The 72,089-nt window shown below is 33.7% G+C and overlaps 5 protein-coding genes across 11 annotated transcripts; 2 read left to right on the top strand and 3 right to left on the bottom strand.

Annotated features, from left to right (window-relative positions):
- The first annotated feature begins 8,894 nt into the window (after window positions 1–8,894).
- LOC115699616 (ribonuclease E/G-like protein, chloroplastic) lies at window positions 8,895–15,939 on the top strand. 3 transcript variants are annotated; one of them, XM_030627107.2, is made up of 14 exons: window positions 8,895–9,426; window positions 10,240–10,343; window positions 10,451–10,632; window positions 11,016–11,265; window positions 11,354–12,468; window positions 12,585–12,902; window positions 13,043–13,084; window positions 13,259–13,383; window positions 13,866–14,013; window positions 14,217–14,289; window positions 14,460–14,572; window positions 14,830–14,949; window positions 15,141–15,296; window positions 15,402–15,939. In XM_030627107.2, the coding sequence occupies exons 1-14, from the start codon at window positions 9,305–9,307 to the stop codon at window positions 15,579–15,581; spliced, it is 3,048 nt and encodes a 1,015-aa protein (XP_030482967.1). In that variant the 5' UTR covers window positions 8,895–9,304; the 3' UTR covers window positions 15,582–15,939. The 3 variants fall into 3 exon arrangements, with proteins under 3 accessions (XP_030482967.1, XP_030482966.1, XP_030482968.1); XM_030627106.2 differs by having other exon boundaries at window positions 9,025–9,426; window positions 10,237–10,343; XM_030627108.2 differs by lacking the exons at window positions 8,895–9,426; window positions 10,240–10,343; window positions 10,451–10,632 and having other exon boundaries at window positions 11,125–11,265; window positions 11,343–12,468.
- Window positions 15,940–18,390: 2,451 nt separating this feature from the next.
- LOC115699171 (uncharacterized) lies at window positions 18,391–20,770 on the bottom strand. Its single transcript, XM_030626438.2, has 2 exons — window positions 20,609–20,770; window positions 18,391–20,381 (listed from the first exon to the last, which is right to left on the bottom strand). The coding sequence occupies exon 2, from the start codon at window positions 20,348–20,350 to the stop codon at window positions 18,629–18,631; it is 1,722 nt and encodes a 573-aa protein (XP_030482298.1). The 5' UTR covers window positions 20,351–20,381; window positions 20,609–20,770; the 3' UTR covers window positions 18,391–18,628.
- Window positions 20,771–34,216: 13,446 nt separating this feature from the next.
- On the bottom strand, window positions 34,217–37,581 carry LOC115700749 (U-box domain-containing protein 4). The gene is made up of 2 exons (XM_030628386.2): window positions 36,190–37,581; window positions 34,217–35,337 (listed from the first exon to the last, which is right to left on the bottom strand). The coding sequence occupies exons 1-2, from the start codon at window positions 36,687–36,689 to the stop codon at window positions 34,509–34,511; spliced, it is 1,329 nt and encodes a 442-aa protein (XP_030484246.2). The 5' UTR covers window positions 36,690–37,581; the 3' UTR covers window positions 34,217–34,508.
- A 361-nt stretch (window positions 37,582–37,942) lies between these two features.
- LOC115700748 (GBF-interacting protein 1-like) lies at window positions 37,943–46,946 on the bottom strand. Of its 4 annotated transcripts, none has more exons than XM_030628384.2 (11): window positions 46,210–46,946; window positions 45,039–45,082; window positions 44,107–44,212; window positions 43,740–43,860; window positions 43,216–43,625; window positions 42,929–43,111; window positions 42,140–42,515; window positions 41,327–41,627; window positions 40,959–41,117; window positions 39,146–39,637; window positions 37,943–38,848 (listed from the first exon to the last, which is right to left on the bottom strand). In XM_030628384.2, the coding sequence occupies exons 1-11, from the start codon at window positions 46,370–46,372 to the stop codon at window positions 38,549–38,551; spliced, it is 2,655 nt and encodes an 884-aa protein (XP_030484244.2). In that variant the 5' UTR covers window positions 46,373–46,946; the 3' UTR covers window positions 37,943–38,548. The 4 variants fall into 4 exon arrangements, with proteins under 4 accessions (XP_030484244.2, XP_060958809.1, XP_030484245.2 ...); XM_061102826.1 differs by having other exon boundaries at window positions 43,046–43,111; window positions 43,261–43,625; window positions 46,210–46,736; XM_030628385.2 differs by having other exon boundaries at window positions 43,046–43,111; window positions 46,210–46,735.
- A 14,517-nt stretch (window positions 46,947–61,463) lies between these two features.
- On the top strand, window positions 61,464–67,057 carry LOC115701224 (uncharacterized). 2 transcript variants are annotated; one of them, XM_030628964.2, is made up of 3 exons: window positions 61,464–61,590; window positions 65,793–66,450; window positions 66,683–67,057. In XM_030628964.2, the coding sequence occupies exons 2-3, from the start codon at window positions 65,803–65,805 to the stop codon at window positions 66,779–66,781; spliced, it is 747 nt and encodes a 248-aa protein (XP_030484824.2). In that variant the 5' UTR covers window positions 61,464–61,590; window positions 65,793–65,802; the 3' UTR covers window positions 66,782–67,057. The 2 variants fall into 2 exon arrangements, with proteins under 2 accessions (XP_030484824.2, XP_060958800.1); XM_061102817.1 differs by lacking the exon at window positions 61,464–61,590 and having other exon boundaries at window positions 65,464–66,450.
- The last annotated feature ends 5,032 nt before the right edge of the window (window positions 67,058–72,089 follow it).

Genomic DNA, 72,089 nt, shown 5'->3' with positions numbered 1-72,089 from the left:
ACAAATTAACAATTGGGATCACAGGTAAATTACTAGATGCATAACCAACATATTTCAAGCATCAAAATCCCCATACTTAATCAAGAATTTCAGATTTCATGCTATACAAAAACATGCTTCAAACTCATCAAAATCTTAAACCCAAGAGCATGAACTTAACCCAACTCAAACCTATTACAAATCAGTAGCATAACACCCTTTAAACATGAAATTCCAATCTAGAAATACCATGAAATCACTGTCCAAGCTCAACCACAAAACACACAATAATAGAAGCTCAATTTCACAAGATTAGCATACAAACTAACAAGATTAAGCAATCTTTTCACCACACATGCAAGACCCAAAAATCAAACTAATCTAAGCATGTTTCTACCACAATATCCACCATGATCCCATCTTTATCCGCTATGTACCCCAGGAATGAGACACGAGATAACCAGAACTCACACTTTTTAAATTTAGCATAAAGCTTGTGATCCCGTAACCTTTGTAAAACCGCTCTGAGATGCAATTCATGCTCTTCTTCCGTCTCAGAGTACACTAAAATGTCGTCAATAAACACAATCACGAACCTATCCAGATAATCCTTAAACACCTGATTCATCAAATCCATGAATGTCGCCGGGGCATTAGTGAGTCCAAAAGACATCACAAGAAATTCATAATGTCCATACCGAGTACGGAACGCAGTCTTCGGGATATCTTCCTCTCGAATTCTCAGCTGATGATAGCCTGAGCAAAGATCGATCTTAGAAAAGATCGTCTTCCCCTTCAGTTGATCAAACAGATCATCAATTCGAGGTAAAGGATATTTGTTCTTAATGGTAAGCTTGTTCAACTCTCGGTAGTCAATACACATTCGCAGGGTTCCGTCTTTCTTCTTCACAAATAGAACCGGAGCACCCCAAGGTGAGTAGCTCGGTCTAATGAATCCCAGATTCAATAATTCTTGCAACTGTATCTTCAATTCCTTCAACTCAGCTGGAGCCATTCGGTACGGTGCCTTAGACACTGGATCCACTCCCGGAGCCAGTTCAATAACAAATTCCATTTCCCCGAACAGGTGGCAATCCCGGCAAATCTTCTGGAAAGACATCAAGGAACTCACATACCAATTTCATATCCTCAGGCCCTGATGTCACAGGTTGGCTAGTGTCCACTGCAGTAACTATGAACCATAGACAACCTCTACCCATCAGGTCTTCAGCTTTCAACAACGATATTCTTGGTATGCGCGCCTCCTGAACTTTACCCACGAACACCGCTGGGTTAGCACTCTCGGGTTCAAACACTACCATCTTCCGTTTACAATCTATCATTGCTCCATACTTAGACAGAAAATCCATTCCCAGAATTATGTCAAAATCAGATAATTGCAGTTCAATTAGATTGGCGGTCAATTCACAACCGTCAATCCAAAAAGACAAGGACCGAATCCACCTTGTGGATACTATCAGGTCTCCCGAGGGTAACAGGGTTCCAAACCCCGAAGCATAAATATCACATGGCTTATGCAAACTTTCTATCACTCTACTCGATACATATGAATGAGTAGCTCCAGAATCAAATAACACAATATAAGCACAACCATTAATAGATAACTGACCTGTCACAACGGACTGACTAGCATCAGCATCTGCCTGAGTTATAGTGAAAAGTCACCCCGGGTTCTGAGCAACATTCTTCTTAGGCTCTTCTTTCTTAGCTTGGGGACAATCCCTGATAAAGTGGCCCACCACGCCACACTGAAAACATGCCTTGGCTCGGCACTCACCAGGATGATGCTTCTTACATTTAGGGCACTCAGGGTATGACCGGAATGAGGACTCGCGGCCTTGACGGCCACCTCTGTTTCCCCGGAACTTTCTATTTCCTCCTGAAGCTCCGAAAGCCTCAGCCTTCCGCTTGTGCTCAGGGTTGCTACTGTCGATCCCCTTAATGAAATTACCACCAGCAGGAGGGTTTGATGCCATGGCGGCATCCTTTACAGCCTACTCTTTGATCACTTGCTGCTCAGCCTCTTCAGCAATTAAGGCCAAATCTACCACCCTCTTATACAGGGTGTCATGGGATGTGGTAATTTTCAAGTCTCGACTGATTGTAGCATTCAGTCCTCGAACATACTTTTGTTTTCTGGTAAAATCGGTAGGCACCAAATCACCAGCAAATTTGGATAATCGGTCAAATTCCAGAGTATATTCAGCCACCGACATCTTCCCTTGAGTCAACTTCACAAAGTCTTCCTGGTGTGAAGTCCGTACAGCCACATTATAAAACTTTTCTTCAAAAAGTTTCTTAAACTCATCCCATGTCATCATACTGACATCTCGGGTTTGATTCACTATGTCCCACCAGACGCGGGCATGATCTTGAAACATAAAGGCCGCACAATTTACCCTCTTAGTTCCCGTTACCCCCATATTATCGAGGATCCGGGTAACAGTGCTCATCCACTGATCGGCCTTAATAATGTCGATACCTCCCAGAAAAACCGGAGGTTGCAGCTTCACAAACCGCTCGAACACAGAGTCCCGATGCGGCATAACAAACCCTTAGTTACCCACCACTGGCACAGGAGCTGGTGGTAACCCTTGATTAGCTGGAACAGCTTGTTGCCTCAAACGTTGCAACTCTTCTTCTTGACGGAGTATAACACTCCGCATTTCATGAAACATCTGCTGCCAATCAGCAGGAGGATTAGCATTAACAGCCTCCGCATTATCCCCCGGATTTTGCGGAGGTGGAGGCGGTGCGGGTGGATCGGTTCGGGTAGCCCCGGGCTCTACTTGCTCGCCCTGTGGTCTGGATGATTGCGGAGGGTCCATTACTAGTACCCCTGTAATCAACAACCCCAGCGAGTAAAGCACCGATACCACACTTACGCACTTATTGCCTTAAACCCTAACTCATCTATTTACCTCATTCATATACACATAATAATTAACATTTATAACATGGAATCACATAACACATACATACTCTAGATGCTTGCATACTGCCTAAAATGGAAAGCGGTAAACAGATGATCACACATACAGTCAAGTATTTACTCTCAATACTTACTGCACCATGAGTCGAGCTTATCTCTGATGACGAATGTACATGTTCTACGGCCTACGTGAAGTTTAAAAACCTTGGCGCTCTGATACCAAATTGTAACGCCCTAAATAATTAGGCACGCTACCCAAAATGATTATGAAACCCTAATCCCCTAACCGGGATTACTAATTAAAAATAGCGCAGACTTTAAACTTTTATATTAAACAGACTGAAAATAAACTTGTAATATATTTAAACTGTTGTCCTCAAAAGTGAGTGTTTTAATATTTATACTCGCAAGTGCACGAATCGTTTCGGAATATAGTGTTCATGTAAGTGCAAGGTCGAACCCATGGGAGTTGACTAACATCAAAAGAAACTATTTCAAACAAAATAAGAATATTCTAACCTAGCTCCAAATATTTGATGGGATTTTGGTTTTGCAAAATAAAATAAAAGACAAGTAACTAAAATACTTAAGATTAAAGATGAGTGAGTATGAAAATGATTTTCAAATAAGATGTGTAAAATAAGATTATTAAGATATTAGAATCCACAAAATGCAAGTTCAATAATACTTATAAGTATATTGATTCCCAAGTTTTAGATATAGTTGAAATAAATCTCACCATATTTTTCAAAATATATTTTTCATTTAAGCACAAGTTATTTTCAAAAAGGTAGGATTTTTCTTCACTTATAAAATGTATAATTTCTAAGCATTAAATGTGTTACAATTTAATGAAACTACACAAAATCAAAGAAACTATGTTTAGGCAAAATATAACACTTATATTCTAAGAATTAGATGTAAACAATTTAATGAAAGACATTTAATCAAAGAGTATTATATTTTTTGCATAATGAAGAACTAAGTAGAAATATACTTTAACAATCAAAAATACATGATATTGAAGATGAAAAAGACATATTTTTGATAGAAAAATCCATGAACTTTATAGCACAAATGGGAAATCAACATACAAACATAAACACTATCTAGTTACATTTTGCTTCATCATCATCTTAATAATCTTGAAAAAAGATTAGAAGCTCATAACTAGATAAAAATTACAAAAGATAAACATACTTGACATGCTCTTCAAAGTGTAAAAATGGTAGAAAGAAAATGGTAAAAATGAAGAGTGTGGAATGGAGAAGTGTTTTGGGTTGAAGAGGTGTTTAGGGGGTGAAGAGATGTGTTTTGAAATGGTCTTCCAACACCATATTTATAGGCAAAATTAGAGAATTAAATTAATCAAAATAAATAAATAAAATGATTAATTTAATTAGTGTTGGGAAGAGAATGGATAAATAGAGTATGTGTAAGAGTATTGGAAAAAATAAATGTTTGTTTGGATGGAAAAATAGTGAAAAGATAGGGTAAAAATAAATTAGGAATGTTTATTTATGTGTAATAACTTGGGAAGATAAAATAGGCATTTGTGTGTAAAATGTGGGAGAGAAAATAAGAATTTTGGCTTTTTTAATGGGGAATTTGGCTGAGAGAAAAGCCAATTAACAACAGTTTTTTTTTCTTCTTTTTTTTTCTTCTGCAGGTGCCACATGGCGTGTTGCTGTTGGTGGGGCGCTGACGGGCTGGGGACCAGAGAGACGCGTGGCAGGCGCTGATTAGTGGGGCGCTGACGAGCTGGGTCCCACGCGGCTGGGAGTGAAAGGGGCTTCTGCTGCGCCCACTTGCTGCTGTCTGGGGTGTGCTACACGCACGCTTCTGGACCTTCGGATCAGGACGTGAACGGCTGCGATGGGGAGCTGACTTTGACCGCAAGTGGGCCTTGCAACAGGGCTGATCTGATTTTACTTGTAAAATTGTATTTTAACCCCAAATTCTTCACATGTTCTTCAATTTAATCCCTACTTTTTCCACCAAATACACCTAAAAATACATAAAATTAATTAGAAAACTAAAAATAAAATTAAAAATAAATACTACATAACATATTATAATAAAATAATTATAAAAACACACAAAAACATATAAAATTACAATAAAGCTAATAAATTCAAAAAATAATTAAAAACTTACTAAATTAATTAAAAACTTAAGAACTAAACCAATTTTTAGTAAAAAAAATGTGAAAAATAACTCTAATTTCTAGAGTTATCATAAACTTTTTCAAACATAGTTGGGATCCCAAAAATATTTACAAAATTATTACAAGCTCTTTCTTACTAGCCGACCTAAGCGGTAAAACAGAATACAAAAGTCAACACTGCTAGACCCATAACCCGCTTGGTCTGAAGTGGCGTGAACATGTACATTCTTCGTCTGCTCCAGAAACTCATGGCTGATTAGCTATTGCCTTACCCTTTCCTGCACAGTAGAGCACCCGTGAGCCAAGCCCAGCAAGACAGTATAAATCATAACACATATATTATGCTTATTCACATATATGTCTGTATGGCACAAACCTGATCACTATATCAACATGCCTATTTATGTCTACGTGGCGTAGACCTATGTGTTGCGCTCACACATCTATTTAAATCTACGTGACGTAGACCCACGTGTTGCTCTCACACGTCTAATTACATTAAGGCCTTAGAAGTGGTTCATCTCGGTTATGAGTACCGAGTCCAACCTGATTATGCCTTGAGCGCACAATCCTTAAATTTCATTTCATTTAACATGGCATGGCATTATACACATATGCCACTAGAGTAATAACCCTAGGCTAACAGACCGTTCCTATTAGGGTAATAACCCTAATCCCGGTTACTAAACATTCATGCATATCATATTCACATAAGCGCTACTGCGCATACTCTACGTGCAAACTACTGTCTTACCTGTTGTCCAACTATAAAAGGAGATTCCGAATCCCCGGGTGCTCCTGATCAGGTGCCGGTAATCCTAGTCACACAAATCCGGGATAATTCACACTTAGGGTTAACCCCTAATTTTCAACTCATAAAATTCAAACATGGCATTTATAACTTAGATAATCATACAGAGCTCGGAACGAGCTTTCCAACGATATAAAGAACTCCCGAATCGGAGTTCGGATCACAAAGTTATGCATTTTTGAAAATTCAACACAAATTGCCCAAAAACACGAGGGCGGGCCGTGGCATGCTCCAGACCATGCCGCGGCACCTGGGAAAAATTCCCAGGTTCACTCAAAGGAGCGGGCCGCGGCATGCTCCAGAGCATGCCGCGGCATCTGGGTGCAGAACCCAGAAAACTAGCAACAAACTTCGAATTTCAGCAAGAACAATCAAACCTTTCACTCCAATTTCTCAATCAAGCATACAAATTAACAATTGGGATCACAGGTAAATTACTAGATGCATAACCAACATATTTCAAGCATCAAAATCCCCATACTTAATCAAGAATTTCAGATTTCATGCTATACAAAAACATGCTTCAAACTCATCAAAATCTTAAACCCAAGAGCATGAACTTAACCCAACTCAAACCTATTACAAATCAGTAGCATAACACCCTTTAAACATGAAATTCCAATCTAGAAATACCATGAAATCACTGTCCAAGCTCAACCACAAAACACACAATAATAGAAGCTCAATTTCACAAGATTAGCATACAAACTAACAAGATTAAGCAATCTTTTCACCACACATGCAAGACCCAAAAATCAAACTAATCTAAGCATGTTTCTACCACAATATTCAGCAAAGGAAACATAAATTAAAACCAAGAAAACTACCTCAAACACTTGCACAATTAAGCCTCAAGCCTCCCAACACCTTTCCTTCAACCAACAACTTCAAATCAACTAATTCTTCACAAATTTAAGCTTTGAAAATGGAAAGGGGGTGAAAGAGAGGGAGAGGGTTCGGGTGAGAGAAGAACACAACCAGAAAATTAATTTCTTTTCTTCAAAAATCACTTTTAATCAAATATAATCCAAATATGGTCAAATGACCATTTTGCCCCTAGGGCTTATAAAACATACCTATTCACTTTCAAGGGCATAAATGTCATTTCACATTCAAATATTGCCAAATAAATTTTAGATTATCACATTATCAAATAAAATGCCAAATAATCAATTCAATTTACATTTCGGGCCCGAACCCGGTTCGGCCCGAAATTCCCGGGTGTGACTATACCGCGCCAACCTGTCAGAACACACCTGAAAAGACAACACAGACATACTATATAATAATATAGTTCTATTAAGCACGTAATTAAATTAATCTCAACAATTTACCCTTCTCGGGTCATAATTACCAAAATGCCCCTGGCTCACCAACGGGGTCTTTAACATGTTAAATTTCATATAATTTCACATATATTGAACTATATAATAATATAATTCCTCAATTAACTCACAATTATCTAATTAGGGTTTTGCTAATCCTTTTCTTAATTCTGGGTATTACAGATACTATCCAAAGATCAATACTTCACATCTATATGAAAGAATTTTTTTTACAAGGCATCCAATTCAATCCAAAGAATTTATGAATTAAGCACACGGTTAAATTTCAATCCATTGCACAAATAAACAACAACAGTTCAATCAATATTTTAGCTCAATTATCAACACATGAAAATTAAACAAAAACTGAATTAGACTAAACAAAAACTATACTCATGAAAACCTTAATCTGGGGAAACCTAAAATCTCAGCCATATCAACATAATCTAACTCCCCTTCTTCTTCAAGCATTTTTAGGCGTTGCTCTTCACGGGTAAAAGTTGGCAGGTCAAAGATGGCATGGATAGCTCCAGTAGAGGCCGGAACGTAAACTCTCCTAACCTTCACTAAGTCATTCTTTCTTTCGGGCCAGTTAGCAAAAAATTCTAGGGCTAAGGTTTGGTTTAGGTTTCTATTAAAAAATTTATACACATTTATTTATACATAATAAAAATTTAAAATTATTTTTTAATTTTTTTTAAAGAAAATAAAATTTAAATTTTTTTAACTTAATGAATCATTAAATATACATTTCTATAGTTATATTATTATTAATAATAATGTAAATACTATTTTGGACCCTGTATTTTGCAAAAGTTACTAATTGGATCCTCTGTTATGTTAAATGACAAAATGGACCTTGTATTTTCTAAAATAGTACAAATAGGACCCTGAATTAAAATTTAATTATAGCCGATCTAAAAGTGCTATGACAAAACTGTTTAAATTTTCTGTATCTGTCCGTATTAGGAATTGTCTTCAAGTTGGTTATATTAAAAAAAAAAATAAACTTATCAAAAATTAAGCTCAGGGTCCTATTTTTGCCCTTTTGGAAAATACAGAGTCCATTTTGTTATTTAACAAAACAGAGGTTCTAATAGGTAGAGATGGAAATTGGGCGGTTAATGTACGGGGAATGCAATTCCCGCCCCCATCCCCGCTACCTATTTATACCCCCATCCCCGCCCCATCCCCGTCTAATAACCAACGGATTCGGGGTAGGAGAATACCCATCGGGTCACCGTAGTATAAATTTTCATCTTTACTAATAAGTGACTTTTGCAAAACACAGAGTCTAAAATAATATTTAACCTTAATAATATTTTTTATTTTATTTTATTTTAAAAATTGTGTCAAACCTGTCAAATTTGTGATAAACTGATCGTGTCATGTTTAGTCTTTTTTTTTTTTTTTTTTTTGAAGCCAAAGTAACTTTTATTAGCCAGCAAATTCAGCTACCAAATAAGGTAGCAGATCAGTTGGGACATCCCCAAACTGAAACTACGATCAGGATATAATATAGAAGCTCTTGCAAGAGTATGAGCTACCATATTGACTGACCGCTTGATAAAACAAATTGAAACATTTTTCAACTCTTGAATTAACACCTTACATTCAGAAATAACAATACCAAATAACGAAATCATCTTCACTTGATATATTTCATCTTCTAATTCATAAAATTCGTGTCGTGTTCGTATTTGTGTGGCTCGTCGAAACCGTGCTGCCACGAAAAGCCCTCGTATCACGTGCAAGAAAAAGTCACGTGCCAAGACGAAGCGCCAAATCCTAAAGCTGAAATGTAATCCAGTATTCTATCTTTCATGTTTGTGTGTCGTCTTCTTCCCTCAACTTTTTCCATTCTCTCTATTCTATCTTTCCGACAACAATCTGAACCCACGCTAAGGCTATAAGGCTAACACTAACACAAAGGCCGACCCTTCTTCTTCTTCTTCTTCTTCCTTAACTTTGATGTCAAAAATTTCAGTTCTGCTACTCTCAATTTACGCTCCCACCCATCCAACTCTTCATGCTTCACTCTCCATACACCACTGAAGTCGTTTTCGACCATGCCCATGGATATCCTCGAACCTCATTGTCTTTTTCGCCACCATAGCCATCTACTCAACCATCGAACTACTACTTATTCTTCTTCTGCTTGGTTTCTCAGCTCTTTGAGGTTTTTGTCTCCGTAAGTATACATAAATACTCTTTGCGCACTTAAATATGAACATGGTATCAGTTTTCTTATTTCTACTGAGCTTAAAATAGTATGAACTGAATTGGGTTTTTATACAATACAAATAGCTACACACATGATAGAATTGGGTTAATTTGTTTCGTGTGGTATTTTGCTATGTTTGAATTGCTGTGACATTGTGTTTTATTGGTCAATGTTTATTTTTGGGTGCTTTTTCATTGTATTGTTTTTTCATTTCGGTAAAGATGGTTTATCACTTATCGTTCTTATTAGGAAAGTTAGTAACAGTCTGGGCCTTAGCTCATGTATATGAAATTCATACATGTATTGAGTATTTTGACTTAAACCCAAATCAGGATGAACAATCAAAAGCTTAAAAGAAGAATTAGATTTTAAAATGAAGGATGTTATTTTTCTTTTTCTCTCTCAAACATTGTTCTTGATAGATTTTGACTTACCCAAATTTCCAGTATTAGTGAATTGTGGTCTTAGCTCCAACGATTTATTGTGATGGGAGTGCTCCAACGATTTATTGTACAAAATTGTTATGCTATGTATATTATCTGAAGAAGTGACTAACTTCAGATACAAGTGCTTTGTGGTTGGGTAATTTAACTAATGTTCCCTTGTTGTATGTCATATTCTACATCATTTACTTCTATATATTTAGTACACAATTGTGAAAATAAGTGCTTCTCTCAGGCTTAAATGGAAAAAGAATCAACATATTTTGATTATATCTTAGCTACAGCATTTTCCACCCGTCTCTTTACTTATGCGTGTATGTTTCTATCCCCATAGCAGGTACATCTACCACAATACTCCTGTAGTTAATGTTTTCAGATTTGCTCTCTGTATAGGGAGTCGAGATTCTTTTCGAAGATGCCCTGTAATGTCAATGGACAAAGGTACCAAAACATTTTCATTTTTTGTAGGAATTCAATGTTTGCTTCATTATCTAGCATATTTCATGGTCTAAATTGGCGATGCTATATCTAATTTCTTAATTTCTCAGACATGTTAACTGCTACTTTAAAGGGAACATGCAAGGTTGTTTTGACCATAGAAACTGATCTAAAAGCTGGTCAACTTCTTTATGTTACTGGGGATCCTAGTGCACTAGGCTGCTGGAATCCAGAGATGGCCGTACTAATGTCTCCTACAGAACATGCCAACTTATGGAGGGCTGAAGTCGAGGTATTTTCCACCTATGATTAGTAGCATCTGTTTGTCTTCACAATCTATTAATTTTTCTGTCTACGATTTCGTATTGAAAATATTTGTTCATTTTTTATTATTTTATTTTATGGAATAGTAACCAAATGCGAGATTTTCATTAATGGGGCAGAAAAAAAAATCCAGCATTCAATATTTTATTTAATACAATGCTTGCATAAATGAGTATATCATAATAATATCAACTCTCACGGATATGAATATCCTATTTCGTTGCCTAGTATGAAAGGTTATATGAATGCTATCATTTTGTATTGATCTAACTAGATGTATATTTTTAGTTCATTCTCCTATTTTTTTGTTGCTATGGAGTGCCCTCCCTTATTTACATTTGTGCTTGTTAGATTGCTTGCGGCATAAATTTCAAGTACAACTATTTAATAAAGAGAGATGCATCACATAATGGCATCACTTGGAGACCTGGACCTGAATTTTCTCTATCAGTACCGCTACTTGTAAAACAAGGTAAGGATATTGTGGTGAGGGACTCGTGGGTGAGATCAAGTACCAAGTTGTCTTCTGGGCACTCATTAATGTCATGGATTGAGGATTCATATCTTACAATACAACCTGTAATCTTGGAACGAGACAGAGGTAATATCTCCATTCTACTTCCTTTTCATATGCAAAATCCTTCATTAAAATGTTTCTGAACACTCAAATGTGTACAGTGCTTTGACAGATGAAGATGAGACAGTGAAACACCTTAAAAGTGATATGGAGTTGCCATCGTCAAATCACCTGAGAATAAAGGATGAACTATTTACTGAGAGTGGCACAGTCACTACCTCTTATGAAGGCTCAGTTTCTAAAAGGTCTTTCACTGAAAGATATCAGCCTGTAGAGGAACCTTGGTTGCTCCAATCACCTCTATTATCTACTGTCTCTGAGAGCTATGAGATTGTGACGAATGACATGGAAAAGTTGGAGGACCCAGGAAAGTTGTTGCATAAGGAAGAAAATAATTTGATTTTGAAGGAGTCTGCTTCTACAATTATTTTAATCAATTCTTCAATATGTACCATGCAAAGAATTGCTGTATTAGAAGACGGGCAATTGGTTGAGTTGTTACTTGAACCAGTTAAAACCAATGTTCAGTGTGATAGCGTGTATCTTGGGGTGATCACAAAACTTGTTCCCCATATGGGTGGAGCTTTTTTGAACATTGGGAGTTCTAGACCTTCTCTTATGGACATTAAACAAAATAGGGAGCCATTCATATTCCCTCCATTTCGTCAAAGAACAACTAAGCTAGAAGTTAATGGTTCTGTGATTGAAGCTATTGAAGAGCATATAGACGCTCACGGAAACAAGAACACAATACTTGATATTGAAGTAATGGATGAGATAACAAATGTCTCCCAGGAAGACTCTGAATCATCTATGCATGATGATGATGAGGATCATGAGACTGAGGATGAGCTTGATGTTTCTGAAGCTCTTGCACACAATATGAATGGTAGTATTAATGGTAGTTTTGTTGACCATGGCGAAGCAGAATCTAATTACGAGGGTGATGATACAAATGGAAGAGAACTCAACATAGGAGGAGAAGCCAATACTAGTTCCTTCTACGCTGGCATAAATGTTTCTGGCAATTCTCAAATGCCTGACCTGCAAGATATTAATGATTCTAAGGAAAAAACTAAAAAGGATTCTAGGCAAGCAACTACTAACAAAAACAAATGGGCTGAAGTACAAAAAGGCACAAAAGTAATAGTACAAGTTGTCAAAGAGGGTTTGGGCACAAAAGGTCCTACACTAACTGCTTACCCAAAACTTCGTAGCAGATTCTGGGTATGTTCTACTTCCACCTCATACTGGCTCTTTGTTGTTGCTTTCCTATCTTGGAATTGTTTAAGCTCTTCAAAGTTATTTTATATAAGGTCTGAGCTGAGTCCACTTCCTTGCAGGTTTTGAGTACTCGCTGTGACAGAATTGGAGTGTCAAAGAAAATCTCTGGTATGGAGCGTACACGCTTGAAAGTCATTGCAAAAACTTTGCAGCCTCGGGGTTTTGGTCTGACTGTCAGGACAGTTGCTGCTGGTCATACTTTAGAGGAATTGCAGAAGGACTTGGAAGGTCTGCTTTCAACTTGGAAGAACATTGTGGAACATGCAAAATCTGCTTCTCTTGCTGCAGATGAAGGTGTTGAAGGGGCTGTTCCAGTAATTCTGCATAGAGCAATGGGTCAAACTCTCTCGGTTGTCCAGGATTATTTTAATGAGAAGGTCAGTGTTTATGTCACTCATTTCCGTTCATTTTCTTCTTTCTAGTTTGTATTTAAAGTACTTGTATTAAATGTCTGCTGGTTTATTGCCCACAATAGACTTATTTACTCATTGGTTGTTTTTGTTTTTTCTTATTCTAGGTTGAAAGAATGGTGGTTGACTCTGGAAGGACTTATCATGAGGTATAACGTGATTTTAGAACGAAAGAAAAAATGTTAATCTTATATTTTAGCCAGGGAATAAGTAATATAACATTTTTTGGGTTAATATTTTCATTTTGAAAAAACAATTGCCTTAAAAGATACATACATACATATATATATATATATATATTATATTATTCTGCTGTTTTTCAGGTATGTAATTACCTTCAGGAAATTGCCCCCGATCTTTGCGATCGAGTTGAATTACACAAGAAAGGAATTCCTCTTTTTGATGAATTCAATATTGAAGAAGAGATCAATAGTATTCTTAGTAAAAGGTGAGGGCACTGTAACTTTCTTATGATACTATTTGTCCCTTGCCTTGTCCTACTATACTATTAGAAGAAGCTTTTAATTGAAATATTGTTCCAGATTAATTTGAGGTTTATACCAAGTCACCTCTTCTTTGTGCAATGATCATTGAGCATGTAGAAAATTTTGTTCTTGCTCCCATATACTGAATTATACGATTTTATTTTATTTTATGGTTTGTAGAAACAGATGTAAGTGACTTTTAACCAAAACACAAGGGCAGTAAACAGACATAGTTGGACTTTATTTTAAAAGTTGTCATATTTTCTGGAGTAGCAAAGGGAAATAACACTTTTTAAGGCTGACAGTGTTATAAGTCAGTATTATAATAAACATTCACTCAGATTGTAATTTAGTTTGTTTTTGTTCCAAATAAGGGGAACTATTTCTGCAATACTGGAAATTTAAGGAATAGAAGCTTTATTACGGCTATTGTTGTACATTGCAGGGTTCTTCTTTCTGAAGGAGGTTCTTTAGTAATTGAGCAAACTGAGGCATTAGTCTCTATCGATGTGAATGGTGGTCATGTGATGCTTGGTCATGGAAATTCACAGGAAAAAGCTATTCTTGATGTCAACCTTGCAGCTGCTAAACAAGTTTGGCCTATTCTGAACTCTTTTTGCTACTTTACATGCATATGCATTTGGTGGTTTCTTTTTTGTTACCTCATGTCTTCCCTTCTCTTTGGTATGTGGATTTTTAAAAGGGAATAAAAAAATCCAAAGGGTTCATTATTGTTTGTATTCAAAAAAATAAAAATAAAAATAAAAAATTGATAGGAAATGATTTTGTGATTCAGATTGCAAGAGAGTTACGGCTGAGGGACATTGGTGGCATTATTGTGGTAGATTTTATTGATATGACAGATGAATGTAAGTTTTCTCCTATCCTTCTGTTTTGTGCATGAGGGGCATGTTTGCTCAGCTGCTAATAGTTGCTTTTGTACTCAATTTCAACTGAACCGACTTTATCCATTCAATTTTCCTTTCATACTACCATCGTTTTTCATTTACTTCTTCTCTCTTTACTATCATCTTCTCAGCAAATAAAAGACTGGTCTATGAAGAGGTTAAGAAAGCTGTTGAAAGAGACAGGTCAATGGTTAAGGTCTCAGAATTGTCGAAGCACGGACTAATGGAAATTACAAGAAAGAGGGTATGGTTCTGAAATGCAATTTTCAAAATCATTTTTTCTTTATTTAGTTCCTTGGATTTCAGTTATAGCGCAACTTAAATTATAGAAAAAGAAATTGTACTTCTCCTTGTCCTTCAATTGTACCATATCCAAACTATTTGGGACCAACTCAATTTCAGATAGTCCACAACTGAGGCAACAAGAAATTCTTCTGGTTAGCATAATGCTTGATTAGTTTAACTATAATAATTTTCTATTTCATGGCATGTTTTGGACAGGTTCGACCTAGTGTGACATTTATGATTAGTGAACCGTGCAATTGTTGTCACGGTACTGGGAGAGTAGAAGCTCTGGAGACTTCATTCTCGAAAATTGAGCAAGAAATTTCTCGGTTATTAGTAAGTATTCACGGCATTTAACATTTTTCTTGTGTTATATAATGTTTAAAGATGACACAACAGAGGAACATGCTAAAAGGAATAACAAACGGCTCTGTCTTGTGATTATGTTTGTTCAGTTACATGATACAATGCACATACCCATTTTGAATGTTTTCCTGTAAGTAATAAGCTTCTAATAATTTCATTAGGTAACAAAGAACAAAAAAGCAGACCCCGGAAACCCCAAATCCTGGCCAAAATTCATCCTGCGGGTAGACCAACACATGTGCGAGTACTTGACCTCTGGGAGGAGGACACGACTTGCGCACTTGAGTAGTTCCCTCAAAGTTTGGATCCTTTTGAAGGTATGCCATCATAACAAATTGTGTGATTTGACATGATCATCATAGCAAATTGCTTGAATGCTTTCTGTTCTATCCTTGTACTGATTGTCAGCTATAAACGTACAGGTTGCTAGAGGCTTCACTCGAGGTGCATTTGAGGTCAAGCCATTTACAGAGGACAAGGAAAATGAAAAGAAACAGCAAGTCGGTATTTCAGCACTACGACCTGCTAAGGCCAAACATAACCACTCCGGCAAAAAAGTAACTGTGTTTCCAATAAAAAAGTGGAAGGGTAGTAAGAAATGAATGTTTCCAGACCGGCATGTGTTCTCGGTTTCTGTACAAAAAGAGGTTACATTTTTTTGGGTGATCATCATATTAGAGGAAAATGAAGAACAGAAGGACAAAACAGAGGGGGGCTTGTATTCTTACCATTGTTGATAATATGTAAATTTAGATTGTATTCATCCAAACAGTATTTTAGAGCTACTAATTTTGTTTTGTATCAGTGCTAGGTCGAGCAGTTTTGTTCTTGAGAACAAATTTTCTTCAATAATTATAAGTTATGCTATCTCTCTCTCATTTTGTTTGCCATGTGACTAGTATGATGTAATCTTTTTCAGAGTAACACTAATAATATATTCTTTATTCTCTATTACACTCATTCTACTTTATACGTTATACTAGAATGAGAATGACTAGTTAGCATTTTTATCTCTTGAAATTTAATTTGTATCAAATTATATTTTTTTAGATTTTTTAGGTCTTAAATTTTTTTCTTGAATTATTGAGTTTATCAAATTTAAGAATTTTTGTCCAATTTCATGTAATTTTACTAATTGGGTTATTGTTCATGAACTAAATTATGCTTCTTAAACTTTGATATTTATCAAATCATGCTTTTAAAATTTTAACAAGTACCAAATCATGCCCCTTAAATATTTATTCATATTAGACTTTTCTTATTAAAATTAGATAAAAATTCTTAAATCCAACAATTTCAATAGTTCAATAAGAATTTTTAACGGTCTTCAAAGTTCAAAAGACATAATTTAGTACATGTCAAAATTCGCAAAAATCCTAATTAGCCAATGAGAATAAAGTTGCTCTCTCTAATGTAAGATTCTAACCTTTTTCTTATCTTCTTTTTATATCGTGAAGACATGAAACATACGCATATTACGTAATCACCATTTTTTTTTTTTTTGGAAAATTTGAACAAAACTTGTTAAAAAGAGGGACAGGGTTGTTAGTTCTCTCTTTCAATATCACGGACAGCAAATAACAAGAACCAATATTTGATTTTGGAACAAACTCAATTGATATTCACATTCAAGATGTGATCAGTTGCATTTTCAGCCAAATTAAATTGATAAAAAGATGTTCAGAAAAGGTTTGAGAGTTCTGAGAGAACATACCACAAATAATTTTGATTATACTAGTCCGAGACTACCTTATTAAGATACAACAGTCGATGAAATTGATGTTAAAATCCTAATATTACAAACTGTTGAGTAAACTGCTAGCAAAATAAAAGAGGAACGATATTACCGAATGAAGAATTCTGGGTTGAGTCGCGGACTAAGTCGCTCTCTTTAAGACGTTCGCGGCACTGCCCAGGAGTGTGCAAGCAGTCGGAAATTGCAGTCGGAAACATAACGGGAAGAATAACGTTTTCTGAAGTGGGGTGAGTTGGTCCTTTGAAACGTGTCCCATTAACTGATACGACTAAGTAATCAGTTTAATTAAACACGTTTCTTAATTAAATTAATAAATAAAAAATAATTATTTTATTAAATAATTTTTCTGTAAAAAATAATATTGTGTCACACCACACCAACCAACCCAACCCGGCTGGATCGGACGGACGGCGCGCGCGCGCGTGTGTGGTGGGTCAAGTGTGTGTGTCCTCACCCATTCGCACAAAACTGGGTACCCCTTAAACTTTGATATTTATCAAATCATGCTTTTAAAATTTTAACAAGTACCAAATCATGCCCCTTAAATATTTATTCATATTAGACTTTTCTTATTAAAATTAGATAAAAATTCTTAAATCCAACAATTTCAATAGTTCAATAAGAATTTTTAACGGTCTTCAAAGTTCAAAAGACATAATTTAGTACATGTCAAAATTCGCAAAAATCCTAATTAGCCAATGAGAATAAAGTTGCTCTCTCTAATGTAAGATTCTAACCTTTTTCTTATCTTCTTTTTATATCGTGAAGACATGAAACATACGCATATTACGTAATCACCATTTTTTTTTTTTTGGAAAATTTGAACAAAACTTGTTAAAAAGAGGGACAGGGTTGTTAGTTCTCTCTTTCAATATCACGGACAGCAAATAACAAGAACCAATATTTGATTTTGGAACAAACTCAATTGATATTCACATTCAAGATGTGATCAGTTGCATTTTCAGCCAAATTAAATTGATAAAAAGATGTTCAGAAAAGGTTTGAGAGTTCTGAGAGAACATACCACAAATAATTTTGATTATACTAGTCCGAGACTACCTTATTAAGATACAACAGTCGATGAAATTGATGTTAAAATCCTAATATTACAAACTGTTGAGTAAACTGCTAGCAAAATAAAAGAGGAACGATATTACCGAATGAAGAATTCTGGGTTGAGTCGCGGACTAAGTCGCTCTCTTTAAGACGTTCGCGGCACTGCCCAGGAGTGTGCAAGCAGTCGGAAATTGCAGTCGGAAACATAACGGGAAGAATAACGTTTTCTGAAGTGGGGTGAGTTGGTCCTTTGAAACGTGTCCCATTAACTGATACGACTAAGTAATCAGTTTAATTAAACACGTTTCTTAATTAAATTAATAAATAAAAAATAATTATTTTATTAAATAATTTTTCTGTAAAAAATAATATTGTGTCACACCACACCAACCAACCCAACCCGGCTGGATCGGACGGACGGCGCGCGCGCGCGTGTGTGGTGGGTCAAGTGTGTGTGTCCTCACCCATTCGCACAAAACTGGGTACCCCTTGGGGCCCAAACCCAAATGCCAAAGTTGCACTCTTTATACCCTTGTCAATGAGGGTTCATATCCCATGTGGGACTCTTTCCAACTCACACACACTAAGACACTTATATATTTTGTTAAAATATTCACAATATTTCCAACACAAACTCAAGTACAAATCAAACTCATAAACGAATCCCAATTGACCTTGGTATTGGCAGTATCTTTTCTAAAGTACAAAACTCGTACAGAAACTACTTTTATACTAGAAACTTCAAACTAAGGCTAACAAAACAATTTATGAAATGCACGTGGATATTCTAAAAAACATAGGAAACAGGAAAAAGTTTCCACGGTCTTGTGTTTGAGATTAGCTTGATTGAGTGCTGCATGTGTTGATGCCATCCTTGCAATCCTTGGTGAGGTCATTGAATGTTTCAATCTGCTTTTTCCCTCTCAAGAAAACTTCAGTATCAACAGACACCCTCATGTATCCATCAAATTCGACTGGAGCCCCGTTGTTCAGCTTAGTCATCTCAGAGTACCACTCACTGTTCTCACCCCAAAGATCCTTGTACTCTTCAAGAAAATGAGTCGTATACTTGTCTTTCAAAGGGTCAAAGAAAGATTGATCAGGTTCATCTGTTGCAATGTAAAGGTTCCTTCCATCCTCAATTTTGTCTTGCAAAGTTGACAGAAGTGAATTTGGTGAAGTATCTTGATCAAGGTTAGGCCAAAGCTCCTTGTTCCTAGCCTTTTCTCCTCTCACAATGTGAACGGAGTCGTAGTCCCAGTTCAATCTTGATGCAACTCCAGACACTATATCCATCAACCTTCTTGATTTCCATATCAAATGCCAAGGTCGCCGGACAGCAGATTCTGTTTCTCCTTCACATACCCTGTACCAGTAATTATCAGGCTCCACAGTCCCAAACTTTCTCATAATCAAAGCATCATTGACACTCGAAAGTTTCATTGGCGTGACCCTGAAGTCCTCCACAAGATGAAGATTCAGCCCATCTTTCTTCTGCCATTTATTCCAATCAGTCCAGAACTGGCCCTTATCTAACACAGAGGCTGACTCCTTCAAATGCTCAAAATCAAAATAAAACCTGAAATCTTTCCCTTCCTCATCCTGATTGGAAGAAGTGTAAATTGAAGACAGGCAAATACTCAAATCCATAACCAAAGTTCGGTTAAGGTACTGAGCTTCACCGAGAGCACAAAGGAAACTCCACAGGTAATGATTCATGTTCTTGCATCTGTCTCCACCACCCACATACATCAAGTACTTGCCGTGGCTGAAAGATCCTTCGGACTCAACAACAGGAAGGGAATCATTTACAGCTTCCCCAACAACAGGCAAAGACTTAACCTCTTCTTGTTTCAGAGGTCTCTTCTCAAACCCAGGAGTCTGATTTCTCTTCTTTTTCCTTGCATTGACACCACTATGGTAGTCTCCAATCTGAACCACACTAAGAGTACAATTTGGAGACCTTGAAATCACAAATCTCCTATAATCCTTGTAAAAATTGGCAGTCTTTCCTTCCTTAGGCCTAAACCGCCAAGCCATATCACAGCTCCATGCTTCAGGTGCAGGAACTGATTTCCCGAACCGATAGAAATGAATATCCGGAAACCGTTCTATGGCTGCCCTCATCATCAAATGGAACACATCTGGGTCCCTACAATCAATTGGGATATCCACATTAGCCTCACAATCAGTTGAGTTCCCCTCAGCAGTGCCACTCTCTTGGTTGTTGTCACCACTACTCACTTTGTCCACATCTGTTATGTTGATAAAAGTAGAGAACGCAGTCTGATTGGAAGCCATGAAATCCTCACCGGTCCTTGTCACAGTGTTATCAGATTTGAAAGTGGCATTGGAAGTTGAAGTAAGAAAAGTGGTGATCTTGGTTGTAGGGTGAAACAAAGGATCTTCCGGTTCATAAGTCGCGGCTATAATAGTGAAGATTAAGACTCCGAGAACAAACAACGTGAAGCAAAGGTTTCCAATCATGGCCATGGCATTTGGACCCAAATTCTCAGGCCGGAAGCTTCCGGTCCTAGAAAACTGAGGACGACCCAACATTTTCTTGAAGCCTACCCAGATGGATATGGATCTGTCAAAGGGTAAGGATTCAGTACTCTGTTTTGAGCTTGTTTTTGCGGATCTTAATGAAAAATCAAAGTTGGTTTTCTTCAAATTGAACAAATGTAGGCAATGACAGAAAGATTTATAGACAGAAACAATTGAATCTAATAAAGAAAGATCCAAATCTCAAACTAATAATATATATATATATATACAGGATTCAATCTTCTGTTACTGAAAATTAAAATCTCTTACCTTTTTTGTCAGTAAGTCGAGCAAAATCAGCAGAAAACTCTCTCTCTCCGAGAGTTTCGACAGTGAGCTGTGAGGTATAGAAGAAGCAAGCGGCTTACTTAGTGCAAAGATTTTCTGTGAGATTTTGATTTTTATATATAAATATTTCTTTTCTTTAATAATAATAATAATTTAATATTTTAGTCAAACTCGACAAAAACGATTATATCACTGAATCTAATCTTCTTAATTGTTAATCTTTCTTTCTAAAAATATTGTTATTTTTTAAAAAATACATATATATTTTTTTTAAAGGAAACTATTGTTAGATGTCGGTCCTTTTTTTTTTTATTTTGGTTGTTCGGTCTTCATCACTATTCACCATATGATTAAATGGTACTCGCTATTACATATGCATAGCATATTTGGTGTTATAACTTGTATGTATGGATTGAAAATTAAGTGTTTATATAAAAAAAAAAAAAAATTACGCCATAAATGTTTAAGTTTAATTTTTTATTATAAATAAATATATAAGTTTACTTTTTACCTAGCTTCAGTAAATTGAATCCATGATTGGTCTAGATCATTAATTTTTTATTTTTTTTTAAAAAAAATAGTTTAAATATATCAATAAGAAAATGACATGTGGACAAGTACCTACGGAATTCTAGAATTATAATTTATGTATTATTACCGCTAAAAATTAAACTTAAGTATTTATTTGCAACCAAAAATTAAACTTAAGTATATATATCTCAAATTACTCAAAAAAATGTTATTCTTTATGTAAAAAAAGAAAAAGAAAAAAATTATTCTTTAATTGTAAATATATATTAAAAAAATAAATATGCTTTAAACTACATTTATTTAATGTTTTTTTTTTTTTTGACGTGGATAGTGTTTTTGATACGTGGTACGAAGAAAATAATTCTGGCCTTGCATTTTAGGATAGGACAATTTTACGTGCACACAAGAGGCACCCAAGTAGAGACTTAGATCCTGCAAAATTGTTTCTAAGCTTCATCCTTCAACAGTCTAAGCAATTATGTCACACATAACCTAAGAAGCTAGAACAAAAGACTCAAGATATCACCTAGATATCTTAGTAGTCAACATGTGCCAAGGTCAGTAATGGGCGCCCAAGTTGACATCCTAGGCCCTAATTTGCATCATTTTCGGTTCTAAGTCAGCATCCATGTGCAATCACCTCAACCATTGCACTCAAATACATGAGAGACATGTCACATCCAAGTTTTAGACTCCATCACCAATTCTAGAGAAAGCCCTACCTGGAGGCGCCAAATCCAACAAGGAGCAACGCCAAGACCTGAGTTTTTGGCAACGACATCTCGAGGTGCACTTCCCAGACTATGGGCGCCTAGCTTAACACTAGAACATGGGCACCGACTAAACTCTGTCAAGTAACACAGATGAGAATCAAACGAAATTCAAATTGTGTGTGCACTTTTCACCAAAAGAAAGAATGGACATCAACGAAACATATTTTGGGGACTTTGCCCTAGACTTGGGTGCCCAGGGTGGCTCTGAGGGACTTTACAAGCGGCCAAGTTGACGTATGTGTTGGAATATATTTTACCAAGATCTAGATTTACTAACAAGTATATTTTTAACATCCTAAACATGAACTTCTAAAATGATATGAAATAAACACATAAAAGGTATGAGAAACCTTACAGTGGTTGCAGCGGAATTAAATGGCTCCTTCCGCTCAGATCTCTAACCCTTGTATCCTTTCTGTAGCAGAGTATCACCAAGATCTGAGCCCGTTCTCCTTCTCTTGAATTTGGATTCTTCACAGCCTTACACACTATGATCGAGTACCACTTGATGTGTGTGGGCACTTACTCTAATCACTCTAGGGTTCGGTTTTGAAGAGATAAAGAGAGAGAGAGGGTTTGAAAAATAGGTATAGTGAAGGTGGCTCAAATTTGATAGAAGGAAAGTGTTTGCATCATCTTTTCCTTTGAGGCCATCACTACCTATTTATAGGAAACTACCTACGGTTAGGTTAGATTTATTTGACATTAAAATAATGAAAAAATTAAATGGTAAATTGCCCATTAAGTGGCCGGCCATGGATATTGGGCCCCACTTTGCAATTTTTTCATTTTTTGAATTATTCATCTTATTTTCTCAAAAATGTCATTTTTCCAATTTAACCACTTAAATGTCAAATCTAATTATTTAATAATTAAAATTAATTATTAAATAAAATTATCATTTAATATGTTTATTAATTAGACTTAATAAAGTCTCTTAATTAACAAATAAACCCTAGTATCTCTTTTCTTCACAATTAAGCCCTAGCTTAGTGAAAAATTCATAAACTAGACATAGTCTAATTTTAGAATTATAATTGATTAATTAAAACCAATTAACTGAGTCTTACAAGCAGTATTGTCTCAACTAGTATGGGGACCATGGGCCTATATATCCGAACTTCTAATAAGCAGATCTAGAATTTACCAAGTAAATCCACTAACTTATTAATTCTTCATTGCATCCACCATAGAACTTGGAATTGCACTCTCAGTTATATAGAACGCTCTATATGTTCCACGATATAGATATGCTATTAATTATCCATTGTTATAATCCCAATAATCAATGATCCTCTATATATGATTTACATTGTATAGGGATTAATTTACCGTTACACCCTTCAATGTATTTTATCCTTAAAACACTTACCCACCTATAAATAATATTTCAATGAACTAACATAATCACTGAAATGAGTACTCAACCATTTATCTCTGTTTAGCCAAGCTTGAAGGAAATTATCGTTTCACTTCTATGTCCAGATAGAAGCTACAGATTCCATATCTATGATTAGCGCTCCCAATCAATTGTACTACCATGTTCCCAAAATGTACGTATCACCCTGACCAAAAAGTAGGCTTAACTAACAAATCAAAGAATTGTTGGGTTTTATGCCTTAAATAAAACTCATTTCATATAATCAGATTTACTTATTAATAAAGATCACAAATAACATTTTATTTTGCATGGTTCACATGATTTATTTCATGATTATATATATAATGTATGAATTCTATTTAAGTCCAGAACATATGAATTTGTTAATGATTATAGTGTTGTCAGCACAGTGGAATATAATCTTAATTATATGTTCGAAAGTTTATTCCCTAATTTGTCAGAACACTGGATTTAGACTGACATGGTATAATCAACGATAGGTATTCTTACACCTTGGAAAAGTGTTATGTTCTTTCCAGGACATTGGCAAAGTTTACCAGTATCGGATGTATGGAGTATACATCGAAAGGGGCCGATATTGAACTTTGATTAGATATATTAAAACTTACCGTAATATCTATTCATTTCAATATCACCTGTTGATCCTAGATCAAATGATCTTAATCCTGATATGGTTAGGTTCGATCTCAAGAGTACTATACATGTTCTTTGATTTGTTAGTTAAGCCTACTTTTGGGTCAGGGTGATACGTACATTTTGGGAACATGATAGTATAATTGAGTGGGAGCGCTACCATAAATATGGAGTCTATAACTTCTATATGAATTTAGAAGTGAAACGATGATATCCTTCGAGCTTGGCTAAACAGAGATAAATGGTGGAGATCTCATTTCACTTTGCTGAAATATCATTTATACGGAGCTAAGTGTTTTAAGGATAAAATACATTGAAGGTGTAACGGTAACTTAGTGCCTTTTCAATGTAGATCATCTATTAGAGGGTCATAAAATGCAAAGAAGAGGGTCATATTTAACTCAAAAACAAGATGTGAGGCATAAAAAGTAAAAATATATAAATAGGCAAAGTTGGCCATCCAATTATGCAAAAGTTTTTACAAAGTGCCACAAGGGGCAATCATTGTCTCAACCTAATGGCTATTTTTCTGAATAAATAATAATAACCAAGTCTACATGGTTGGAGACTTGGATAGTTCTTCTTCTTCTTCTTCTTCTTCTTCTTCTTCTTCTTCTTCTTCTTTAGCACTTGCAACAAAGTAAATAAGGGAAAGGGGTGGAGAGGTAATCTCCCACTCAAGAAAATTACCATAATCATCATCTGATGACGAAGAAGAACTATAGTAATTACTAAACTCCCTAGAACCAGTGATCATATATATGGCATAAGGATTTATTGGAGATATATCTCAATATGAGTCTAGATGGCTTGCCCTATCCAAGTTAGTATCATACTGTTCGAAAATTCTGAAGTAGGAGCTATTACGACTTAATTGGACATGACACATGGGGTACCAGTTGTCAAACCTATGGGCTAGGCAATCTACACACAAACGATCCTAGATATAGAAGTTATACTGGCTATCATTAAACTTAACTAACAAGGTACGTTCAGCCCTATGCACAGGAGGAGACCATCCACAATTATTACCTCGGATGCTTCTTCTTCAGCTTCCCGAGGGGATACTTTCTTCAAGAAGTGAATGCGAGCCACATAATCTTTGTCTTCCTCATCAGTTGGAACTGGGACTTGCTACCACTTAGAATATTTTGAATTCTTAAATACGCAGGTAGATTGTTTGCTGCGAAGAAGACTACAGATCTTCAGATTGATTTCGTTCAATAAAAAACTGGCTAATCGCAATCCAAACGAAAAACCTAGGAGAATATAGTGTCATTTCTCCATCTCGAGAGTTGGAGTAGGCCCCTTCGAGACTGTTGTCAATACAATAAGAAAAATAAGTAAATGCCTTCAATTTATAAATTAAAAACTCAAAACCAAGTTTTTAAGAAAAGGTAATACTTACGTATAAGGAAAAATGCAGTTGTATTGATGGGGGAGAGATCGGATGTCCAGAAGAAATCATCCTTGAAAACAGTTTTAGTGGGCAGCCTCACAATAATCCTTCGATCATTCGTGTGGGTCCCAAGGTAATGGAAACCACCTGATCCTCGCTTCCTTGCGGGATAGGCCTTCACGGAGTAAAATATAAATTTTCAAGTGGAGTTGGACACACCCACTCCATAATTTTATATAAGACCTTTAAACTGGCCAAAATCTTATATGAGCTCGGAATTAATTGAAAAGGAACAATTCCGAGATAATTGCAAAAATCCTTGTAGTAATCTCTCAGAGAGAGTATTGCTCCCGCTCTGATGTGCTCGAGGCTCCAAGCTCCTATCCCAGATGAGTCACTAGTGCTACAACCCTCTTCTTGAATCACTCATTCAGAGGAGAATAGCTAAATTCCCCTAGAGCTACAGACCTAACGCGATATCCTTTCTCGTACTTGATGCCACAGGATCTAAGTACTTCGCCAATGTAAGCTCCTATTGATCTAACTTTGGATTCAATAAAATCTGCCTCAAAAGTGACCGTGGGATGTTGAGGGGTCTTTGATTTTTGAGCTTGTGAAGTCATAATTTTAAAATCTAAGTCACCTGGTGAAACAGCAACAGCGACTCGAGGTAAAAACAAAGTTCTCGCTAAAGGAATAGAAGATAAAGTTTGGAGTTCAGGCCAAGCTGCATCTCGCAGAAAATAACGTTTACCCTCGGTTATTTCTTACAAAAATTGCCTATAGCGACTTGAAATTTAATCCTGATTGGTTTTTATAAAATGATCCCTAATTTTGGCATCGTTATCTCAAGAATGGTTTTAGGTACATGAATTTTGGATTCAAATGGAAGGGCTAAATTTTTTGGGCAATCAGTTTCTAAGAATTCTGGGGTTGTAACTTCAGAAATAAATTGGGTCATACTTGTGGACGAGTGTAATACCAATCTCTGGAAAAGATAAATACAACCTAACCCAAAAATCTATGAATCTAAAAACTTAAAAAATTTCCTTAACCCTAAAATTATCCAAACAAACAAAATAAAAATTACCTAAAAAATAACCAAACAAAGCAGATAAAGGAAATAATGAATCACGAAGACCAGACTACAAATACTGAAAAGAAAAGCATAAGGAAGAAGGGAATGAACCACTCACTGTTTTGATGAAGATTTTTGGGCAAAGAAGAACTTCGCAATTGAGATTTTGATGATCGAAACGATGGATTCAGAGAGCCTCTGGGATTGAAGATGAAGTCTGATGAAATACGCAAGAAATAAGTCAATGACAATGAGGGCATGCAAGTTAAAAAGGGAAATAATCGTGATTTGTAGAAGAGATTCAAAGGTCTGGAATGCGAAAGTGGTGAAATGAACTGAAACTTTTGATTTTTATACTCTGTTATAGACCACCGTTAGGTCGAAAGAAATCTGATATAACGGATGGAAACATTGCAAAAGAGAACAGTCAGAGCATTTAATGTTAATGATGTGCCTCGAAGTTCTGAACCGCCGAAACCCAAAGCATGCAAGTTTTCAAAAAGGGGTTAAGACAAAAATACCCTTATAATCATTTAAAAAGTTCTATTTAATTAAAAAAAGTACTTTTTAAAGGGCAATTGTTATACCCAAAATTCGGCTGTACTCCAGAAGCTAACACGTGTCCAACAGAAGGAATATGAATCAACTCTAAAGATATAATAATGTTATATCAATAAATGCATATTAAATAACTCGTTATTATTAAATAAATGTTTGATAGATAATATTCAAAACTCGTCGACTGTATAGTCATAAGCGAGATAAGGATAATAACTATTAAACTGAGATTGACGAGACATATGCCTACCTTGAAATATACAAATAAAAAGGAGATATTTATCCACTCAAGCAGAACAAATGCAATAACTACATAACTGCCTCACATTACACATATCGAGATAGTCACCTCGCAATACTAACGAGAAGATAAAACGAGGTAAATAACTTCTCAACACTTAGCATTATTTCCTTATTAAGATGGGCAATGAGGATAACTCATATCAAGCGAGATATAACCTTCCAAGTCAACAATAATAGTCTAAAGGATAAAACTAAAGAGCAGTTGGGCAGTTATTAGATATTATTCCACATGTGATTAAATGAAACGTGGGGATTGTCCACGTTTCATAAACCGTTATATTTGAATCAAATCCAAAAAGAGTAACTACCAACCTATATTCCTATAAATAGGGCAGATTCCATGGGAAAAGGGACGACAAATTTGAGAGAGAAATATTATTATTCAAATTTTGAGATTGTATTTTGTACTCAATAAATATCCCTAATGATAAGGACTCATGGAGTATATAAATTTTAACTACAAAACTACGTAAAAATATCTGGTGTTATTCTATCATTTTTTACTTATCAATTTCTGTAAAGAATTTATTACAAAAAGACTATTTATTTTTTGTTAACGAAAATCTGCATTAACAAGTAGAAGCACAATTAATTCAGTCAATAGAAGAGATTGAGTCTACAATTGAAGAGTAAGACCCCTTGAATTTGTCTTAATTCAAAATTTGGCTAAAATAGAATTTTACTTGACAAATAATGAATGTAGTATGATGAAGTGAATTCTATCCATGATCATGAAATTATTGAATATCAAATCACAAGTAAGGTTATGGGTAGTCAAGTAGCGAGTGAACAACAAAAAAAAAAGGTTGTTAGATGAAGGTAAAGAAAATGTGATATTGGAGGATGAAGAAGCTTAAGGTATCATTGATTTAAATTCATCAATGACATTTATTGATACACCACCAATTGATCCATATTTTTTATCAATACCACCCTCACCATATTATACATCCTCTATGAGCTACTAAAAGCTTCTCCCCAAGCTCATCCTTTAAAATCTTCTGTTGTTCATGCTAAACATGGAACATATTATGTCAAGCTTGAGGGCATTCATAATGACAACTTTCAAATGATTATGTATAACGCTTATTATGGGCGTCAACCACTCATTGATGTGATGTGCATTTGAGGTAAGTTCTCTCTCTTTAGTTTTAATGTCGCGTTTGAGACAATGTAAAACTTTAGTTTAGGGGGGTTATTGTTTTTAATTTTAACTGTTAAGGCATTATTCTTGTTTATTGTTGTTTGTCTTTGCATAAAAAAAAAGAAAATAAATAAATTGTACCTAACAAGTGCTTGATTTAATCGCTTTGGTTTTAATTGTGTTTAGTAGAAAAATATTAATATGGTTTGCAATTGCAATAATTTATAGTTTGCTATACTTGTTTGACTTGGGATTGTGGTAAGATTGTTGGAATATGATAGACCTTGTATCTTTGTTTACCTTTTTAGACGAAATCTTTGATGACACAAATTTTAAAAAATGATTCAGACAATTTTTATTGGAACAACTGGACCTTTCAAACTTACCAATTTTATTTTATTCTTAGTTTACCCACTGTGTTTCTATTTGTTGTTTAACCACACTTTGAGCCAAAAGTGTAAATTATTTTTCCTTGACGCTTAAATTATGTCATGAGCTGAGAAACAAGTTTGGGGAAAATTTTAGGTGGGTGATTTTCTTTGTAAATGTGAATAAATAATGTATTGATAATTGAGAGAACTATATAAAAAGTTGTATAGTATCACTAACCTTTTAAATTTTCGTTGTATTAGTTGAAAGTTCTTCAATTTTTTCTTACAAAAAAATAAAAAATAAATAAATAAAAAGGAAAAAAAAATAAAAAAAGAAGTCAATAAAGTGATGTTGTTATTGTGAGTTCTCTCAATTGAAATTTTGTGAATTGGGGATGGGATTGTTTTATAAGTGAGAAGTTTGATTTTCGTTTTGATTTGCTTATGGTGTGTTGTGGACATTGTCCCACATAGAATAAATGATAGAGAATTGAGTCATATATAAGAATATGGGCTACTCCACTCATTGTCAATTGGTTTTGAGATGGAACCCCATGATTCTCAACATGGTATCAGAGCCATATCCGCACCTATACAGATAGTGACCATGTCCACTCTGATACGGTTCAAGATTGATGAGCGAAATCTAGTCATCATCTTGAGGGAGAATGTTGTGGACATTGTCGTCCCACATAGAATAAATGGTAGAGAATTGAGTCATATATAAGAACATGGGCTACTCCACTCATTGTCAATTGGTTTTAAGATGGAACCCCATGATTCTCAACATGGTGTAATTGAACCTGAATGACTTTACCTACCCATGACCTAAGCCTTAAGTTTTAACTTTTAAAGTCTTTTTGATTCTAAACTTGTGTTGTTGATATTATTGGAAAAATATACAAATGCAAGCTTATTGATTATTGAGATTGTGGAATGATGGTTTGAGTCGAGCATTTATAATGGAGTCCAATAATTGTGGTTATTTGTAAGTTATATTTTGATTTTTTCAATAAGTTTAATTTTGAAGCGGTTAAACTAAAATTCTAGTTACAAAGTGCAATTGAAATTTTCAAGTAATGGCAAAGCAGTTTAGACAATAGCAGTGGTTTATTTAGGTTGTTTGTGGTTTCTTTAGTTAGTATGTTTAGGTCTTTACTCAAGGAGAAGTAAATGTTAAATTTGGGAGAATTTTTTAAATCTATTTTTATGCCGTTTTAGAGTCTACTTTTAAGGGTATTTTTAGTAGTTTTTATTTGTTATTGTTCAGGTTTACACTTATTTTCTTCTTGTTTCAGATTTTAACGGTCAAGTATATCATATGGGTTGAAATGAGATAAAACACACTAAACAAGATGAATTTTATGGATTTATCATAGATTTTGGAGTTGTAAGGCAATGGGTAAAAAATTCTAAGTTTTGGATGCTCAATACACTCTATTTGTGATTGAAAATGAAGTCTGAAGTTTCAAGCCAATTTTTGTCTATGATCTGTTCATTTTCAGAAAAAAAAAAATATTGTCAATTAAAGTTCTAGATCTTTCTTTTAGCTACCCAAAACATCTTGAATCGTCCAATTTTGAACTATATCGAGAGAGTTGTAGCCAAAATACAATCAGCATTCGCAATAGAAAATCAAAAAAACACTAATCATAAAAAAGGGAAGTCGCAATTATATTCCAACAATCTCGTCGCAATTGAAAATTAAAAAAATACTATGCAATGTGATTTAATTTCGCATTTATTTGTTGGTCATCTATAATTGCTATCTATAAATTTGAATCAAAATTCTGAAAAGTAAGATTTGATTATGCTTTGATTGTTTTGGATGCAATTTAATTTTGAACCAAAGTATCTATGTTGATTGTATGACTTTTATGAGTTGCTATGTTCAATGCTTTCCTTGTGATTTAACTTTGTCATAGAAATATGGGGAGTTATCACTAAGATTGAGTGTGTAAGTCTTAACCACACTATGAATTATTAATCTCAATTTGTCAATTTACTAGGAAGAATGGGAATTGGGTAGAGGGGTGTTCATAAAAGACACAATTCAATCTGCAAAATGCGAATATCTGTAATTGTGCTAATTGGATTAGATTGAAAAATCTAAAATTTACACTTGTGCAAATTGAATGTTGATTGACATGTAAAAGTAAATGATTCAAAACTCATCTACATATTTATACAATTAATATTATAATATAGAAAATAGTAATTCAAAATTTAATACATATGACACAAATATATTTCAAAATATAATTGATCAAATATATATATTCTATTTTTATTTATAAAGAAAATATAATTTAAATAAAAAAAATATTTATTTATACATATAATTTTTTTCCTTTTCCTTTAAAAAATTCCCAACAAAAACCAAAAACCAACTTGAAATGCATAAATTAATATCTTAAGTGATATTTTTCTTAAGTTTTAAGTTCTAAACCATTAAAAAAAAAGGTTAAGATGCAAAATGGCCCTAAATTTAGAAACTAAGTTAGTAAATGTCCTTTTTTAAAAAAAAAATTAAGAAAATGGTCAAATATAATAAATTAGCTAATAAGAATTATAAAAATACATTTATCACATTTTTTTTAAAAAAAAAAAAGAAATATATAATAATAAAATTCAGTTATATAATTTTTTTAGTATTGCATATTATTATATTGTAACAAAAATAAATAAATATATTAGATCATTAAATATATACAGCAGTGTTTGATATATCATAGTACTGAAAATTAATATACCGTAGTAATAAAATTATATACCACAAAGTAATTATAACAATACTAAATTAATACTCAAAAAATATATATTTATCATGCTAACGAAATTATATATATCACCATTAAAATATGAATACATACCAAAAAATTTATATATAATAAAATAGACACTAAATGTCATCTTAAATAAATGATATATTATAGACAACAAAAACCATATACCATACAAGAAAACGTATATACCTACAATAAAAAATAAAATAAAATAATATAATATTATTAAAAAATATATATATCATATTAAAAAAATTATATATGACCTTTATGTATAATAAAATAAAAACTAAACATGTATTATCTAAAATAAAATGATATACTATACAATAAAATTTATATACCATATAACAGAAAATATATACCTTACAATAGAAGCAGGCCCGGCCCAAGCATTGGGCAGCTTGGGCCATTGCACAAGGCCCCCATTGTTTTAAGGCCCCTTTTTTTTTTTTTAAGAAAAGACCTATTTTTTTTTTCTTATTATATATACATAAATAAAAAATTGGCTAATTAAGATTTTTTTCCCCTGAACTTTATGTACCAAATCATGCCCCTTGAACTTTTAAGGTTGTTAAAAATGCCCCCTGAACTATTAAGATTGTGGGATTTAAGAACTTCTGTCTAATTTTATTCAATTTTACTATTTTAGTGATTGTTTTTGTACTAAACTATGATCCCCAGACTTTGATATCTACCAAATCATGTCCCTCGAACTTTGACCCTGAACTTTTAAGGTTGTTAAAAATGCCCCCTGAACTATTAAGATTGTGGGATTTAAGAACTTCTGTCTAATTTTATTCATTTTTACTATTTTAGTGATTGTTTATGTACTAAACTATGATCCCCAGACTTTGATATCTACCAAATCATGTCCCTCGAACTTTGACATGTATTAAATTATGGCCCCTGAACTTTCATCCATGTTACACTTTTTTACTAAAATTGGAAAAGAGTCCTTAAATCCAACAATCTCAATAGTTCAGGGGACATTTTTAACGACCTTAAAAGTTCAGGGGGCATGATTTGGTACATGTCAAAGTTCAGGGAGCAAAAATCATAATTAGCCTAAAAAATTTATAATTGAAAATTTATGAACGAATCTTAGAAAAAAAAACTAGTAATAGAATTGTAATTTTAATGTACACGGTTTTTTATAAAGAGCCCAATTTTAAAATTTTACACGAGGCCCCCAAAATGCTTGGATCAGCCCTGAATAGAAGTATATATAATAATAACAATAAATAAAAAAAAAATATAGGATGCTAATAAAATTATATATAATATCAACAAAAGTACAATAGAAAATAAAACTTAATATTATTTTAAAAAAATTATATACCGTATAACAAAAAATACATATACCATTCACCAAAATATATATAAAAAATTAATAAAAATATATATATACATATTACTAATATATATATGTATACTATACCAACTAAATTATATACCACAATTAAAATATATATACCATGATAACAAAATTATATACTACTATTGTATATAATAAAATAAAAACTAATTAAATATTATTTAACATAAATAATCATACAATCAAAATATATAAAAATAATAATTAAATATATGTAGCATGCCAATAAAATTATGGGAAATTACCCCATATACTATTTTTTTAACTTTTTTTTTTTCAAATTTACAGTTTGGGTTTCTAAAGTGGTTACAGCACTTGTTGCAGTAGGGGTTTCTATACGATTTTTTGTTGCAATTTATGTTGCAGCGCTAGTTGCAGTAGGAGTTTCTATATTGAATTTCGTAAAAATGAAAAAAAAAAAAAAAATTGTTTTAAAGTGTAAAAATGAAAAAGCCCCTAAAATTATATACATACATTAAAATGTTTTTATTATGCTAATAAAATTATATACCACTATTATACATATCATAATAAAAAATAAATATCATCTAAAAATAATAATATACCATACAACAAAATCTATATACCAACAACCACAACAACTCATAAAAAATTAAAAAAAAAAAAATCGACATAACTTTTAAATAAAAAAGATTTTAACAAAACTAATATAAATATACCATAATCTTTAAATAATTTGCTTCTAATTCTAAAAAAGAAAAAAATTAATGATTTTGAAATAAAGATATTTACTAAGTGTTATGATTTAGGGTCATTTGCTATAATTTTTTAAAATGAAAACATATACTAACATAGTCCTATGGTTTGGAGCCAATTACTATAATTTCTCTAAAAAAAATAAGAATGAATGAAATGCAAGGACAATTTTAGAAAAGTAGGAAAGAATAGCATTTTTTTTTTCAGTAACATTATGTGAGATATTTTTTTATATGGGGTGCCACATGAAGCATAGAAACTCAAACTCAAAGAGAAAGAAGTTTTGTCTCTTGGCTTTGTTGAAACTCAAACTCAAAGAGAAACAAGTTTTGCCTCTTGCTTTGTTGCAGTTATCTCCATTAGCAGTGTATCTTTATTACTGATAAAACTGTGATACCAAACCATATCATACCATTTTATTTGAAGGGTGGAGATCTCCACTGATCTTCCAGTATGAGCTCTTCGGTTTTGAAAAACATCGATTTTGACACTTAAAAATATAAAACAATTTCCACAGTGCAGTAAAAGCCAGATTATTACTTAGGAAATTCTCAAGCTCTTGTGATCACAAGTAATGTACATGTAAATTAATTAGCATACGGTTCTTTTATATATACAAAAGCCCAAAGGGCAAGATCACTCATGAGTTAACAAGATCATCCCTGGGAAAGTCAAACTCCAGTCGTTTCTGCACATTTAGTATGGTAATTTAGCTGAGTAGAGTTTCAACTGCCCAAACAAAACACGGATTCAGTATAAAAACTCTACCCGATTTTTTTCCCAGCTTCCGGAGCCAAAAAAAATATATATCATGAAGAGGAAATGTTGGAGGGAGTACAAGATGCAGCTCTAAGTTGGATATTACTCATGCTGTGCTCCATGCTTCTCTGAACCATGTCTTGCAGTAGCCTCTTTGCAGTTTCTGCAGCTTTATCCGCTCCATCTACCCTTGCAGCAATGTCGTAAACTATTTTCTCTAGGACAGAGGATGTTAGTCTCTTCTCATCGGGGGTATCTCTAAGCAAGTCCAAAAGCGTGCGAGCTCTCTCCTGGGCTTCTGGTGTGCCCTCTACTGTCAAACGCAGAAGGCCTGGAATTGCACCTTCATTGAGAATGAGTTCCCGATACTTATCTCTACAGCTCTGGCATAAAGAGAGCAATGCTCCAACTGCATGTTCTGTGCTCACAAGGGATCCATCTTCTACAGTCTCTACTAATGCTAATATCCCCCCATCTGAGTTTGAGATTGCAACTCGCCCTTCTTCAGAGTTTGATAGAATTTCGAGTAGGGCAGTTGCTTTCTCAGCGAATTTAGAGTACTTCTTCCTGCATTCTTTGAGAAGGTTGATAAGAGGGGGAACCGCTCTAGCATCGATGAGAGGAAATGAGTTCTCTTTGCAGGTAGAGAGATTGTGTAGAGCAGTCACAGCATCAACTCTTCCTTGAACACTACCAGAGCTGAGAATCTGAACCAGGAGAGGTGCAGCGCCAGAAGCTGCAATGGTTGGCTTGTTTGATGCAGCAGCGGACAGGGTTAAGATTGCCGCTGTAGCTAATTCCCTTAAACTACCATTTTGGAACCTCAAGAGGTCTACAAGAGGGGGCACAGCTCCGGCTGTCACTATCTTGACCTTGTTTCTAATAGCAATATAAAACAATATGGCCATATGAGATCAACTAAAAACAGATCCAAAATGGTATACTCAAGCCATGAAAAAGCAAAAAAAAAGTTGTGGGCAAATACATATGGAGCTAATATATCGCAATGCATATGTGATAGATTTGTGTACCACTAATTAAGAAAAGCAAGCTCAAAATATTTATGGCTCGGGAGCATTGCTTTCCGAATAGATAAAGGAAAATGGAGGGTTGCTTTTTCAATTACCAGGAAAAAGTTTCACGAGAAATACTCAAACTTGTTAGAATAGCTCAAGAGAAAAGGTTCCCCCAATAACCATTAACTTAGAGCCTAAATCAACAGAAGAGCTATCAAGGCTAATGTGCAACATTAACCAACTTTCCTTATAATCAACCTGAGTTCACAGCAAGCAAACAAATTCCTGCACTAAAAGAAAACGAAGGAACTTAAAACCCAAAAAGCTTCCAACAAAGCAAGAGAAAAAACGCTAAATATAAGGGCCTATTTTTTTCTCTCGATTGGAAGAAGTTTCATTGTTCCATAACCCAAAGATCATTCACCGATTCAGATTAGAAAAGGCTAATTTTTCCGATAACTCTTTTGTTAGCTGATGGATTCAATTTTATACTTCCCCCAATTGCCTCCGAAGAGAAAATGAGTGAAAACTAAAGCTTTTAAAATAAATAAATAAATAAATCATCAATAGCATCAATATCGGTTCGGTGAAGAAGTTATTTCATCATTTGATATTACGGACGAAATCTCAAAGACCCAAGTCAACAAAATCTCAGGAAAAAAATGAAAAAGAGCTATAACTAACAAAATCGAAGTTGGTAAAAGAGTGTGCTGACCTTTCGTCGCGAACGGCGAGGTTGAGGAGGGCGAGGAGAGCGGCTTCTCGGGCATCTGGGTTAGGTGAGACCAGCATCAAAACCAGTGGTTGAATCACACCCGCAGCGCCCAATTTGGACCGAGTTTTCCCAGAAAAAGAGGACGGAGAAGGAGAAGGAGAAGGAGAAGAAGACGAAGAATAAGAAGAACAAGTTTTCCTTACTAGCTTTCGAATATCTCTAGCAGCTTCAATCTTGGAGTTCAGATCACCATGGATGAGCTTAGAAGAAATTTCCATAATGAGAGAATGCTTCCTCAAGCTGCTTGCCTCCTCCTTTCTATCATTTTTCGTTTCTTCTTCTTCCTCCTCCTCCTCCGCCACTGCTACCGCTGCGCTTTCTCTATCCTCCTCCTCTTGCCCCATCTCTCTCTCTCTCTCTCTCTCTCTCTCTCTCTCTCTCTCTCTCTTGGGTGTGTTATATGTTATGGGTAAACTATCAGACGGAGAAGAAGCATGCATTGCATATTGGGTTTCTCACTTTCAGATTTTATTACCATAATTTTTCACTTGTCCTTTCAATTTTCTCATTTTTTTTTTTAATTACCAAAAAAAAAAAAATAGGTGTATAATTAAATTAGTGTCTTTTTTTTTTTCTTTTTTCCTTTTTTTATCTTTCTCATGTAAAGATAAAACTCATTAATTATATTACTTGGAGTAAAAGAACTAGGAAAACATTTAATTAATCTATATGGAATATATAGAATTATGGGGAAGCACTAGCAGCAGCAAGCTTATAATATATTTCTTAAAATTTATGTTTTCCTAAAATAAAGAAGTTAGAAGACGGTATATTATGGGATTAGCCTGCCATATATTCTGATAGTCACAAGAGTTTATTTGTGTGAAGACAAAAAAGCCCTAGGGTGAGTACTGAGGACAGGCACAAAGGGCCAAATTATAGAGACAAAATCAAATTTATATAAAATCCATTTTAATTTTGTTTCTTCTTTTCATTTTCCAGTCAAGATCAGGATTTTGGGGCATGCACCATTCCAAGTCATTCATTCATTAGTCTTCTCTCTCCCAACCACATTTGTTTTCCAACTTATTACACTTTTTCCAGGCTGAGAAAACCTTTATAATAGATCCATCAAAAGGTACAAGAAAACAGAGCCCCCTCCAAACAAAAAGATAAAAATAAAAAGTAATAAAGAGTAAGGAGTCAGCTTTAGGTTGAAAAGTCCTTTGATATGGCAATATTGTTACTCATAAATGAAGAAGGCAGAGCAAAAGGCTGAGTAAAACTGCAACTGTTGTTACTGACTACCCATTGGCAAAGACAATGTGCACCTTCATTTTTTGTTGGCAAAACCTTTGCAGAGTCTCAGTCAAACACAAGAAAGATGTGAAAAAGGAAGCAAACAGGTTTAATATACTGTAGAGTTTGGAAAAATATGTACTTTTAAATGATGGGATACAATGAAACATTAGTCACTAGCCTTGTAGGGCTAGTAGCCAGAGGTGTTAGGGGGCCCTTATACCACCAAACCTGGAGATAATTAGGGTAGTGTATCTTGTCTTGTGTTGGTCCGTCAAATAGCATTATGGAAGAGATCACTGTACTAATTATTTTCCTTTTCTTTTTGGGTAACCAGAACCCAAAATGAAATAAGATTATTTCAGTAAAACAATGCCCCTGTTATCATGTATCATTGTGTCATAGGATAAGCTTTAACAATCTATCAGCCAACTGAAAGAATTGACAAGTTGACTTCACCAATACAACAAATCAGTACATTTCCTCTCCTTGCTATCAAAATTCACTTTACAAGTAAGACAACCAAAATGACATGGGAAAAAACAGAAAATAGTAGAAAAATTCTTCACCAGCCTAATCTTACCTTCCAAAATTCTATAATACCTCAAACATTAAGGAGGAAAAAGGAATAAGAATGAAGTGATTCTCACCACTCAATACTGTATTCTAATTAAAGTTCAAAACTTGAGAAGGGGGAAAAAAAAAAGACAGCACAGATGAAGAAAGAAGGGGACAGAAGAAGCTTGAAACTATGAAAAGGGAAAAATGGCAACACCCATATAGCAGCAGCAAGGAAGAGGAAGACCTGCACATGCCTACCTTGACTAACTAAAAAATGGTCAATATCAGTTACAGGTGGAGTGCACCTTTTATGTCCTCACCCAAGCAATCAGGAGATACTATTGGCAAATTTTTCAGCCTCTTTTTATGGATTTACTTACACTCAAGCTAGTGAAGGTTCTATCATCTTGATGTCTCGATCCAATTGTGGTAAATTTCCAAAAGATCCCAATATTGGACCTGCGTTTGCTGTGTTGATGTTTACAATGTCTACCCTTACTCAGTAGTTACTTGGCCAATTTATATGTGCATGCTGCGGTTGCTGATAAACACTACCTCCAGGTCCTACCATATCAACTCCCCCACCCATGGTCTGAGATTGTTGCAGAAGCGGGTGCACAGCTGCTGCAGTTACAGCTTGTCCAGGGTGGTAGATACCAGCAAAGGTGCCATGGCCAGCCTGTGCTGGGGTGAAAGCCATGTGCTGACCTTGGGGAGGAAGATTGTAAAATGAACTTGCTGGCAAGCTCGACATGTCTCGGCCGGGTGGTGCAGCAACCCACATAGCGGGACCTTCACTCTGGAGAATGCAATTCATGAATTTTTAAAATTGGAGTACAAAGTAGTTCTAAAAGCAAAACAAGTGGGCAAAACAGTGCAAATCAATAAAGCTATTTCTTGATACATAACTAAGATTACAAAAAATGCATTTGGGGTTTTATAGTAACACATCTTTCAAAACATCATACTAGAAAACAAATGGACTAGTGTGATGATGCAGGAAGTGAATCTTCATATAATGAAATTTACAATGTCAAAATATGATAAGAATAACTTAGATATTAATTGCAGTAATATAGCAAAAGCCAAAGCTTACCTGTTGTCCAGCAATGTATGCATTATTTTCCTTGAACTGAGACTGACCAAGATCCTCATTAGGGGTAGAATTTCCTGCTGTTGTGGAAGAACTGGCATTATAACCACCAGGAGAGGAGTTATAAGGCCCATAACCAGTTGCTATCCCAGTATGAGTGGAGTTTCCTGTATTAGTCCCCGGTTTGTACTGTGAAAGTGAATATTTGACTCCGGTTGCAGTTGCTGCTGGTGGAGCTGGATAAACACCTCCTGCCTGAGGTTGTTGGGGAAATGCTCCATTTCCCAAAAACTGGTGGATGGATGGAGATGGAACATAGAATGGGGGAAAATAGGGACCATATGAAAAGTAGTTTGGGGGATAATGGGAAATGTGCATCCCAGTTGGTGGCCTAAAGACAGGAACAGGTTGCTGAGTTATAGCTATTGAGCTCTGCATGAGGCCAGCAGCTTGTGTGGCCAGTGGAGTTTGACCAGCTGTAGACAGAATCCCACCCTGCAAACAGGCAATAATAACATAAGCAAGACACAACAAATTTTGACATTGAAGAATTAACATCTGCATTTTATGTGTCCTCCAAATAGACAAGATGACTATCAAATGTATGTTAGGAACCAAACTTCATTCTTATAAACAATTATCTTTAGTATCTGTTTCATTCTCTGATTATAAATGAAAATAAGGACATGCTTCCGAGTGTTTTCTTTAATTCCACGAGAATATGTGATACTTAGTGCTGTGGGTACTACACTGGAAAACAGTTGAACAAAAGCAACCCACAATTTTAACACCCCACCTCCCCGCCCCCCTTTTTTCCTTTTTTGTGTGACTTAATATTAATAATATTGATGTTAAGGAATATTAAGAAATCTATCCCGCCTAACACCAGAAACTAAGTCTTCTGTTGTCAAGATACAGTTGAGAGGTTGAGCATGTAGTGCCTAAAAATCCTCAAAACACATCTTAAAGACGTATCACGATACTGTAATACACGAGGAGGCACCCAAAAAAAAATCAAACCAATTCGGCAGGCTAGACTATAACCAAATACATTCAAAGAATGTCTATATCGGGTTGATCTTTATTATTTCACCAATAAAGCATTTGTTATTTATATATGCTCCATGAAACACACACACACACATATAATGTGTATTAAATTAACAGAACTCCTCTCATTAACTTAACTGGTGAACTTCCACAACACACAAGAAAAATATATCAATTACATTACAAAGAACAACTAAGCAAACGACACTGCTAAATAATGACATTGGCACTGCAAATCATTACAAAGTAATTATCTGGCCATGATCAATCTTTGCAACTGCATATTATGCTCTGTACGAGCTGCCATAAATAATGTGTCAAATCTGATAGGCTTTTAGCAAAGCTTAATAGGGTAATTGATTGTGACCAATTCTAGAACTGCGTATATTAAAAACAGACAATAGAAACATTACAGAATTCTAATTAAATGTGTTCATGATTTAGAGACTAACATGGCAAAATGAATGTAAAGAAGTCAAATGGTGGCAAGAGGGTTGCATTTGACAATAACTAAGAAAATGATGTTAGTTGCTTCTGGAAATTGCACCAGAATTCTGTAAAACAAACCTCAATGGAAAAAAAAATTTAGGACCAACAAATTGCCATGGCCAATGACACATGTCAGTTGTTTTGAAATCTGGATCAAATTTGATATAAACTATAGCTACCATGTATGATGCATTGACAAAAGAAATAATAATTTTGAATACAACTCCAGATATATTCCTGGCATTCCTTGTAAAATAAGTGGTTTATTAATGCAAACCTCTTGTGGAGACTGTGACATCGAAGGGGGCAATACTGCGACATTCCCATTGTACTTGCTAGCAACACCGGGAGAAGGAAAAGGAGAAAGGCGACCATCACTATCAGCACCTGAGCGGTAAAATTGAGCATAATAACTTGCCTGATCAAAGGGCTGAACCTATAAACAAGAGTAGTTAAGCACTGACAGTAATAAAAAATAGCACAAGCCAAAGAGTGCCAGAGAAATTTCTTATTAAATCAACACATTAGATTGCAAAAGAATATAAATGGCAAGCCCATAGAAAGAAATCCAAATGAGCTGCAGATATAAGAGTTGCCCCAATAAATTTATTATTAACGCATAAAAAATAAAGCTTGAGGACTCACTACAAAGCTTTGAAGGCGAGAAACATCTCGAGCTTGAGACTCTGAGTTTTCTAGTGGGCCAAGCTGACCTCCTAAAATTGGAGGTAAGGGCCCAAAATTGTAGTTTGACGGAGTATTAACTGATGCGTATTGATGGGCTCCAGCAAGCAATCCGGTATCCTGCTTGGATTCATTATGTCCAGGGGTAGCATTGGATGAGACATCACCCTCGACAGATGATATATTCTCGGATACATGTGCAGGTGATTGTGGATTCTCAGGATAATCCTCTTTGTCCGCAGTTTCCAATACATTCTGAATGCTGAATTCAAACATACTCATTAATACAGTGGAATTTGTTACAAATTCATCTATCAGATTAAGAATACAAAATCATAAATGAGGTAGAAATGTGCTGGCAAGCAAAGTTTCAAACAAAACCAGTATAAATGCCAAGTCCAGCAAATTTATGACAAGAGGTCTGGCAAATAGACCTAGTCAACCTCACAAGGTATAAATGGAATGCATGCACAAGCAGTAAAACAAAATCTTGGGCTATGAAACATGCTAAATGAACTTGGGACAAGAATTGCATTCTTTGACAAACGATAAATCATTGCATATTCAATTATTCATGTGCCCTTGGTCTATAAAAACAAGGCAATAATAAACAAGGATACTTCATGATAAAATTTATCTTTTTCTTCAATTCAAGTTTTTCTTAAAATATAATATTATTATTATTATTTAAAGCAAAAGGAAAGATGATACCAATATACCATACCAACCTACAACTAACAATAAGAAATAAAAAGTGTATAGCACAATACAGACCTAGAGGATTGTTCCTCTGCATTTTCTTCAATAGCCTCAGAAGTGCCAGAAAATGATGTGGAGCTCCTGTCACTCTCAGGAACAATGGTGTTGCTCATGGTTAGTCCAAAACTAACACCAAAACTTCCAAAACTCAATTTTGTTCTTTCAGATTCAGGAACATGGATGTGGTTTGGTAAAATAACATGCTGACGCTGTGGAAGGTGCAACTCTTCCAGCTTTCTCTGCAGATTTGAAGCTGCATCTTCTGACTCAAGGACATTTGAAACAGGCTGTGACCTGGAAGTGGCTTCAACGGTAGCATTCAGAACCTCAGATGTACCACATGCTCCAGAACCTTGAACAGCCTTTGGTTTCCATTCCTTATTAGAAGCCACTGTTCAAAATAAATGTTAAATCTTATGCAAAATTCATGATAAATCAAGAGAATCTTGTCTATACAGATTTATATGTAAACTAAAAAGTGAAAGTATAAAATTTCCTCATTGTTGTAATTGATTTCATTTACCTACAGACAGAAAATACCCCTCATATACCAACTTTTATTAGGCTATAGACTATTGACCCAGTAGTGAAGCATGCTCAAGTACCAAAATTACATTAATTGATTACGCTAGTGCATAACAATGTATCAAAATGGAAAAAATAATTTCCCAATGCTTCAAAAAGGGCAGGACAGCCTCAGAAATTACTTGAGATGCCAAAATTCATGATATATGTTCTCACTCTTTGATAGTCCAATAATGAAGAAACAAAAAAGAATATGTTTGAATATTTTGAATATTATACCCTTTGGAGTGCCAATTACTGGTTGTGAACGGCTACTGTAATTAGAAGATGGACGGCTATTTGAAGAACCAACATGAGTTGATGCAGATGAAAGCTGTGAAATTTCAGTGAGCTGACCTTTTACTACCCCTTGGGACTTGCTTGAGACCTTGTTTTGTACAGAAGAGTTACCAGTCTCCAAACCTGCCAAGTGGCCATTTACAAAAAAAAAAAATAGTAACCAATAATTTAAAAATAAAAAAAAATGAAGAAAATGAACAAGGTTTCTAAGTTCTCAAACTCCTGACCAGTAGTTAAATTTTGCTCAGCTTCAATTACTGCAGTTGGCTCACCAGAAGAATGGTGGTTCCCCACTTCACGTTTAATTGTCCCAACTGCACCAGGGACTCGTGGATCATTAGACAGAACCAGTACCGGATCTGAAGATGAGAAACAGACAGTTGATGTAGATGTTGCCACAGGCATTGCTGAGTAATTACTGGAGCTTTGTGAAGGTTGCTCATTAGAATCCTCATTTGTAGATGGACTGGTAAGCTTCAAGTTTTCATCAACAGGCGGGAGGGTGGTGCTGGAGTTGGTAGTGCCAACAGATGTCAGCTCTAACTCAGGACCAATTCCTGGTGAGATGTTGGAGACTTGTGCATTGGTACTTCCAGAAGCTATAATTGCCGTGCCATTGGAAATAATAGAACCAGAGCTGCAAACATAGTTGTAATGTAACTTATCCAGACCATGCAATATTACACGACCATGTCATGTACAAGACTCAAACAGATAATAGAGAGGGCATTTTTTAAAATAATATAGCCACCTTGTTACTGGACTTCCTTCTTTATCCTTAGCACCTTTTTCCAAAGGATTAACACCCTTTTCCACACCTTGCTGGAGACCATTCTCCTTCCCCGGGCCTGAAATCCTGCCACCACCAGAATCTGGAAAAAGAAACAAAAAGGAGATTAATCAAGACAGGTGACTGAACCTGAACAAAAGACAAACATATAATCTGTTGAATGACAATACAGTATTTAAGATATTTTCAATTAATTAAACTTCAGAAGTTATATAAACGTATAGACAACTATGAATCAATAAATAAACACAATCAGCCCCAAAAGTCAGAAGAAAAGGAAAAAGCACACTTCAACAGTGATGAAATATAAATAGACTCAGTGTTTTACCATGTGACACATTGCGAGATGAAAAGTTTGAGCGACTGCCCCTGCCCCCGCGCCCCTGCACTCCAGGTCTCCACCGTGACTCAGCAGATTCTCTGTTGTTCACATTCTGCAAGTATACAAAGAAAAATGCCTGAAGTTCTAAAAAAGAAATAGGAAAAGGAAAAAAAAAAACAGAATCCAAACTTCAAATAGGACAATATTAAAATCCATACATAAGTTAAACCACATTACATTATAAAAACAAATAAATGTGGTGGAATAGTAAGCTTTGTGACAAAAGAGAAAAAAAAGGAACCCTGTTACAAGTACTCCAACTAATTCGTTCAATCAAACACCAAAGATACTAAAATAAACAATCTTACTTTCAATCAAACACCAGAGATACTGAAATAAACAATCTTACTTCAAAGTACAATTTATTTATTTTAAAATCTGCTAAATAAAGAAAGAAGCACTACTGGGTATTCAGCATTTAATCATATCGGTAACTTTCCAGACTGGCAAGGGAAAAAAATAAGTATCAAATTGAAAAATTTTAGGCAGGACAAGGTAGGAATAAGCCTACAATTCAATTAAATTCTAAAATTTCCAATATGGGTTAAAGAATATCAAGTCCTCAGATCTGGCAAAAGGTTTCTGTTAGAAAGTAAGTGTCATAGGTTTGCATCTTAGAAACAAAGGGAATGATGAAAGAAGGAAAAGGATCTATCAAATGCAAATTTACCCTAGGCATACGTAGTAAAGATGAGTAGCTAAATGGTCTACTGAGAAAGGCAACAAGACAAACACCACAAGTTACCAATCAATATAGCACCAATATATATAATATATATACATATAAGATATAACAATAATGTGGTGGCATCTTGATTATGCAAGGCAAATGTTTCATTGTCTGATGTAATTGCAAAAGTCATCATAAAAATAGTTACCTCTTTCTTCCTGTCACGTTTCCTTTTCACCTCATGAAAAGTGTCTGAAAAAAAAGGAGAACGATCAAATCAGATGGTTCTGTTTCTCAATCTTTCTAACTTGTGCATATGAAACCAAAAAAAGATTGAGAAAAACCAGTCATCCACAGTCACTGACTCCAAAAGTTATGGATTAGTAATCAAGTGGATAAACATTAATCATGGCTTAGAAATTAAATTTAACAGCACAAAAATCAGATAAATTATTCTTGTAATGCTTTGGATAAAATACCCAATCCAATGATGACAAATAAACACAGATGCAATCTTACAGGTAAAAAAATAACTCAAAAGTACCTGACAAAAAAAAAATCAAAGGTAGGAGGAACAATGCCTACTTCTAAAGACTTCTAAATATCTGACCATTAATATGTGATAGTAGAGAACATAATTTCACTTGTATGAAAAGGAAGCAGAAGTACAATAACAAGATGTTGAATGCAATGCTTCATCCAACCAATAAACAAGTGCTTCCTCAGGATTAACATGCTATGGTGTTCTATAGATTCACAGGCTCAAAAATAGAATTTGTGATAAAACATATATAAGAAAATGGTATAGAAGTGGCAAAAGGGAAGCTTCATAAGTAAAATTAGTTTCTTTCTTAAATTTCTGAGTAACCAAAATAAGAACCACACATAAACAAATTTTACATTTAAACTATAACATTAAATACAAACTCGTGTAATTTAAACCGAATAATAACACTTTAAAAGAAAATTCTTATCTAACTTAACTCCTAAACCTAGTAAGATCAAATAAAGAAAGTCGGGAGTAACATAAGCACTTTCAAAGAGTGACAAAGCTTAGCTTCCAGAAAAGAATCCAAATAGAAAGGGCTAACAACCATAAAAATGGCATTCTAATGTAACGCTGCCATTTTTTTCTGATTTATATTTCTATAAAAAGAAACAGTGAAACCTCATCATATCACATTAAAATATAACCAGACATAATCAACTAGATTACTTCAACATAATAAAACCTAAATCAAAGAGACCAACCAAAAGCAAGTAACCAAACTAACAAAGCCCAAAGCATAAAATTTAAAGTTCAATCCATGGATCAACAGAAAATCACGAAAAGCGGGATCATAGATCACAACCCAAAAAAAGAAACAAAGCAATCATACCCTGAAGAAGAAGCTTTTGGGTAGTCTCATTAGGATCCATGGAGCATTCTTTAAGCATTGTATAGATTTCCTCATCAGTGTGATTACTCGTGATCTCCTTAATGTTCTGGATCGTCTTCCTTACACTACTGGGGATTGAAACCCTAAACCCACCACCGCTCATATTGGCAAACCCAGAAAGCGAAAAACACCAAGGAAGAGGAAAAAGGAACCCGAGTCACAGACGAAGATGAAGAGAAGCCTCCAATGGTCGAACGAGCGAGCGAGGCGAGGGAAGAAGGGAGGGAAGGATTGGGGTTAAGGTGAAACTAAACCAAACATATAAGCTAAACCCAAATATATAAATAAAGTGATGTTGGAGAAGAAATGGGGTATTTGAAAATTTGATCCAAGTTGGAAGACAAGACCAGAGATTAACCAGAAAACAAACTCTAGAGAGAGAAACATAGAAAGGGGAGAAGAAGAGGGAGCAAATGTGAAAGCCTTTTTTTTTTATTTTTAATCTTTTTTAACCATAGGCTTCTCTTTTTTAAAAAATGAAATATATAATTTGGGCTGTTATTTAAAAAATAAATAAATAAATCTAACAAATTATACACATTTTAATGAAAAAAAAAAGTGAATTATGTTTATGTTTAATGCAAGTGTGTGGGAAGTTAGCTCAGTTTTGTGCATGTGTTCCTCGTAAGCACTGTCAGCACTACACTCCTTTTGCAAGGCTTTTTTTCCCACTCTGACTCTCACATTCTAATGCTTTGTAATATAATATATTTTTATATATTTATATTTTCAAAACAAAAAAAGAACAAATTTCTTTGTAGAACTTCCTACCACAATACAATGCAAATACACAAAACAGATTAACTATGCTCCCGCTGTTTTGTTTACTTTGTTTATTTTGTTTTTTTTATCAAATTTAAACTTTTGATATATTTTTTTAATAATATAAGTAATTATTCTAGTAAATTTTTTATTTTATTTTTTAATTTTAATAATATAAAAAAAATTAATATTATAAAAATTATTTAAATATAATAAATTAATACAAAAAATTAAAATTATACAAATTATTTAAATTTAATAAATAATAATTTTTAATTAATTTATTTATTATAGATATATCAGTTAGTTTTTTTTTTTGAACAAAATTAATTCATTAAACAACAATATTCACTATCACAATAGACTGAAGAGCATGTGGAACATTACTCTCAGTAAAAAGACGATCAAACCAAAAACAAGCACCGCGAGCAACACAATGTGCGGCTTTGTTAGCAGATCGTTTAACATGACAAATAGAAACATTATGTAAAGAAGAAAGAATAAATTGACACTCCTGAACAAACAAACCAAAAATTGATGGAAGAGCAACCGAGCTATTAAGAGCTTGAACAACAGCAATACAATCTGTCTCAACTAGCACATTGGACAAATTCTTCGACTTCAACCAACTAAGGGCCTCCTTGACGCTCAATACTTCAGCCACAGCCGGTTGACAAGCCCCAGAATGCAAAGAGGAACTAGCTTCGATTAACTTCCCATGACAATCCCTAATGACCATGCCCGTACCATATTGAGTTGTTGCCTCAAAAATCGCCCCATCCGTATTGATCTTCAGCTTCCCAGCAGGCGGCTTTACCCAACAAACACTGCTACCAACAACAGTAGCATCAAACAACAGCGCTTCAAACCTGTTCTCTTGAGCTAACAGCCAACTAGAGTGACACGACCTTGCCAGTCGAACCACATCCGCAGCCTGAGAAGAACGACCCTGCCAAAGAAGCTCATTTCGAGCTTTCCAAATACCCCATGCTACCATCAAGAGCTCATCCACCAAAGCCACTCTACCCCCTGACAGAAATGCTTTAAACCAATCGGCAAAGGTAGATTTAGTAGAAAAATGTAACCCCACACCCGACCTATGCCAACATGATTGAGCAAAATGGCAGCCCACCAAAACATGAAAAATGGTTTCTTCATCAGAATTACAAAACACACAGCGAGGATCAACATGAACATGTTTTGTACGCAATTGGGTACGAGTTGGGAGACACCCCGAGATAGCTTTCCAAGCGAAGTGAAGAACCTTGGGGGGGACTTTAACTTTCCAGAGAACCTTCCATAAGTCAGACTCCAACTGAACACCCCATTCACCTTTCAGTTCTTGAAGATAGCGGTAGGAGCTCTTAACCGAGTAAAACCCATTCGACTCCTTACCCCAAAACCAAGAATCAACATTAACATTATCACTTAGAGGAACCTGCATTATCAACTCGATATCCCTTGCCTCAAACAAATCATGCAAGACCTCAAGATCTCATTGCTTACGATTGATGTGCATCAACTGCGAGACCGTGCTATGAGCCAACACGGGATGTCTAGAAATGACACAAGGGTTCATATCAATTAAATTAAAACTCAAAATATATAAAATATAACAAATAATGAATCTATATAATACCGTGACTATTTTAATCTTTAGTAATTAAAAATATAAAGGGAAATTACCATATAATATTTTTTTTAACTTTTTTTTAAATTTATGGTTTGGATTTCTAAAATAGTTTCTCTGGTGGTTTCTATATGGGTTGATATACGATTTTTTTGTTGCGATTTAGGTTGCTTCGTTAATTGTAATAGGAGTTTTTATGTAAAATTTTGTAAAAATACAAAAAAAAAAATATCAGTTGTCATCGATGTATCTCACTTATAATCGTGACTATTAGGGATGTTCGCGGTGCGGGTGGTGCGGTTTTTGACTATTTTTTCAAACCAACCCGCACATACGGTTTTTTAAATTTCCCAAACCGCACCTGCACTGCGAAATTAAAAACCGCACCGCAAAAAATAGTGCGGTGCGGTTTTTGTGGTTTATGCGGTTTGGACTATCACTAAATAATTTAATTTTCACAAATACAACAAACTTTGAGCAAAACTTGTCAAAATACCTTAAGGCTTGAAAAAAATATTAAAAAAAAAAATTAAGTGTCAACAATACAATAATTAGTAGACTTTAAGTTTTTTTTTTTGAAAGAATAGTAGACTTTAAGTTGAATATTCACATATTGGACCTAAATAAATATAAAAATTGGTATTTTTATAATATGCGGTGCGGTGCGGTGCGGTTTGAACCTTATATTAACAATTCAAAACCGCAAACCGCACCGCACCGCGCGGTTTAGGAAAAATTCAAACCGCGACCACACCGCAAAGAATTTCAAACCGCATTTTTTTTGCGGTGTAGTGACTATTGTCTCCCAGTAGATTAACTCTATACATAAAACAAATTAAGAGTTAACTAATTATTTTTATAAAAATGACTACCACATTATTTTTTATTGGATAGAAAAAATAAATAAAGAAATAAATTATGAATAGAGAGATTTTAAGTGATTTTATCGGATAAAAAAGATCTGATTACTTTTTAGAAATTTAATTTTGTAGGCCATGATTAAGGTGTTGTGGGTTGGAAATTGTTTTGAAGTAATGCTAAGGTGTTGTAAATTGTTTCGAAGTAATGCAAAATTTTCTGAACCACAAACAAAAAAAAGATTCAAATTTTGAATTTATAGATTTAAGTTTCTCTCTGAAGAATTTAGTTTATGATAAAAGCTTAAAGCACTCGTATCAGCTTCTGTACTCTATTTTTTAAAATAGTTCACAAAAACTTTCTTTTTTTTTTAATATTTTATCATAAACTTTTATAGTACAACATATATCAGCTTCTTTATTTTTTTTCTACATTCATTTAAATATCACTATATAAATAAAATACACAATAATAAAATATTATTTAAAAAATGAATAGTACTTCTCTACATATAGAGAAGTATTGTAGTATTCTTTAAAATTTGAGCTAAAATAGCTCATAACTAATTTTTTTTGTTATTTTTTCACCTTTTTCTTCTCTATTCTTTCACTAATATAGCTCATCTAATATTGTGAGTGCTCTTAAATATTTTTATTTTATTGGCCACACTGTTGCTTATCAATTTAATATTTATTATTTATGCTTTATTATTAGAAGTTTTTTCATTTTTACATTTTAAAATAGTTTTTTTTTTTGTATTTTTATGAAAATCTATATAGCAACATCTATTTATAAACAACCACCTAGGTTTAGGTTAGAATTATTTGGCATTAAAATATTGAAAAAATTAAATGGTAAAATAGGGGTAAGTGGCTGGCCATGGATATGTGGGCCCCCACTATGCAATTTTGCAATTTTTCGAATTTTTCCTTATTTTCTCAAAAACGCTATTTTTCCAATTCAACCACTTAAATGTCAAAACTATTTATTTAATAATTAAAATTAATTATCAAATAAAATTGTCATTTAACATATTTATTAAGGGAAATTTCACTTTTTGGCCTTAATAATACAAGCCATATCAAAATTTATACCCTCCCTTAATTTGTACAAATTTAGTCCATTGATTACATGAACTTCCCATTTTACCCCTTTTTTTAAAAAAAAAAAAAATTGGTAAAAACTGAAATTGGTCTTTCTCTCTCTCTTCCCTCTCTCTCGTGCACCACTCTCTCTCTCTAGAAAAAACTGAAAAAACTTCTCAAAAATTTCCCTTTTCTCGTCCGTCCCACTTTCTCGTCCCTCTCTCTCTTCCCTCTTGAATGGTTGTTTCTCGGTGGGTGTTGGTGGAAAACCGAAGCACACCCCATATCACTCAAGAATCTTACACCATTACAATGGGTAAGTTGTGTTTTAAGCATTTTGTTAGACTTTATGTAGTTTAAAATTGTTATATGTGTCGTATTTGTTGGAACTGCTGTTTTTTGGTCTGAAATGGTTGAGATCTGGCAGATCTGGTTTTCAGTCGAAATCTGAGTTTTCCAGTTGTTATCGATGATATATCGATAACTTATCGATGGTTTGTCGATAATTGTACGAGGAAAGGTCAGTGATGACCATTGTCGACGTGTTCTCGACAGTATGTCGATAGCATGTTGACGAAAAAGCCATCAGCATATTATTTATAAGTTGTCGATATTTTGTCGACTGTTTGTCGATAGCATGTCGACAAAAAGCAATCACAATATTACTTACAAGTCGATAGCATGTCGACAAAAAGCAATCAATCTTTTGTTTAGAACTTGTCGACATTTTGTCGACACTATGTCGACATTATATCGATGCAAATTAAAAAAGCCATAAATAAAACATAAAATAACATTAAAATAACATAACATAAAATAACATTAAACATAACATAAAATAACATTAAAAAAACAGAAAATAAAGTTCATAAAAAAAAACAAACATTAAATAAAACTCACCACAAGCCATAACATAACAAATTATTTTTTAAATTCTTTGGCTTGTGGGTGAGCCTTGCAATAATGCTCCGATGCTGGAATTATGAGTCTGGGAGCCATCTGAAAAAATAAAAACCAAAAAAATGTTAATGTCAAAAAATTTAAAAAAATGGTCGACAAAATATCGACATCCTGTCGATATTCTGTCGACATTATCAAACAGTAAGCAAGAACATAATTTGTTCGACAGCATATCGACATACCATCGATATGCTGTCGACATTCCAATAAAATCAACACAACACAACATCACACAATATTATCGATATTGTGTCGACATGGAGTCGATATATCACACAAAAATTAACAGCATAAAGTGTCGATAACATATCGACATACAATCGACATGCTGTCGACAACAAATTAAAACAATGAATTTACATTTTGTCAAAAACATATCGACATACAATCGACATATGGTCGACAAAATGAATTTAAACACTAAATCCAGTTCAAAAAATTTTCACTCAACATCTGTCGACATTCTATCGACACACTATCGACATCCTATCGATACACTTTAACACACAGAAATTTCTAATGGTCAATTTGTCGATATCCTATCGATATCTCATCGATAACATTATTTTAACAAATAGACACAACTGATGAACATGCAGAAAACCATCCAAATTCGAATACACAATCTAAAACAATCTAATCTGAAGAACATACACAAATTCACATCCAAATCTATGAAAATTCAAATTTTTAATGAGAAATGAACTTACGGTTATAATTTGGGTTCCCTCGGTGGTTCGTGGTCGTGGTCGTGCTGGTCGTGGGTGGTCGTGGATCGTCGTGGATCAATGTGGAACTGTGTGGGTCGTCGTGGGTGGTTCGGTCGCGTCATGGGGGTGAGTCGTCGTCCTCGGTCGCATCTGTGGGTTTAGTCGTGGGGTGGGTTTAGTCGTCGTCGTGGGGTCGCGTTTGTGGGTGGGTCGTCGTCGTCGGCGTCTGGGTTTAGTCGTGGGGGTGGGTCGGTTGAGATATTGGTGTGGTGTGGGGGGTGGGTCGGTTGACAGAGAGGAAGAAGAGAGAAGGACGAAGAGAGAGAGAGTGAGAAGAGTAAGAGTTAGGGAGGGAAAATTAAAATAAAAGGGTATTTTGGGTAGTTTTAGAAAATAATAGAATTAATTTGTACAAATTAGTGGAAGGTATAAATTTTGAAATGGGGTATTTTATTAGGGTCAATTAATGAAATTTCCCTTTATTAATTAGACTTAATAAAGTCTCTTAATTAACAAATATGCCCTTGAATCTCTTTTCTTCACAATTAAGCCATTGCTTAGTGAAAATGCATAAACTAGACATAGTCTAATTTTAGAATTATAATTGATTAATTAAAATCAATTAACTGAGTCTTACAAGCAGTATGGTCTCAACTAGTATGAGGACCATGGGCCTATACAACCGAGCTTCCAATAAGCAGAACTAGAATTTACCAAGTAAATTCCCTAACTTATTAATTCCTTATTGCATCCACCATAGAACTTGGAATTGCACTCTCAGTCATATAGAACGCTCTATATTTTTCACGATATAGATACGCTATAAATATTTAACCATCGTTCTAATCCCAATAATCAAAGATCCTCTATAGATGATTTACACCGAGCGGGGACAAAATTACCGTTTCACACCTCAATGTATTTTATCCTTAAAACACTTAGCTTCCTATAAATGATATTTCAATGAGCTAATATAATTACTGAAACAAGAGCTCTTCCATTTATCTCTATTAAGCCAAGCTCGAAGGAAATCATCGTTTCACTTTTATAACCAGATAAAAGTTATAGATTCCATATCTATGTTTAGCGCTCCCACTCAATTGTACTATTATGTTCCCAAAATGTACGTATCACCCTGACCAAAAAGTAGGCTTAACTAACAAATCAAAGAACATGAATAACACTCCTGAGATTGAACCTAAGCATGTTAGGATTAAGATCTTTTGATCTAAGATCAACCAGTGATATTGACTTAGAAAGATACAACGGTAAAATTATAATATCTTTACCAAGATCAATATCAGTCCCAGCCCAATGTATACTCCATACATCCATACTTATCCAAGGTGTAAGTATACTTTATCGCTGATTATCACATCAGTGTAAATCCAGTGCACTGATGAACTAAGGACATTATCTTTTGAAGCATATAATCACAATTACATTCTACTGTGTTGACATTACTGTAATTGTGAATAACTATATGTTCTGGACTTAACAGATTTTGTACACATTAAACCATAAACATAAACGACTTCTAATCTTTTATTGATGACAAATCAGATTAGATTGAAATGGGTTTTATTTGGGGCATAAAATCCCAACATCACAATCAGCTGAGATGGTGGAATGGAGCAGTAAATTCCTTGCTGATTTTCAAGGAGAAAAATGCAGTAGGAGTGAAGTTCCAAATGTTGGATATATTTTACCAGGATCTAGATTTACTAACAAGTATGTTTCATTTGTTGGAAATTATCTTACCAGGATCTTAGATCTACTCACAAGTATGTTTATTAACATCCTAAATAAGAACTTTCTAAAACGATAAATTAAACACATATAAAGTTTAGGAAACCTTACATTGGGTGCAGCGGAATATAATGACTCCTTCCGTTCAGATATCTAGCCCTTGATTCCTTTCTGTAGCAGAGCATTATCAATATCTGAACCTGGATCTCTTTCTCTGAATCTTTGATGCTGAAACTCATTTGCTGATGATCTTTCTTCACGATCTTCCTCACTATGATTGAGGTATCACTTGATGTGTGTGGGCACTACTCTAATCACTAAGGATTTCGAAATTCAAAGGAAGAAGAAAGAAGAAGTGGCAGCTAAAGATAGGGAGAGAGAAGGCTCAGTTTTTCTGAATCAGAAGAAGAAGTGTTTTTCCTGAAGCCTTCACTATCTATTTATAGCATTCCACTAGGGTTAGATTTGAATTATATGGCATTAAAATAATGAAAAAATCAACTTAAAATACCTACATAGGTGGCCGGCCATACACTTAGTGGATTGGGCCTTGCTTTTTGCAATTTTGTAATTTTAACACCTTTTGTATCTGATTTTCTCAAAAATGCCAATTTCTTAATTCAACCATTTAAATGCCAATTCTAACTATTTAATAACTATAAATAATTATTAAATAATATTGTCATTTATCATATTTATTAATTGAACCATACAAAGTATCATAATTAACAAATATGCCCCTATAAACTCTTTCTTTACAATTTCGCCCTTACTTAGTGAAAATTTCACAAATAGACATAGTCTAACTTGTGAATTATAATTGATTAATCAAAACCAATTACATGAGTCTTACAAGCAATATTATCTCAACTAGTGGGGGGACACAGGGTCTATATAACTGAGCTTCCAATAAGTAGATCAAGAATTTAGCACTAAAATTCACTAACTTATTAATTCTTCGTTGAATCCACGCATAGAACTTAGAATTGAACTCTCAGTATATAGAATGCTCTATATGTTCCACCATATAGACACATCATTAGTTATCCATTGTTATAATCCTAATGTGATCAATTATCCTTTATATGAATGATCTACACAGTAAAGGGATTAAATTACCGTAACACCCTACTATGTATTTTATCCTTAAAACACTTGACCCCGTATAAATGATATTTCAGCTTATGTGAAATGAGATCTCCACCATTTATTTTCGTTTGGTCAAGCTCGAAGGTGATCATCCTTTGCTATTCGCCAGATAGAAGCTATAGATTCCATGTTTATGCTAGCGCTCCCACTCAATTGCACTACCGTGTTCCCAAAAAGTACGTATCACCCTGACTTAAAAGTAGGCTTAACTAACAATTCAAGGAACACGAATAGCCTTTCAAGATTGAGCCTAATCATAACAGGATTAAGATCATTTGATCTAGGATCAACTAGGCGATATTGACTTGAATAGATTTTACGGTAAGTTTAATTAAATCTAAGTCAAAGTTCAATATCGGTCCCTTCCGATGCATACTCCATGCATCCAACCTGAGCTTTACTTTAACCAATGCTCTGGAAAGAACATAGCACTTCTCCAAATGCAAGTAAACTCTGTTGTAGATTATCATATCGGTAAAACCCTGTGTCTGATAAATCTAGGAAACTTTATTCACATAGTCATGTTTACTTTCCAATGTGTTGACGGCGCAATAAACAGGATCAAGTATGTGAAAAGGGTTTCAGATGAATTTATACATTATGTACATATAATCATGAAATAAATCATGCGAACCATGCAACATTAAATGTTATTTCTGATTTATATTAATAAGTAAATCTGATTATATTGAAATGAGTTTTATTTAGGGCATAAAACCCAACATAAACGACTTCTAATCTTTTATTGATGACAAATCAGATTAGATTGAAATGGGTTTTATTTGGGGCATAAAATCCCAACATCACAATCAGCTGAGATGGTGGAATGGAGCAGTAAATTCCTTGCTGATTTTCAAGGAGAAAAATGCAGTAGGAGTGAAGTTCCAAATGTTGGATATATTTTACCAGGATCTAGATTTACTAACAAGTATGTTTCATTAACATCCTAATATGAATTCTAAAACAATGAAATAAACACATATAAAGTTTAGGAAACCTTACATTGGGTGCAGCGGAATATAATGACTCCTTCCGTTCAAATATCTAACCCTTGATTCCTTTCTGTAGCAGAGCATTATCAATATCTGAACCTGGATCTCTTTCTCTCCTTCCTTTGATGCTGAATCTCCTTCTTGTTGGTTGATTTTCTACAGTCTTACACACTATGATTGAGATACCACTTGATGTGTGTGGGCACTCACTCATTCACTCAAGGAATTTGAAATTTAGAGAAGAAAAGAAGAGAGAAGTGGTTCGACCTATAGAGAAAAGAATAGGAGGCTCAGTTTTCATCTGACAGAATTTCAAGTGTGAATGAGAGCCATCACTATCTATTTATAGGTAACCACCTAGGTTTAGGTTAGAATTATTTGGCATTAAAATAATAAAAAAATAAATGATAAAAGCCTATAAGTGTGGCCGGCCATGGGTCTTGGATAATGGGCCTCACTTATGCAATTTTGCTGTTTTATCATTTCTGCATCTCATTTTCTCAAAAACGCCAATTTTCAAATTCAACCATTTAAATGCCAATTCTAATTATTTAATAACTAAAAATTAATTATTAAATAATATTGTCATTTAATATATTTATTAATTAGACATATAAAATCTCTTAATTAATAAATAAACCTAGAATCTCTTTTCTTTACAATTTCGCCCTTGCTTAGTGAAAATTCATAAAGTAGACATAGTCTAACTTTAGAATTATAATTGATTAATTAAAATCAATTAACTGAGTCTTACAAGCAGTATGGTCTCAACTAGTATGGGGACTATGGGTCTATATATCTGAGCTTCCAATAAGCAGATCAAGAATTTATATCTTAAATTCACTGACTTACTAATTTTTCGTTGAATCCACGCATAGAACTTAGAATTGCACTCTCAGTATATAGAACGCTCTATATGTTCCACGACATAGACACGTCATTAGTTATCCACTGTTATAATCCTAATGTGATCAAGGATCCTCTATATAGATGATTTACACTGTAAAGGGATTAAATTACCGTAACACCCTACAATGTATTTTATCCTTAAAACACTTAACCCTGTATAAATGATATTTCAGCTAAGTGAAATGAGATCTCCACCATTTATTTTCGTTTGGTTAAGCTCGAAGGAAATCATCCTTTACTTTCTATTCGCCAGATAGAAGCTATAGATTCCATATTTATGTTAGCGCTCCCACTCAATTGCACTAACGTGTTCCTAAAATGTACGTATCACCCTGACCCAAAAGTAGGCTTAACTAACAAATCAAAGAACACGAATAACACTCTTAAGATTGAACCTAATCATATCAGGATTAAGATCATTTGATCTAGGATCAACAGGTGATATTGAATTGAATAGATATTACGGTAAATTCTAATATATCTAATCAAAGTTCAATATCGGTCCCTTCCGATGTATACTCCATACATCCGATGCTGGTAAACTTTGTCAATGTCCTGCAAAGGACATAACACTTATCCAAGGTGTAAGAATACCTATCGCTGATTATACCATGTCAGTCTAAATCCAGTGTTCTGACAAATCAGGGAATAAACTTTCGAACATATAATTAAGATTATATTCCACTGTGTTGACAACACTATAATCATTAACAAATTGATATGTTCTGGACTTAAATAGAATTCATACATTATGTACATATAATCATGAAATAAATCATGTGAACCATGCAACATTAAATGTTATTTCTGATCTATATTAATAAGTAAATCTGATTATATTGAAATGAGTTTTATTTAGGGCATAAAACCCAACACCAAAAAGGGAACATGTTACTTGGAAGGTTCCTATAATGCCCTAATGTTAAGGCACACTACAGTGATTTTTCAATTGCAGCGCTATCTTTGCTAATCAAAGAATTTTCTTGAAAATCGTATCAAATTAAAACTTTTAGTATTAACTATGAAATTTTATAAACTTTACATTATTATTTACAAAAGTCGGGATCCCGCTTCTAAACTTTTTACAAAATATTCCAAAATACATTATTCAGGTCGCACAACGACTACAAAATGATAACCCCAGATGTCCCAAGACCGAATACTCCAGGTCGCGCCGCCTTGACATGTACAACCTCATCCTAGCTCAAGTTCACTCATGTTCAGCCTTCACCTTTCCTTTACCTACACATGAAAGTAGAAATGTGAGTAGACAGACTCAGTAAGAAAAGTATATAACATATCACATAATAACGACTTGTATCTAGGCGCCCATACACCTATTTACAAGGCTCAACAGATGAGTAAGAACGTTCCATACTAGGGTGCAGCCACTGTACCACATACACTACGTACCTCATTGTACTAGTGTTGGTAGGGTTTATTTTGTACCCTGAGTACCACTAAGTGATATACCACACACCCTGTACTTTTCCGTACTTGTGCTGGTAACACCGTAATGTACTTTTTAAACCACATACACTATACCAATGCACTATGTACCATTTTTCCGTACAAGTGTTAGCATGCATATACATTAACACATACATACATTCGCATATTCATATCACATATTATACGTTGTTCTTACCTCTTTGCCGAATTCAAGTGAGTTGGCCGACCTGAATGGAAAGTCTCGTGCTGGATGGATGCCCTAATCATATAACATAACCAGGTAAATCACATGTCAAAACCCTAATCCGGTAACCCCGAACCTACAACTTAAGGTTCTGATATTACTAAAAGGGATCCCAATACCCTAGGAAACAGGAAATCACCCAACTAAGACACCGAAGTGGACATGAATCGAGAAAACGAGTTATTTAAGGAATCTGCCAAAATCGGTTAACTGGTTTTACAAGTCCTGGCAAACAGGTTAACCGGTTTGCACCAAGTTTCCCCAAACAACTCCAAACTTGCTCAAAATTTGTCCAAATGCCACTAAACTTTCCAGAGTACCTAAACTGAGCTTACACAACATATTCCAACTAATAGAACTCAAAAAAACACTCAGAATCAAAATATGCCATTAAAGACCTAAGTTTGAGTTTCCAAACCTAAACTTGTCCAATTTCTACACAATACAACAAAATCAGCAACCGAAACTCAATATCAACTTAAAATGAACCTAAAAATCGAATCCCAAACACTTGTAACCCTAATAGCCACAAAAACTCAAAGTTGCATGCTATAACCAAATAGAACTTAAAGAAATCATGAAATAAGAGCTTTCTAGGGCTTACCTTGGTTAGAACCTCCTCAAATCCTTGCTGAAAATACAAAAAGCATCAGAAAATCCTAAGTGTTTCCCCTGGTTTTGCTTTAGCTAAAAGAGAGAAAAAGAGAGTTCTTTAATTATTGGCTTTTCCTTATTTTTCTCAAAAATGGTCAATTAGTCAATTATCCTTCATTTTAGCTGAAAAACAAATAAAAGGACAACTGCCATCATCTAAAACAACCACCTAAGTCACCTTGACAAAATTACTAAAATACCCCTTAAGCTTAAACTTAGGCATTTTAAAGTCTAGGAGTAAAATGGTCAAAATCCATAACCCCGCTCAAACTCGGTATTCTATTTCTTTCAATATACATCCCACTAAGAAATAAGGTTCTAGACTTACCCATGTGATTAAAATAGTCATCCATCACATTTTCTGTTGTCGCTGAAACAAAAATTATAAAAATAACATATTCAAATATAAATCAAATAATACACATTGAGTTTAATAAAATCTCCAAAATTGAAAAATTATAACTCTAATGCCCACAATTAAATAAATTCATAAATAACTATAAAAATATCAATAATTAGTGCTACTTGTCTTTACTAATCCATTTTATGAAATGCGGTCATTGCAGTGCCGGAGCCTAGTGTGGTGAAAATAAATGTTGATGCTGGTGTAAAGAAAGGCAATGGCAAATCGGGTATAGGTTGTGTTATCAGAGGAGAAAAGGGAGAAGTGTTATTTGCTTCATTGACTCCATTACCTAGAGAACATCCACCGCTGCAACTGGAATTGATGGCTATTGTACGAGGTATATAAACAGGATTATAGAGAAATATACAACGGTTTAGCATTGAATCAGACTGTTTGGAAGTTGTTCAATTAATCTAAAAAAAGGAAGAAAACTGCCGTGATGTTGATTGTTTGCTAGATCAGATTAGATCTTTGTTGTTATATGTTAGGGGCTGTTTGGAATGGGTTAATGTGAGGAGAGGAAAGGTAATCTCAATGATTACCCTGTTTGTTATGAGGTTTTAAATTTTTTGAGTCATGTAATGCTTTTACCCTAGTATTCCAACTACCCTAAAAATGGGGTAATGTTGATCCTTCAAAAAAGGTGGGATTCAAACATTATATCAGTTATTTGAACATATAATTAAAAATTTTATTAATAAAAAGTCAAATAATAATTTTAAAAAAATGAAACACTACACGATTGAAAAAATGTTTATAATATATACAGTACTCCTTAATCTGTTATTAATATTATCCTCACCATCTTATTCTATTTACTCCTTCAAACAATATAAAATTACCACAACTTAATCTGCCATTTTTATTATTCTCACCATCTTATTCTATTTACTCCTTCAAACAATACCAAATTATCATAGATTTTTCGTTAAAATTCAACATTGCATCGCTCTCTTGTCACTGCAACTTTGGTTTTTGGCTCATCAATTGGACAAATACATTGCAAATAAATTTATTTATTAATAAATATATTTATTTTTACAAATAATAATTTTATTATATTTATAATTATGTTGAAAGAGATATAATAATTATTATTTTATTTTATTTTAATTCACTATTCCAAAATGGTGTATAAGATTTCTGTGCTCAACCAAACACTATAATTTAATTAACAGTAATCTAATTAATATTACCATGAATAACCAAACACAGTAATAAGTTTACAAATAATCATATTTCCCTTCATAATATTCCCCTTAATCAAATTATTTTAAATCCCTTATACCAAACGTCCCCTTAGTGTAATTGGTATCTTGTTTGTATTTCGTGAGACCAATAAAGTTGCTCATGTATTAGCTAATTATGTTTTGGTTCACAAAGTTAGTGGCATGTGGATTGGGATTAACCCCTCTTGTGCTAGTCAAGCAATTTTGCTTGATTTGCCTAATCATGGTTAGTCTTTTCTGATTAATGAAATTACATTAAAAAAAAAATTATATCACTTAATAAAAAAAATACAAAAAAGGGATCTTTCTAACTTTTCCGGCTTAGTTCCCTAGTTTGAATATACAATAGTAGTTATTTTTTTTTGCTAGGCGGGAAAATAATTATTTTTAAATAGTTAATTTGAATATAGATATTTAATTAAGAACTAGCATTATGGTTATTGCGAGAAAACGAAAAGTTACACGAGACTCAGATTAAAAAAGAATTACCCCAAACCGTAGCTGCCACTACAGCATTTTCAAGCTCTCTCTGGTATCGAAGTTAGCCCTTTCTTGTTTCTTACGTTTCTCTTATCGCTTCTTTCTTGTATCTTTTTAGTTTTTTTTTTCTCTTGATTTTGTTTCACGACGACATTCATTTGATATTGCGGCCATATTGGTCTGATATGTAGATTTATTTTTCTTGCTTGATTGGATATTTTAGATCTCTTGTTATATCTATTCTATATAAAGTGTGCTTATATAACAGAATTTTTGCTTTTTTGAGAAATTCATGGGTGACTTTTTATTTATATTAAAAATAAAATGGTTTATTATTAAAAATAAAATAGTTTATGAGAAATTCATGGGTCACTTTTTATTTATATATAATAAAATAAAAAGAAAATAAATTCCATTAAATCCAAAAAAAAAAAATAGGGTTCTAGATTTTCTTTAATTATCGTAATTCTAACCCTATTTGATTATTTATGTCTCTTTTATAAATCCTATTTGATTAAAGTTAAAATTATAAGATTAATTCAAATTATTGTTCATATATTGATTAATCATTAACCAATATATGAACAATAATTTGAATTAATCTTATAATCTTAACTTTTTTAATTCAATTAATAATTATTTGTCACGTAATCATTAAGTCTTTTCCCTTTAATTTTTCTTTTGTTGATGATGCTAATTTATTAATATTTTGATTTTTACAATTTTTGTGTTCAAACCATTAAGGTAGTGTTCTACTAGGGGATCTAACGAGTTTCGCCCCTTCGCTAATGGCCTCTAAGAGTTTAAATTCGAGTATTGTATAAATCTTCAATTTGTTCTATTTCTTATATTAACTGAAATTTTGCTACTTTTTTTTTTAATTTACAACTTTATTGTTTATATCTTATTAGGGACATTTATAGAAATTTGGATTTCTTTGAAATATACAATTAATGAGCATTACTTTTTGATCATAGTGTGTTTTCTATGGTAGAAAACCTCAATAATCTCTATCATTTGATATCAAATAAAATAAAATTATCATGATGTATACATTATGGTTATTTAATGAGTAATTAGTGTGTTGAAATTGTCAAGCTGATATTTAGAATTGTTTATAATTGAATTGTTTCTTTGTCAAAATTAATATTAAGTATATTTATATGTTTATAAGTTTATCTATTTTTTCTTAGATCAATCATGTTCATATAGCAAAAAAATCATACTCATATAGACATGTTATTTTTCATTTTGTAATTTAGATCTTCTTAGTCATTATTTAGTTCACTTAAACCTTTTCCGATTATTTAGTATACAAATATCTGTATTACATGTATTATTTATTTTCGACTATGAGGATGTGGATTTCTTTATTGGGAAACATATAGCGTGACAAATTATTGTTCATATATTGAATAATTATTTTTGATTAATGAGATTCATATATATAACTGTGTATATTGAATTCTTTATTCAAATAATTATTTTTAATTTTTACGTGATTATTTATTGTTCATATATCTAGAACCCTATTTGATTAAAGTTAAGATTATAAGATTAATTAATTTGTGATTTCTTCCTATACACATAATAATAATCTCACCTAATAACTAATAATATTTTTTCTTTAATTTTTAATTGTATCACTTTCAAATAACATAGAAAAAAACTAGCATAAAATTTAATATACGTGCCTCGCACGTAGCTTTTTACTAGTATATATATGTATATATTCTCAAGATTTCATTTTTTTTTTGTAAGAAATTGTTTATGAATCACTACATAGACGCACAGATGGTAATGATATAAAATAATGTGATAGCTCTGATTGTTTTAGGATCGAACCAAACAATTTGATGATTGTTTGATATTAGTTCTTGATTTGAGCCAATTTCATTCTATGGGAATGTTCTAAGATATTTATGTCTTATACATTTTATATTCTTTTTGTTTTAGGGGAGTGGCTCAGGGTGTGAACTTCAATCTTGAACTCCCATGATTCCTCCCCTTTTTATTACTATTAATTTTTTTTTTTTTTCACTGGAGTAATTTTAACATGTGTTTTTTTTTTTATATATATATATAAATTTAATTAGATAACTCTTTTGATTACCACCGAGTTTGGACTCAAAAATAGTAAAATTTCACATTCTTTAATCTACGACTCATCGTATTAAATCTCACCGAAATATTTAATATTGTAATAATTTTTATTTGTTAATTTTATTGTCTTATTAGTAGTTCTGTTTCATAATTGTGGTATCATTTTACACAATACTAGTACAAAGTAGTGTTGTTTTTAGGGGAGATACTAGTACAGAGTTTTAAAGTCCCACTAAAGCATATTTCTAGTATAATATAAATACTAGTCGGAGGCACACGTGCTCCGCACGTGTATTCAACACGACTTTTTATTTTGAGGGGACTCATTTATTATAAAAATATGAAAAATTTTATTTGCATCCCACAAATTAACTACAAGAAATGTCATTTTTGTCAGGACATTTTTGTGTTGGCAAAAGTTTAGTATTACGCTGGTAAAATAAAATTTACTCAGATGCATTGGCAAAAGAGATTGGCAAATCAACGTTGGTATTAGAATTTTTACCAGCACAAAATGAAAAGCGCTGGCAAAAATAACTTTTCCCAGTGCGTAAATACACTGAAAAAGTTAGATTTTAGTCACTACAAATATGCACTGGTAAAACTTTGACTTTTTTGCCAGTATAGTTTGCGAGCGCATTAGCGAATTGTGCTGGTAAAAGTGACATTTCTTATAATGTATAATAAGTATATAAAAAATAAACATAAAATAATTTTTAAAAATCACTCTTAATATTTTTTTGATTTATTTTTCTCACATTATATTGTGTTAATTTTTGTATTTATTTTAAAAAAAGTCATAATTATTTTTCAAATTTATATAATTTTTTTTTTATTTTTCTAATAGAATTTCGTATAATTTTTTATTATAATATTTAATTTTTTTTGATAGATTTATTTTTTAACAATTTGAATTGAAGGAATTTTGATTAAAAAAAACTACTATAAATACAGATATAAATTTTATTTAAAATAAAAATTATTAAAATATAGTGCATTTATAAATTTTTTAAAGTGTAAATAAAATTCCCCTAAAGATATTTGTGCTCACTGCCCACATTAAACAAAAATTATAATCATTTATACTAATGCATTTATAAATTTTTTAAAGTGTAAATAAAATTCCCCTAAAGATATTTGTGCTCACTGCCCACATTAAACAAAAATTATAATCATTTATACTAAATTAATTTTGTGGAGCTTTCTTACTATTTTACTTTACAATTATGAAATTAGAAAATACATATATTTTTTAAGTGTGATATTTTTTTAGTAAAGGTTATGGCTCTCACACATCAATAAATGGGTTTATAAATCTATTATTTTAATAATCTAAAGTGACGGAGAGAAAAGTAATTATCACATATATATATATGTATTTATATAACTAAAATTGTGTTTTTTTATTATTTTTTATTTAATAAAATAATAAGTAAATTATTTCCATTAATTGAAATAATTTTTTAATTTTTTTGTATAAAATAATATACTTTTAAGTTATTTTGTACAAAGATAAATTATTATTCATTAATTAAATGTGGGATATAAAAAGATTTCAAAAATAATTTTTTTTAAAAAAAAGATTACAATATGTATGGTTGTTTGACTTAGATTTTTTTTTTGAGTTATAAAAGAACAATTTATTATTTTTTGTAGTTTAATATTTAATAAAAGTTAATTAAGTTTACTTAGTGGAACTCAAAAACATTGTTTTTTTTTTTTATAAAGGTTATAGCTAAAAAAAAAAAAAAAAAAAAGGAGAATTTGGTAATTTACTTTTGGGAAGCCCAAAACCACATTCTCCTTTTTATATAGTTATAGATTTTATGGTACATACAATGTTTTAGTATGATATTTAGTTGTCGATTTAGAGGTTAGAGAGTAATGGGTAATTATATTATTTTTAAAGCAAAAATTATTCTATTATACACTGTAGTTTTCAGTTGGAGTAAGTTCTCTTGGGATGTGTTTGATTTGAATTATGGTTACCTGTTGTAGTAATTTTCCAGATTCATCTCTATTATGATGGTTAACTTATAAATTGGCTGTTTTTTTTTTATCATCACCATCGATATGATCTCATTATCTTGAGAAGAATATTATGATTAGAGACATACACAAAATCAATTAACAGTAATTTTTGATGGGCAGGGAGAAATAAATGGACACGGTCAAGATTAGTCTAAAATTGTTAATAGACAAAAAAAATGAAAAGGTTCTGTTTGCCGAAGCTGGCAAGGACTTTGTGGACTTTCTCTTCACTCTTCTGTCATTGCCAGTCGCCACTGTAATAAGGTTGCTCAACTCGAACAACCGGGCGATGGCAGGAGGTCTTGAAAAGATTTATAAGAGCATTGAAAATCTTGAAGACACTTACATTCTATCCACTGCTACCAAAGAAACCTTACTGAAACCTAAAATTTCGCCAACCTTGAAGTTTTCACTCCTCTCTTTGCCTCCTAGTAGTAGTAGTAGTGCTACTGCTAGTAGTAGTTTGCAAAAGAAAATGTACATTTGCGTCTCTTGTTATTCGTATGTTTCTGATGACCTGCGAGCTGTATGCCCCAGATGTCTGCGTTCCATCTCAAAAGAGGTTTCGTACGTTCCAGCTATGGCTCCGGCTGCAGCTCAACAAGTGGTTGGTAATGAAGGAGGTGGTTATGTGAAAGGTGTTGTGACGTATATGGTGATGGATGATTTGGAAGTGAAGCCTATGTCCACCATATCCAGCATTTCTATGCTCCGCAATTTCAATGTCAAGGATCTTGGAGTACTGGAGGAGAAGACGGTTAAGCTCAGCATGAATGAGGTTTGATTTCTTTCAATCTTATCACTAGATTTGTCATCTATATTTTATCTCTAATCTCTATATTATATCTCTAATCTCTTGGTCTTATACTATTTTGAACTCGTATACATTTATAAAAATTCAACAGTAGAATACTCGCCTACCATCCAAATGTGTCATGACACTTGATATTATATATATATGACTCAAACCTACTGTTGGATTATATTTTGTATGTATTGATTGATGATAGGGCTTGAAGTTATTGGAGGCTTCCTTCATATCGAATACAGTTCTCAGCGATGTGTTCATGTTGCCTGATGACAAGAAAAAAGCTAAACGACGTCGTTGATCCATGTTTGATGATGAAATGCTTTTCTTCTCTTAGATGAACTAAAATGAAACCACATTGCATGGGGACTCTATGCTTAGGTTGCCTTGCTTAGATTTTTATTAGGATTTATTTGCAAATATATAATGGATGCACATTTAAAATTTCGTTTTTTATAATTATTAACTTATTAATTAATTAAATACAAGGTAATAACAAGGTGGTCATAAATTATTTTTAAAAGTAAAAAAAAAAGGTTGAGAAATAGAAAAGAGAGAATATAATGAAGAAACAAATAATTAAGACTTAAAAGAAAAGGAAAAAAAATGACAGACAATAATACTTGGTCAGGTAGAAAACTTAAATTTGATGTTAACATTATTTTTGAAATTTAGATATATAATAAGGTGCTACGTGTAAAAATCTCAAAAAAATTACTATCGTGATCTATTCTTCAATGTAAACATTTTAAGATGTAGAAAACATATGTTTTTTTTTTTTTCACTATTTCTACAAAATAAACTATTTGGTTACTAATATAGTGATTAATTACTGTTTTGTCATTTTTTAAATCTTTCTTAACATTCATTCTTAAATAGTATGGAAGGTAACATAAATATTGTTACACAAAAGAAAAAATATAACATAAAAGTACATCTTAATCAATATAATATAAACTAAAAATGAATATATAGTTTTTTTTTTTTTTTGAGAAAGTTTCACTGTTATTATAATCAACCATCGTTTACAACAACAGAGAAAATAAGAGAAGGAATTTCTCCTCTCCAACAAGTGTCCACATCCAACCCAAGAGCATATTTGGCTAAACCATGAGCAGCTTGGCTAGCTTTTCTCCTAACATTAGAAACAACAATGCCTGGGAAAAAGGAAAGAAGACAACGAACATCTAAAATTAAATCAGAAAAAGCAGACAAATCAGAGGATGCATTATTGATTGCTGAAGAAACACGAAGAGCATCGGTCTCAACATAATCAATTTTCAGAGAGAGTTGTGTGATCCAATTTAGCGCATGAAATAGAGCTTTGGCTTCCATTTCGTCCGATCTAAAACATCCTTGAACTGGCTTTGATAAGGCAGCAACAACTTGGCCATCATGATTTCTAACAATTGCTCCAATGCCAAGGATTTTGTCAGCTGTATTGATCGCTACATCAACATTAAGCTTCAGCTTGTTGAGTAAGGGCGGCTTCCATGGAACTCCTGCTGTAGGCCGTGCCTTCATTGCAGCAACATGTGCATCTGTAGCAGGCTGTGAAGGATTGGCAGCTGAAGGTGAAGATAGAGTAGCAGTAGGATGTTTAGTGCTATTTGCTTTAATATAATTTGTCATATAAGTTATTGCATATAGAGCCATAACAGTAGCATCCTTATTCCTATCTCCATGTATGATCTTATTGCGATCTGTCTAGATCACCCACATTATGCAGAGCAGCAGTTCAAACTCTTCCTGGCTAAGCAGAGTTGCTATATGGAAGAGATAATCACCATTTGCCAAATGTCGAGCCTTTGCAAAATCAATAGGGAAATGAAATTGGTTCCAAACATCTTTAGCATGCCGACAGCAGAACAAGGAATGCCCAATCGACTCCCAAGCTTGTGTACACAATGAACAAGCTGCTGAATTCAGAACCTTTTTTTGAAACAGAGCAGTTGCAACCGGTATAGCATTATGTATCACTCTCCAAGCAAAGATTTTAATCTTCGATGGTAATTTGAGATTCCAAAAAAATTTCCACCATTCTTGATGTGAGTTAGAAGCAGAATCTAACTCTTTTTCATTCAAGTCTGAAGCCACATGGAAACCCGACTTAACCGTGTAAATTCCAGCAGTAAAGTGATGCCAAATTAGCCTATCTTGGGTTGGAAAAAAACTCAAAGGGATTGTCAAGATTCTGTCCACATCTATGTCTCCAAAATGAGCTTTTAATAAGGATATGTTCCAATCTCTAGCCTCTGTAATAAAATAAGAAACCGGCAGTGATGATGGACCATCATAAGTAATGGGGCAAAAGTTGGAAATAGCAGGGATCCACGGATCAGTTGCAGCAGAGACATGGTAACCATTCCCAATTTTATATCTAAGACCTTTGATGAGTAACTCACGACCCCAACAAATTCCTTGCCAAGTTAGAGACGGCGAGTGACCAAGATTGGCATCCAAAAAGGAGGATTGAGAAAAATATTTGTGCTTGAGCAATTTGCTTAGTAAAGAGTTTGGCATTTCAAAAATTCGCCAAGCTTGCTTGGCCAAAAGAGCTTGGTTAAAATGGATAAAAGATCGAAATCCCATACCTCCTTCAAATTTGGACTTGCATAATAGATTCCAATTCTTCCAATGAATTTTGTTACCATTTTTGTTTGATCCCCACCAAAAATTAGCCATCATGGACTCTAGTTGGCTACAAAATGTTTTTGGAAGTTTGAAACAACTCATAGCATATGTAGGAATGGATTGAACAACTGCTTTCAATAGCACTTCTTTGCCCCCAATTGAGAATAATTTTTCTTTCCAAGCATTGAGCAACTTCCATATTCGCTCCTTTATGTTGCTGAACATTTCTTTTTTGTCCCTGCCCGAGTAAGCAGGTAACCCCAAATATCGTTCATGGCAATCACTAATAGGCATGTTCAATGTTTGATTGAAAAACATTTGAATAGCTTGGTCAGTGTTGGGCGAGAAAGACATGACTGATTTTTGTGTGTTGAGCAGTTGACCAGAAGCTCTGTGATAAGTCCGAAGCACTTTGTTAATAGCTAAAGCCGAATTCTTGGTAGCATGACAAAACAAAAGGCTATCATCAGCAAACAAGAGGTGGGAGATAGATGGTGCATTTCTAGTCAGGCGCAGTCCCGCAAGGTTACCAATGTCTTCTTCATGATTCAACAAACGAAACAATCCTTCGGAACAAATCAAGAATAAATATGGTGACAATGGATCACCTTGCCTTAAGCCTCTCCCCGGTTTGACATTACCAACAATTTCTATATTCAAAGAAAAGGAAAAACATGTTGATGAAAGACATTTCATGATAAGTGAAATCTATCTGTTCGCAAATCCCATCTTTTCCATCACAGCTGCTAGATATGCCCATTCAACACGATCAAAAGCCTTGCTCATATCCAATTTGAGAGCAGAATATCCTTTCTTTCCTTAAGTCTTATGCTTTAAATAATGGACTAACTCAAAAGCAACTAAGATGTTATTGTTGGAATTTATTTTACCAGGATCTTAGATCTACTCACAAGTATGTTGATTAACACCCTAAATATGAACTTTCTAAAACGATGAAATAAACACATATAAAGTTTAGTAAACCTTACATTGGTTGCAGCAGAATAATATGAATCCTTCCGTTCAGATATCTAGCCCTTGATTCCTTTCTGTAGCAGAGCATAATCAATATCTGAACCTGGATCTCTTTCTCTTAATCTTTGATGCTGAAACTCCTTCTTGCTGAAAGTCTTTCTTCACGATCTTCCTCACTATGATTGAGGTATCACTTGCTGTGTGTGGGCACTACTCATACACTAAGAATTTCGAAATTCAAGAGGGAAGAAAGAGAGAGGGAGTGGTCGGCCAGATAGGGAGAGAGAAGGCTCAGGTTTTTCTGAATCAGAAGTGTCAGAAGAAAAGTGTAATTTTCCTGAAGCCTTCACTATCTATTTATAGCATTCCACTAGGGTTAGGTTTGAATTATTTGGCATTAAAATAATGAAAATATCAGTTTAAATTGCCTACAAAAGTGGCCGGCCATGCTTAGTGGATTTGGGCCTCACTTTTTGCAATTTTGCAGTTTTATCTTTTCTGCATCTGATTTTCTCAAAAACGCCAAATTTTATAATTCAACCATTTAAATGCCAATTCTAACTATTTAATAACTATAAATAATTATTAAATAATATTTTCATTTATCATATTTATTAATTGAACCATACAAAGTATCATAATTAACAAATATGCCCCTATAAACTCTTTCTTTACAATTTCGCCCTTACTTAGTGAAAATTTCACAAATAGACATAGTCTAATTTGAGAATTACAATTGATTAATCAAAACCAATTATATGAGTCTTACAAGCAATATTATCTCAACTAGTGCGGGGACCATGGGTCTATATAACCGAGCTTCCAATAAGTAGATCAAGAATTTAGCACTAAAATTCACTAACTTATTAATTCTTCGTTGAATCCACGCATAGAAATTAGAATTGCACTCTCAGTTATATAGAATGCTCTATATGTTCCACCATATAGACACATCATTAGTTATCCATTGTTATAATCCTAATTTAATCAATGATCCTCTATATGAATGATCTACACTGTAAAGGGATTAGACTACCGTTACACCCTACAATGTATTTTATCCTTAAAACACTTGACCCCGTATAAATGATATTTCAGCTTATGTGAAATGAGTACTCCACCATTTATGTTCGTTTGGTCAAGCTCGAAGGAGATCATCCTTTGCTTACTATTCGCCAGATAGAAGCTATAGATTCCATGTTTATGCTAGCGCTCCCACTCAATTGCACTACTGTGTTCCCAAAATGTACGTATCACCCTGACCTAAAAGTAGGCTTAACTAACAAATCAAAGAACACGAATAGCCTTTCAAGATTGAGCCTAATCATAATAGGATTAAGAACATTTGATCTAGGATCAACTAGGCGATATTGACTTGAATAGATATTACGGTAAGTTTAATAAATCTAAGTCAAAGTTCAATATCGGTCCCTTCCGATGCATACTCCATGCATCCAACCTGAGCTTTACTTTAACCAATGCTCTGGAAAGAACATAGCACTTCTCCAAATGCAAGTAAACTCTGTTGTAGATTATCATATCAGTAAAACCCTGTGTCTGATAAATCTAGGAAACTTTATTCACATAGTCATGTTTACTTTTCAATGTGTTGACGACACAATAAACAGGATCAAGTATGTGAAAAGGGTTTCAGACGAATTCATACATTATGTACATATAATCATGAAATAAATCATGTGAACCATGCAACATTAAATGTTATTTCTGATCTATATTAATAAGTAAATCTGATTGTATTGAAATGAGTTTTATTTAGGGCATAAAACCCAACAAATGTTATCTGTGATCAGCCTGTTAGATAAAAAAGCACTTTGAGACTCTGAGATGACAAATGGAAATACCTCTTTGAACCGAAGAACCAACACCTTTGAAATCAATTTGTAAATGACATTACACAAGCTTATTGGCCTATAATCACCCATACCAGTAGGAGTACTTATTTTTGGAATGAGAGTGATAATGGATTTATTCAGCATATC

This window comes from Cannabis sativa, chromosome 8, assembly GCF_029168945.1.
Source record: "Cannabis sativa cultivar Pink pepper isolate KNU-18-1 chromosome 8, ASM2916894v1, whole genome shotgun sequence".
Lineage (NCBI taxonomy): Eukaryota > Viridiplantae > Streptophyta > Magnoliopsida > Rosales > Cannabaceae > Cannabis > Cannabis sativa.
Note: the sequence above shows the minus strand (reverse complement) of the source record. Positions and strands in the feature narration are given on the sequence as shown.

Excerpts from the sequence above, each read along its gene's own strand:
- LOC115699616 (XM_030627106.2), top strand. The coding sequence starts at position 9,305 with ATGCCCATGGATATCCTCGAACCTCATTGTCTTTTTCGCCACCATAGC. Across the intron at positions 14,290-14,459 it reads TATTGATATGACAGATGAAT|CAAATAAAAGACTGGTCTAT; the intron begins GTAAGTTTTCTC and ends TCATCTTCTCAG. Across the intron at positions 14,950-15,140 it reads AAGAAATTTCTCGGTTATTA|GTAACAAAGAACAAAAAAGC; the intron begins GTAAGTATTCAC and ends TAATTTCATTAG.
- LOC115699171 (XM_030626438.2), bottom strand. The coding sequence starts at position 20,350 with ATGTTGGGTCGTCCTCAGTTTTCTAGGACCGGAAGCTTCCGGCCTGAG.
- LOC115700749 (XM_030628386.2), bottom strand. The coding sequence starts at position 36,689 with ATGCATGCTTCTTCTCCGTCTGATAGTTTACCCATAACATATAACACA. Across the intron at positions 35,338-36,189 it reads CTCGCCGTTCGCGACGAAAG|AAACAAGGTCAAGATAGTGA; the intron begins GTCAGCACACTC and ends TATTGCTATTAG.
- LOC115700748 (XM_030628384.2), bottom strand. The coding sequence starts at position 46,372 with ATGAGCGGTGGTGGGTTTAGGGTTTCAATCCCCAGTAGTGTAAGGAAG. Across the intron at positions 43,112-43,215 it reads TGAGCAAAATTTAACTACTG|GTTTGGAGACTGGTAACTCT; the intron begins GTCAGGAGTTTG and ends GCCACTTGGCAG. Across the intron at positions 42,516-42,928 it reads AGTAATTGGCACTCCAAAGG|TGGCTTCTAATAAGGAATGG; the intron begins GTATAATATTCA and ends TATTTTGAACAG.
- LOC115701224 (XM_030628964.2), top strand. The coding sequence starts at position 65,803 with ATGGACACGGTCAAGATTAGTCTAAAATTGTTAATAGACAAAAAAAAT. Across the intron at positions 66,451-66,682 it reads TTAAGCTCAGCATGAATGAG|GGCTTGAAGTTATTGGAGGC; the intron begins GTTTGATTTCTT and ends GATTGATGATAG.